Here is a 72,089-nt window from a genome sequence, read left to right as displayed (position 1 = left end):
AAAGCCCAAGTGGCCTCTTATGCGGATATGGCCGGCCGCCCGCCTAACTCACTTACCTCTAACTCTTTGTATATACTAACTTATACTTTGTGAATACTAAGGAATTGGGAGATAACCCTTCTAACAGTTCTCTGCGTACTGTACTGTGTAAGCTCACTGTGTGTGTGTGTGTGAGAGAGTCGACCCACGCTCCGCTCAGCGACTTCAATTGGTATCAGAGCCTTGGTTCAGTGCGGATTTGCGCAATCGCGCGCGCGCACTTTTCCAGCAGATTCTGGATCCGGAGTTCGAAAATTCACACTCGGCGTTCCGGGAGCGTTTTCAGCAGGTGACCTGTGGTTTTACCCCCCTTTCGAAGCCGTTTATGCCCTCAGAATTTCGTTCTGAGCACTACAGCAGAAGATAGATTTCAGCCGCAAAGAAATCCGTCTTGTGTAGATTGACAAGCAGGAGGTGGTCGACATCAATATCGACATCGACATACATCACTTATTCGTCTTCAGAGCATCATCTATAGACCAGGTACACATATATATCATCAGATATATATATTGCAGTCTGCATTGCTACTTCTTGTGCTTGCCAGGTTCCAGGGGAGGTGTGGCCATACGACGGCTTGACACCACTGGCATGTATTGCAGATTGATGTACTGTGATTGTGGGTCTGCTAGTTGTGAGTCACACTAGCAGACAGACCGCCGCAGCGGTCATAGGACAGTGATTGGTCTATTATAGGATGTATGCTAGTTCTGGGCAGTTTGCTGAGCCATCTGAGAGGGTCGTGTGTGAGGTTTTTTGAAGCCAAGCACTGGGGGCTGGGTTACCCAGTGTGAGGTGGATTAGGTTGCTGGAGTTCCCCTCTACACGCATCCTCTTCGGCGACTTTTATCCCTTAGGATGTATGACTTTGTGTAGACACTGGATTGCATCTTATGCGTCAGGCCGTTGAGGCATTGCTCAGGGTTCAGTCTTGAGACAGATACAGGTTCTGTCATCGCCCAGAGAGGAGACAGTGTATGCTTACAGGATTTGTCACTGGTCAGCTATTTATGATTGTTTTTTGAGCTATCTTTTGGTTCCCAGAGCTCAGTTTACAGGGGAGACTCTGTCAAAAATTTTCAAAATACTGACAGTTCCTGAGGAGAGGTGTTCAGCTTGTTGATTACAGCTTGTTTACTGTGTACAGAGGCCAGTTTACAGGGGAAACTCTGCCGGATTTTTCTCAGGAGTAAACAGTTTGGCAGATATGGCATCTTCTCAAAGTGAGACTCTTTACAACATAAAGAAGCTGGATGGCACAAACTTTCCATTCTGGAAGAAGCAGATTTGGCAGGTTTTGGTGCAGAAAAAACAAGTGAAGCCACTGAAGCTCAAAGGGGAGAGACCAGAATTTATGGCTGAAGATGAGTGGGAAGAGCTTGACGAGTTAGCTTGTTCCACAATCATGCTGACACTGGCAGAAAATGTTTACTTCAACGTAGCAGAAGAGACTACAGCGTATGGCGTATGGCAAAAGCTATGTGATATGTACGAGAAACAAAGTGCTTCTTCTCAGATTTACTGGCTCAAGAAATTGGTGGATTTGAAGATGAAGGAAGGGACAGCCATGTCAAATCATCTGAATGAATTTCACTCAATTTTCAGCCAGTTAACAGCACAGGAGATGTCTTTCCAGATTCAGTGAAGGCTATGTTTCTCTTAATCACTTTGCCAGACAGTTGGGATACTTTTCGTACAGCATTAAGTAATTCTGTCGCGCCAGAAGGTCTTACAAGTGCCAATGTAGAAGGCAGCTTGCTCACAGAGGAAGTGAACAGGAAGAACATTGACAAAGGCAAAGGCAATAGTGCTTTGGTCGTTCGAGGGAGACAACAGTTTAAAGAGAAGAAGGGTAAGAAGGCACAAAACCGAAGTAAGTCTCGTGATTCGAAGTCAAAGGATGACATAGAATGCTACCATTGTGGCAAGAAGGGTCACATGAAGCGAGACTGTACGAAGTGGAAACAAGAAAAAGGAAAAACAAAGAGTTCTGAGCAAGATGAAAAGAAGAGTTCAGTGAAGATTGAAGAGGTGAATGTCACAGGATCTGGTTCAGACAGTGATTCTGGTATAGCAGCTGGTGACATCTTCCTTACAAGCAATCTTGATTCTGTTTTCTTGACTGCAGAGGATGGACATGCTATGAGTGATTGGATTATCGACTCAGGGGCATCTTTACATGTTTCTCCGCACAAAGAGTGGTTTACATCATATGTGGCTACTAAAGATTATGTCAGACTTGGCAATGAGCAAGTTTGTGACATACTTGGAGTGGGAGATGTGCAGTTGACGTTTCAGAATGGCTCTTCTTTATGGCTCAAGAATGTCAGACATGTTCCAGCAATCCGAAAGAGCTTGATTAGTACAGGGAAGTTGGATGATGTGGGTTATGTGACAGTTTTTGGGAACAGCGCTTGGAAGATCTCCAAAGGTTCGATGACTGTAGCACATGGCAGCAAGTCAGGAACTCTGTACACTTTACATGTTTCAGAGGTTAAAAACCATGTAATTAATGTGATTGAGCAGCCAAGTGTGTCACTGTGGCATCGTAGGTTGGGACATATGTCAAAAAGAGGAATGGAAATACTTTCTCATTATGGTTATTTGCCTGGCTTTTCATTTCAAGATTTCGAGTTTTGTGAGCATTGTGTTTATGGTAAGCAAACACAGGAACCGCACAGATCAAAGAGGAATCGTAGGGACGAACGGTTAGCTCTTGTACACAGTGATCTATGCGGACCAATGCCTAGTTTGTCACTAGGGGGAGCAGCGTACTTTTGTACCTTCATAGATGACTATTCTCGCAAAGTATGGGTTTACTTCTTGAAGCACAAGGATGAGGTGCTCAAGGTCTTTAAGACATTCTTGCAGCTGGTGGAGAATCAGAGTGGTCAGAAGCTGAAGTGCTTGAGAACTGACAATGGTGGAGAGTACGTTTCCAAAGCTTTTCAAGACTTTTGTGAAGCAAAAGGGATTAAGCGGGAACTTACTGCACCATATAATCCTTCACAGAATGGGGTTGCAGAACGTATGAATAGGACCATACAAGAGAAGGTCAGAAGCATGTTGTCAAATGCTGAGTTGCCTGATGGATTTTGGGCGGAAGCAGTGGCTACAGCAGTCCATTTGATCAACAGGTCTCCTAGTAGGGTTCTGGATAAGAGTGCAGTGGCCGAGATGCTATGGACAGGCAAGGCACCTTCGTATAAGCATCTCAGAGTCTTTGGTTGTGAAGCTTATAGCCATATTCCTAAGGAGTTCAGAAATAAGTTAGAACCAAAGAGCAAGAAGTGTATATTTCTTGGCTACGGAGAATCGGGCGAGATGGGTTACCGGCTTTGGGATCCTGAGTCCAGAAAGCTTATTCGTAGCAATGATGTGCATTTCAATGAAGCCAAGTTTCACGCTAAGCCAGAGAAGACAGAGGAGATCAGAAGAGTTGTCTTCAGGGAAGATGGACCTAGTGCTAGCACATCAAGACAGCATGGTCAGGCTCAGGAACAGCCTATAGTGGCTAGAGAGGCAGAATCAGTTGTGGTGAGACGTTCTGAGCGTGTCTCCAAACCACCTGATCGTTATGCGCCATCTCTAAATTATGTCATGCTCACAGATTGCGGAGAACCATCTTGTTACAAGGAAGCATTACAAGTGGTTGACTCGAAAAAATGGCAGTTGGCCATGCAGTCAGAGATGACAGCTCTGCATAAAAACCAGACATGGAAGTTGGTTAAATTACCACAGGGCAAAAAGGCTCTACCTTGTAAATGGGTTTACAGGTATAAGATCACCGCTCATGATAGTCAGCCAAAGTACAAAGCAAGGCTTGTTGCCAAGGGCTTTAAGCAAGAACAAGGCATTGACTTTGATGAAGTCTTCTCTCCAGTGGTCAAGATGACTACATTGAGATGCTTTCTTGCATTGGTTGCTATATTGGATTTGGTGTTGCACCAAATGGATGTCAAGACAGCGTTCTTGCATGGTGATTTAGATGTGGAAATTTACATGCAGCAGCCAGAAGGGTTTGTTGAGAAAGGCATGGAACATTTGGTATGCCAGTTGTTAAAGAGTCTTTATGGCTTAAAACAATCACCGAGGGCATGGTACCATAAGTTCCACCAGTTTATGCTTTCTCAAGGCTACAAACGTAGTGAGTTCGATCACTGTCTATATACAAAGAAGGCTAAGGATGGCAGTTGGCTGATCCTTATTTTGTATGTGGATGACATGTTGATTGCTGGCAAACACTTGGAAGAAATTTCAGCTTTGAAGTCAAAGATGGCAAAATCGTTTGACATGAAAGACATGGGTGAGGCAAGTCATATACTTGGTATGCGCATTGAGAGAGACAGATCAAAGAAGTTGATTTGGTTATCTCAAACAGAGTATATTGACAAGGTTTTGCAACGTTTCAATATGGAGAAGGGAAAGGCATTGAGTGTTCCATTGCCACCATATGTGAAACTTAGCAAACAAGATTGTCCTGTGTCTGAGGAAGAAAAGGCTGAAATGGATAAGATTCCATATGCGTCTGCAGTGGGTAGTTTGATGTATGCAATGATTGCTACACGTCCGGATATTGCATTTGCAGTGGGAGTGGTTAGCAGATATATGTCAAATCCCGGCAAGAAACATTGGGAGGCAGTGAAAGGTATCATGAGATACTTAAAACATACAAAGAGTATGCGCATATGCTATGGTAGTCAGGATTTGAGTGTCAGAGGATACACTGACTCAGATTATGCAGGAGACTTGGATAAGAGGAGATCTACATCAGGCTATGTCTTTACATTGGCTGGAGGTGCCATATCATGGCGATCTCGATTACAAGATTGTGTTACGCAGTCTACTACAGAAGCTGAGTATGTTGCAGCAAATGAGGCATGCAAAGAAGCTATTTGGCTTGGTAGCTTGGTTGCAGACTTGGGAATCAAAGTAGATATGCCAGAGTTATATTGTGATAGTCAAAGTGCTATACAATTGGCAAAGAATCCAGTGTTCCATTCGAAGACTAAGCATATTGATGTCAAATATCACTTCATTAGGGAAGTACTTGAAGACAAGCAGATACAACTGCTGAAGATCCACACCAAGGACAATCCTGCTGATCTACTCACAAAGGGACTTCCAGGAGAGGGCTTTGTGCATTGTCGTGATTTATTGGGCATTGGATAGATGGCAGCCATGTAAATCTTTGTACATTTATGTTCATAGATTTACAGTTACTTAAAGTGCCACATTGGACTTTAAGTGGGAGGTTGTTGGGATTAAAGCCCAAGTGGCCTCTTATGCGGATATGGTCGGCCGCCCGCCTAACTCACTTACCTCTAACTCTTTGTATATACTAACTTATACTTTGTGAATACTAAGGAATTGGGAGATAACCCTTCTAACAGTTCTCTGCGTACTGTACTGTGTAAGCTCACTGTGTGTGTGTGTGAGAGAGTCGACCCACGCTCCGCTCCGCGACTTCATCCAAGACTAGGCGGTGCCCTTATCTCATTTCCCTTGTGGCGCAATGGAGTTTGTTTTGGTGTAGAGGCCGCCATTCCAAATTTCCTTCGTCATATTTTGGTGCCCCCACGGAGGAGTTCTCAAGCAGTGCTCTGTCAATCCTATGAAGGAAGATCCATCAAATTCTCCGAGACTTCCACTATGGTCTCCCCAAGAAGCTCGAGAAAAGAAGCGTCTTTATCGACAAACGGCACGTATGCGGGTAAAGAGAGTTAACTACACACACCCTTCTTTGCTTCAAGGAAAATCTTGTAGTCATCAAGTCCCTAGGTCAAAAAATTGTGTTGAGTGCTTTGTGGCTAGTGTGAAGACACTTCCTTTGAAGCCTCGACTGCAGGTGGTGAAATCACTCTCAAACTCGGGTATTAACAAGTTTTTGGAGGGGGAGCTACACATCAATGGGGTGCGGTATTGGCAAGAGGCTACATATGGTGATGCACTCCAACCACTACTAGCAAGAAGGCTCAAGGTGGTTGAGAGGGTAGCCATCGAACCCTATGAACTCTACAAAGCTGAAGATGGTCACACCAAAGCTAGGCTAATCACTGGTGAGCAAATTCTTCGCATCTCTCAAACGGTGGGATCCAAGAGAGCTCAACTTCAATGAAGTGCTTCATGGAAGTTTGTATTTAATGCACCAATGAATAATCCCATTTTCTACAACTTTCAATCAGTTCAGAATATTAGGGTGAATGTGCGCATTGATAGAAAGATTTTTTTCCAACAAAGATTGGTCTTCTATTTCGGAGCTGAGAGGTTGAGAGAGATATTGTTGTCCCCTGACCCTATAATATTTCCTATTTTGGAGTATAATGTATCTTTTGATGTTCACATCTTCATCTTGCTTTAAGCATACTCCATGAATCATAGGGATTTATATGGACCTTTCCAACCTCTTGCTAGACAAACTGTGCATATAATAGCTAGCACAAAGCTTAGGTTCCAAAACATCATAAGGAACTTACTAGGCCCTCGTCGTTTAGTTGAGATTAATGCATCTATCAATCCATTTATTCTACCCTTAATAAGATATGATTTGGGCCTAGACGTTTTCATCTTTGTGCTGTATTGAGAGGAAGGCAACCCACTTTTATGATGGCTTTCCCAATTTTTTTTGGGCGTAGTGGGGAAAATGCTGGGGATTTTTTGGATAACTTGGAGATGGCTTTCCTTGTCTCTGGGAGGGATGACGAAGCATTGAAATTGAGAGCTTTTCCTTTGGTGCTCAAAGAAGAAGCTAGGGTATGGTTCCAGGCTCTAGATCCAACCCAAAGAATTGACTGGGAGGGATTGAAGGCGGCTTTCCTACGAAGATTTCAACGAGCCAATTCGGCAGAAGAACTATGGCAACGGCTTTTGGCCCTTCATCAAGTTGACCCTCATGGTTATGCAACCTATGAGGAAGGTTTTCTGAAACTTTGGGGGCAATGGTCAGACTCACTAAACCCTGGTGAGCGAGCTCCCAATTGCCTCCAAAAGGATCGATTTATCTCAGGTTTGTACCCCTTGCTAAGGGAGAAGGTAAAGAGAAAATTTCCAAATGCTTTTGAAGATGCCTTAAGAATTGCTAGGGAAAAGAATAGAAATATTCTCTATCAAGCCCAAGCTGGCCAGCTAGCTTTGGGAGGCAATATCACAACTATGGAAGCTTCTCACATACCTCCAAATGTGCCTAATGCACCAGACCTCAATAGAGGTCAACAAGAAGATATGCTCCAACAAATAAACAATCTCACAAACCAGCTAGAGGGGTTGAGAGTAAATCTTGTGCAGGGTGCAAGAAGGCCTATTGAGGGAAATGGTGGGAATCGGCCACCAATGCGACGTCAAGCAAGGGAAATGTTGTGTTACAATTGTGGGGAAAATGGACACAGCATGTATAATTGCCCTCATCCCAGAAGATATGACTACCCTGTCAGAGGTCCTCGACAACAAGTAAGTCCTCCTCGTGCTAGATCTCAAGCACAAGAGCAACCGCAACCTCAAATTTTGCAGCCACCTCGTGCTCAAGCTCAAGCCCCTGCTACTCAACCAAATGTGAGCATCATAAGGATGGAGGAGGTCCTCAAGGGCAGAAGCAACCAGGAAGAAATAGCTAAAGGGAAGATGAAGATAGATGAAGTGGCTACAATGCCTATCAAACGTGTGCGTGTCCAAGATGAAGTAGGTAAAGAAACAAGCAAGGATGCAAGCAATGAAGCAAGTACATCTCGGGCAACTAAAGATGAATCCAAGAAGAGAAAGACCCGTACTAGGTCTCAAATTGACATCTCTGATTTCCCTATGGGATCTCGGACACAACCTTATGACTTGACAGCTGATGTGAGTTCTCAAGGACCAAAGATTACTTGGCCACAACTACTTCATATCTCCCCAAAGCTTCGACGACAATGGTCAAAAATGGTGAGCACAAGGGCAAAGCGAAGTAAGCTAGTAAGTGTAATCAAAGCATATGGTCTCAAGGATATAGTGCCTTGGTGGAGGCTCAAATCAAGGGACAACGGATTCCAAAAACTTACATTGACAGTGGAGCAGAGGTTTGTGTCATGACAGAAAAGCTAATGCATCAATTGGGTTTAGAGGTAATGGAATCATCAAACTTTAGGGCAAAAATGGCCAATAATGTCTCTATCACTTGTGTGGGTGTAGTGAAAGCTTTGAGAGTTTCTGTTTTTGGAATCACTACAGAGGTTGATGCTTATGTGATGCCAGTAAAGGGAGAAGGATACCCCCTTATTTTAGGACGAACTTGGCTCATGGGTCTAGGAGCTAGGCAAGATTGGGCAATAGGAGACTTGGAGTTGAGGCCTCGCATGGGTGGCCATAGTCGGAAGGTGGTTTATAACCTAAAGAATGGGCGACAAGAGAACCTTGAACTAGAGACGTCAGCTGATGAGTGGAGCTCAAGTGGATGCTCCTCATCCATGGACGAGGAAGAGAGTTCAAGTGAAGAGAGTGATAGCACTCTCGAAGTCATGGGCGTCACCATAAAGGAAACTACCTCATCAGAAGACAACCCAAGGATCCAAATGGAGAATGTGTGGGATGCAAGCCTAGAGGAGATGTTATCCAAGGATATAAAGGAAGAAGAAAAGGAGGGTTATGTAAATGTTCTCAAGAAGCATGCATCATTGTTTATTTCTGATTACACTCACATTACAGGTGTCACTGCAGTGAAGCATCATATCCATCTAAAAGAAGGGAGCAAGCCAGTAGTACAAAAACTAAGAAGATTAGGAGTTGTGCAACAAAATGCACTGTTGTCTGAGGTGAAGAGACTCTTAGAAGCAGGATTCATATACCCAGTAGAAGATTCAGAATGGGTCTCCCCAGTAGTGGTGAGGCCAAAGAAGAATGGTAAATGGCGAGTGTGCGTGGATTACAAGCACTAAATGCTGCAACAAAGAGGGACCACTTCCCTCTCCCATTTCAAGATGAGATTCTAAATGAAGTAGCAGGCCATGAGAGATACACAGTGTGTGATGGCTACTCTGGCTACTTTCAAATACGCATTGCAGAGGAGGACCAGAAAAAGACTACTTTCATCACACCATGGGGATGTTTTGCATTTCGAGTCATGCCTTTTGGTCTCACCAACACTCCAGCCACCTTTCAACGATTCATGAACATGGTCTTCCAACCTTACTTTGGTAAGTCCATAAGGGTTTTCATAGATGACTTTTGTATTTACAGCTCCAAAAGTATGCATCTCGACAAGATTGATGAAGGATTTACTTGTTTAGCTAAGCTGGGTGGACAACTAAACAAGGACAAATGTCACATTGGGGAAAGCAAGGTTACACTATTAGGGCATGTAGTGTCCATTGATGGAATCGAGGTAGATCCTGAAAAGATAGAAACATTGCTAAATCTACCTTCCCCAACTTCCATCAAACAATTAATCTCTTTCTTGCAAAAGCTAAGATATTTGAGTAGATTCATACACTTACTCTCCCAAGTGATATTTCCTCTACAACAGCTGACTCGTCAAGAGACGCTTGTTTGGAGTGAAGAAAGTGATGGGCATTTTAGAGAGATTAAAAAAATGTTAGGGTCACTCCCTGTAATCCTCCAACCTTGTTGGGAAGAAACAATATATATAAACCCTAGTGTGGGAGAAGAGGCCATTGGTGCTGCCCTCCTACAAAAAGATCCAAAAACATCCTTTATGAGGCCTGTGTATTTTGCTAGCCGCCTCATGGAAAACACAGAGAAGGCCTACACCCTGATGGACCAGCTAGTGTTAGCTCTCATGTTTGCGGTAACCAAATTTCGGCCATACTTGCTGCCGAAGAGGTTTGTAATTATCACTGTGGAGGATATGTTTCCCTATGCACTACAACATATGGAAATCTCTGACAAAATAGCAAAGTGGGTGGTGCGACTTCAAGAGTTTGATTATACAATACAGGTTGAAAGAACAACTCGAGCATGCTTAGCCGACAATTTAACAAACAAGTGCTATGAAAAAGTTTTCCATTTGAAGAGAAAGGAACTTCCACCACCTCCAGCTCCAGAGGCTTTGGTCAATGCTTATAGCCTCTACTTTGATGGAGCATACAAGAGAACCAAGGATAAGGCAGTTGCAGGCATCGTGGTCTTATCTCCATTGGAAGAGAGGATCCATGGTGAAGGGATCACTCTAGAAGATGTCCACTCCAACAATGAAGAAGAATATCATGCTCTAATTCATGGCCTTTGTTGGTGCCTCGATAATTCAATTAAGAGATTAAACGCTTTTGGTGACTCCATGCTTTTGGTAAGGCAAATGCAAGGTACATGGGCTTGCAAAAATGCCCGTCTCTCTACTAAAATGAGAGAAGCCAAAGCTCTTATGAGGAGATTTAGGGAGGCACAAGTACATCATGTGCCAAGAGACCAGAACAAGGATGCAGACCACCTAGCATCATCAAAGTTAAATGAGTCAATAGTGGGAGGAGTGGCCATCAAACTTCCACTTCAGCAAGGCAAGGAGGACTTGGAAGATATTATGCACATTCTGGAGCAAGGAGAGGCTCCTAAACACTTGAATGCAGGGGAAAGGCGATGGTTAGCTAGGAAGGCTACCAGGTATCGCATAGTAAATGATGACTTGTATTGTCTTGGTAAGGATGGTGTGCTTAGGAGAGTGCCTTTAAAGAGTGAAATTGAAGAGATTTTAAAAGCTTGTCACGATGATATGTGCGGAGGACACTTTGCACACGACGTCACTAGTAGAAAGGTTCTACAAGCTGGTTTACTTGGCCAAGTCTTCATCGTGATGTCAAATACTGGTGTCAAACATGTGATGAATGTCAGAAAGCAGGACCACGACGGCTCATAGCTGAACCTCAGAACCCAATAAAGGTATATGGGCCCTTTGAGAAGTGGGGAATTGATGCCATAGGGCCTCTACCACGCACTCAGTCAGGTAAAGAGTACATCATCATGGGAGTAGACTACATGACTAGATGGGCTGAGGCTATGCCGACCAATAGAATTACTGCTAAGGATGTGAGTCAGTTCATCTTTGACCACATCTGTTGCCGGTTTGGCACCCCTCTTGAAATACTATCTGATAGAGGACCAGGGTTTAGAGCAGACTTGGTAGGAGAACTCATGAAGAAGCTAAATATTCAGAATCAACACTCTACTCCTTACTACCCTCAGTGCAATGGTTTGATGGAAAAGGTAAATGGAATCATTTGCAAAATTCTCACCAAACAGGTACATGCCAGGCGCCAAGATTGGGACAAACACCTGAATGGAGCTCTATGGGCCTATAGAACCTCCTTCAAAACCACATTAGAGTACACACCCTTTCATTTGGTTTATGGAAAGGAGGCGTTTTTGCCCATTGAAGTGAAGTTAACAAGTCTTCGAATATTGGGTAGCCAGGTAGGCTCTCAAAAGGAGAAAGTACATCAAAGGATCATGGATCTAGAGAGGCTGCAATTGGATCGTGAAGAAGCCATCAACCACTATTCTCAAGAAGCAGAGAAGCGCAGAGAAAAGTTCAACAAAAAGCTAGCATCCAAAGACATCAAAAAGAGATCTCTGGTGCTTCGATATGACAATCGCTTCGACACTCGTAAGGATGGAAAGTTTCTTTTCCGATGGGAAGGCCCGTTCTTGGTCACCAAAAAGTTCAAAAATGGCTCTTACAGACTTCAAGACATTGATGGTAAAGTGCACAAGACCAGGACAAATGGATGGCGTCTAAAGCCTTATCACATCAGGATAAGGTCAGCTCAAGATCAAAGAAAGTAGGCTAGAGGCATAAATACCCCTAGCCAGGTTTAGGGGGGCTATGATCCGAGCCTATCACAAATTTTTGTTTATCATATTTTGTTGGTTTTCCTTGTTTTTAGAGGTTTACAATAAAAGAAAGAGTGAGAACAACCTCTTGGAAAAATTTAAAAAAAATGATTTGATAGGAATTTTTTCTTGACTAGTTCACCGGAGGTGAAAGGTAGAGGGAGAACCTAGTGGTAAAGGGAAGGGAAAATATGTAAATGTGAAAAGAAAAGATATGATGTGGTTGTGGAGCCATGCACCCATGATTCAAGGGTCATGAGTGGCTCATATCATCATGGATTTGGAGCCATATGATGATTCAAACAAATGGGACCCAAGTGGAAGACTTGGTAAAGGAAGGAACCAGACACATGATTTTGCCGAATTTTTAAAAAATACTTCCAGTCCGATCCAAGAAAAGTTGTTTTCATAAAAGTTGTAGCTAATGAGCTGGAGATTTTGGCCATATTTTTTTATAATTTTTGCATCTACGGTCTAGGAGATATGGCCAAAATGGCGGACGCCAGTTTTTTCAACTGTTTTGGAGACCACCCCCTCTACCTTTACACACACACACACCCATTCTTTTCCACATTGAGACCTTCTCTAAAAATCAGCCATTAGTCTTCTCACCCTCCTCTCCTTCCTCCTCTCTCTCAAGCTCAAAAACCCATCAAAATTCCTCTTCTAATCACCTCTCAAGTCATGCTTAATCTTGTTGTAATTCATAAGTTCTCATTCAACCCCTTTCTATTATTACTAGATATGTATTGATTTTATGTAGATTCTTTACATTTTAAAATAAGGAAGCTCTTGGACTCAAGCTATGGAGGAAGGAGTGAAGACAACACAAGTGATGATGGAGCTAATTGGTCAACAAATCACTTGGAAGGAGCTTCTTCATTGGTTGAATGTCTTTAATCAAGCTTCATTTGTACAAATTACACTTGGATCTTAACCTCACTCCTAATCACTCTCTTTCCTATATAAAGAGGCCTTCCCCTTTGTAATTTCAAGCCTCCCTCAGCCCCATTGAGTCTTTGTATCACTCACCATGAGCCCATAAGCTCATTCATTCACTCTATTCTTGCACATTCTAAAGTGCAAATTGTTTCATGCTAGTAACCTCTCCTCCTCTTACTTATGTTAATTAAGAGAAATCTTTTATATGTGTGTGAGAGTGCTTGATGTGATCTTGGCTAATCCTTGAGTGGTTGTTTGGTAATCTATATGACTATTTGTGTTGGGAGTGTTTGAAGTCATCCATTCCTTGTACACACACTAAGGTTAATGCTTCATTCATAGTGATCTCTCTCTCTCTCTCTCTCTCTCTCTCTCTCTCTCTCTCTCTCTCTTTGTGTAGCGGTCCTAGCCCACGCTTCCAAGACTAGGCGGTGCCCTTATCTCATTTCCCTTGTGGCGCAATGGAGTTTGTTTTGGTGTAGAGGCCGCCATTCCAAATTTCCTTCGTCATATTTTGGTGCCCCCACGGAGGAGTTCTCAAGCAGTGCTCTGTCAATCCTATGAAGGAAGATCCATCAAATTCTCCGAGACTTCCACTATGGTCTTCGCAAGATGCTCGAGAAAAGAAGCGTCTTTATCGACAAACGGCACGTATGCGGATAAAGAGAGTTAACTACACACACCCTTCTTTGCTTCAAGGAAAATCTTGTAGTCATCAAATCCCTAGGTCAAAAAATTGTGTTGAGTGCTTTGTGGCTAGTGTGAAGACACTTCCTTTGAAGCCTCGACTTCAGGTGGTGAAAGCACTCTCAAACTCGGGACCACAGCTACCCTAAATCTTTTTAAGCAAAGATAGAATTCTAATTTACATCCATATAAACCAGAAAAAATATGTTGTTAGCATTAGATATGTATCATCTTTACACAAAAGAACTAGATGGAAATTAGTACCTAGTATTACATCCCCCCCCCCCCCTTTTTCCTTAGAGATGGTGAGCTTATTTTTCAAGAGAAGAATGTAGCCCCATCACAAGAACCACTACCATTCAACACTATGCCTAACATATTTACCACGAGTTGGTTCCAACAGGTATATTTTTTAAAGAGGGAAACTCCCTTTAAGTCATCGTTCTTTACCTATTGGTGGAAAAGAGCTCTTTAACCAAAACATGGATTTCCAAAAATAAAGTAGATCTTTGTCGATTGCTTGATCTACGATGTTTGATCTAGGATTTCACTGAAATAAAATATTTAAAAGACCCTTTCTTGACGTGTCGAATATTAAAAATCCAATCCTAGTTCAATGTTTTGAAGTTTCAAGGAATCAAAAAAAGACCAGTCAAACATTCCTAAAGTCCAACCACATACTTCTCCTTATTTAAATAGAAAGTTTATCAGTTATAACTTGTTTCACATTTTTCTTAACAAGCAGGTTCAATAATGAGTATAACATGTTAAGCAAATTTAGGTCCTTAGCACTTAGCATGAAATCACCAGAGTATTGTAAGTCATCAACAAACAAAGTACTATATGTTAAGAGTTCTTTAAGTAAGAAGAATCATATTCAATACACTACTGCAACAACTGTTTATGGTCAAAGCTTATAATTTCTCCTTAAGCCCTTAAAAATTTTAAAGGAAAATCAAACCTATAAAGAAACCCTGATACTTAAGCAAGGCCTCGACATTTATCAAGTGATACATGCCTTCATAAAATGGATAGGGAGAATCTCGCTGTATCACACAATAAATACATGATAGGGCTTAAAACATGTAAGTTGCTAAATGCTTAGAAAAGCACAAATAAAAGGGGATCCCTAAGCAATCCATTGATAAGTAATGCTAGAATAACAAGCAAGCAACACATCATTAAGTCTAGAACTCATAGAATGCAAAACAATGAAATGATGTAGGCTAGAGACAGGGAGAAAGTGAACAAAATGACTGCATACCCTACCATCAACACCCTTTTAGCCTCTCATAAGGGGCAACAACCATTTTCAAAAGATCATATTCGGCCCTAGAATATTGTTCAAAAAATCCAAAAAACAAAGATATAAAAGCACCAAGAGGTTTGCTTTATAATGCCCTCCAAGAAACAAGGAGAATATGATCGGAGCTTTCTAAGGTTCAAAAAGTATAGTCATCATGGCTAAGAAATTCTTTTATTATGTTCAAGTTAATTATAAGATAAATGAACAATAAGCCGAGGTCAAAGCCAATAAAATATCATCAAACTATGTAAGTATCCACATTCAAAGCTCACAAAAGTATTGCAGGCTCAAAGACAGGGAAATTAGTAAGTAAACCACCAAACATCCCTTACACTCAAAGTACCAAGACCATTCAAACTTACCAAATGCAACTCATGCAAGGGCTCCAAACTAAAAACTGTATGAAAATGATTAAAAAAACAAGAGTTTAATGCTAGACCTATGGTACATAAGACCAAATTTATTCAGCCATATCTAGGCAAACAAAGATAGATCAAGAACAACGATATGAACACATTCTTCGCTATTTGATCAGAAAGAAAATCATCACCATGTACACTAAGGATACAACAAATACCCTGTAGTACGACAAATTATCCCAAAAAACCAAGTTATAGCCGGGGAAAATGGTTCTAAAATTATATGCTCTATAATCAACTATGCAAAACGGCATAATTCCTACACATGGATAGCAAAAACCATCTCCTGCAATCTGCTTCAATGGGAAACCCCATATAAATCTATTTCTTATGACAACCTTAAAGAGTTAATCCTCTTTTATTGCATAGTTCAAAAAAAGATTCTCTCTCCATAGCAAATCATTAACACACCATTTTTCAAACATGATTAGAGGTGATCAACCTGTGAAAGAGTAGCTGCCATATCCACAATTTTCATGTTTGCTTTGTGAAAAAAGCAACCACCGGTCACCAAAATGTACACACCACTACCTGTCAACCTCACCCTCTTAGAGCTTCAGAATCACACACGAACCCCCTTTCCATCTTTTCAAACTAATGTTGAAAATTGATTTCAAGGCTAAGTGAGGGAAAAGTCCCTCACCGTTAATATACCTTGCCATCCACCACCTCTAAGCAAAACACATGCATGCCATCAATTTGCTATCAAGAGAACTCCTCTTGTAGGTCTTGTGGGCAAGGAAAGAATAAAAGGGAGATGCATAATGTATGGCAATGCAAGCTACTCACTGAGTCAAGCCTCATGACACACCATTGAGAAATCACATACCATTCCTTCCATAGGGAGGTATCGACTAGATGCAATGAGGTACAAAGGTACCCTTATTCAGAGACGAGCGCCTGATAGGGTTGACAGAGTTGAGAGCACTGGTTCCAATAGTGGGAGAGTTCCAAGTGAAAATAAGCAAGGAGTTTCTAGGAAGCATCCCACAAGAGGAAAAGGAATTTTCCAATATGTTTTGTCAACATTAGGATAGTGTCCCATAGACCAAAAAACCCAACTTTCCTCTTCACGTTTGCATGGAAGGATCTACATTTTATATTTTAGGGCCCTACATTACTTTGTTTTGTTCTTTACCTGTTCTTATTGGTTTACAGAATTGTTTTTGATGTACCAATCAGACCTATAGACCTTCCTACAGTCAGAAAGCTAATATGACAAAGGTCAAAGAAAGCCTTAAACACAGGAATCCCGAAAACTTTACAAAATATCCTTAGATAGGTGATAAATTAGCATCGATGATGATGACAATAACTATAGGTTGCAGAGAAAAACAAAAGAAACATTCCTCGTAACAAAATCAAAGTAAGCATGATTCTGAAGTAGTTCCTCTGTCAGCATTGCTTGAGCTTTACTATGGCTACAAAGTCAGGTATTATAAAGCAGCACTATACATATGTTTACAAGAAGGTAGCTGTGTACTAAGCAATACCAAGTCTCTTCACTCTGTTTCCCTATCTAGAGTGCCGCCTTCCAACTTTGACAAAAACCTTTGTTTTTCTTCCTCGGAGAGTGCATTAAACATAAAAATTGATTTATCACCCAGATCATCCTGATCACGTCAAAAAACAAAATCAGCAAAGAAAACATAAAACTCAGGTTGACAATTGTAAAAGCTGCCTGTTGCTTTGTGCGCCCGCTTGCAAACAGATTTGAAGTTCATCCCCCCCTGAGTGAATGACATTTATGCAATTTTTAAGCTCTAGAATTCAAGCTGACCTTAGGCTAGGGGATACTATTTCTCATTAAGTTTTAGCTCTCCATGCAAGTAGCTCATTGAACCCAATTTCACTTTGTGCGGAAAAATTAGGTGACTAAACTAGCCCTTGCTTGTTCAAGGGAGGCACAAAGCTACTTCTTCTTTACAATTCAAAACGATGATAAAGGCCAACAAAATGTAAGTGGGAAATACAACATAATAAGAACTAAGTACAATGGTCAATGTGACACCGCTAGTGAGCGAGCTCATAAGATAAGTGGCCATCACTCAACACCAGCTGTAAATTTACCGAAGACATCCTACTTCAAGGAATCCTACAAACTGGGACCCTAGCTTTGTTAAGAGCATCACATGATATTTTTAAGTCTTATATAGGTGCACACAGCACTGACATTGCCATGAGCTTGATGCACAATGCACTGTTTTGATGTACAATGCTTCTTGTTGAACTGAAGGAACCAATGCTTTGGTTAAGTGGAAGATAATGATGACTTACCTTGATCGGTTGGGAAAACTTCCGAGCTGTGAAGACTGTGAATAAACTTATCCAGGCAAACAATAAAGCTAATTCCACTCTTGCATCTGCTAGCCCTGACTGCAGCATACAAAGCATACAGACTCAATAACAATCACGACTTGGTAACATATATACGTAGATGAATCCAGGAAGAGCCCAAATTCACCTATAAAGGAAACTGCAACTATAGACAATATAACCATCAACTTCATAATGCATAGTATTGACTATTTACTACAACATCCCCGCTAACGTCATCAAATCCCAATAGTGGGCGTAGAACTAGGTACTAATTCTGTCATGACTCTGTAGATCAAGGGCAGACACAGCCATGATGAAGCATAGCACTAGAAAAAAGCTTAGATAGAAAGGATTAATGCCTAAACTCAGTATTAAGTATGGCTATCCTGTTTTGAACAAACATACAGAACATGCTGGACTTCTTTTACAATACCTATGGAACTTGAAAATGATAGTTTGAAACAACCATAAGAATAACATAGTACATATCAGGAGCCCAGCATTCGCTTAGCATGACCGGGAACCTGCAATAGTAGTAAAAAAGATACAACCTAACATGAGGAGCTTAGAATGGGACATGCAATCCACTGGAAATCTTCACGTTCAACAGGAGCAATGGAAAACGCTACTTTTTCTAAATGTTAGGTACTAGGTCAATGCTTCCATTAAAGCTTTGTCCATTGAACTAATGAAACTAAGAAACCCTTGCTTCAACAGAGAACAAACACTCTTGAGCTCACACGCAACCAACGACCAAAAATGCATGCAGTGTTTTTGACAAAATGCCAAGAAAATGTGCGGTGACATGGACTGCAATTATTGCAGATTGTATAATTTGCTCAGTTTGAGAGTGGGTGCAGATCAAGCTTTCTCCCAAATGTTTTAAAATTTGATCCCTTCATATTGGATTAGTACTGAATTGGAGCTAATCTTGGTTAATTGCTACCTTCCATTCTTTTTCTGCAGAATCAGACATACATTTCGTGAAACCTAGCTCTGAGCTCCATCACATTTTTCTCTACTGACCGTAACATATCACTGCAATTGAGTGCTGCTGACATATCCACGCTTGCATATTGTACGACCATAGGTAGACTTGCACTCACTGCTGGGTAACCTTTGATCATTTCAACTTGCTAAAATTTTACTTGTGGTTGGTTCTCAAGGTTGAAGGTGTTCAACAATACATTATTTACTGCACACCTAAAACTCTTTTTCGTTGACAACACAGCATGCAACAAGATAATTTGGAAGAAGATAAAAGAGATATAGGCAGAGGCTCTCTCTTCTTGGGAGCTGCCCCGAGTCGCTTGCCACAAGAGAATGAGACAGAGAAGGAGATAGTCCAAGTAGCAAAAGGAGATTAAAGATCCTCACAAAAGAAATAGCATCAAAAATACTGCAAGCAGGAAAGAAGAGATGATAAGCGTACCAGATGTCCAAGCAGAACAGCAGGAATCACAAAGAATAATAAAGCAGCTTCCAATTTTCCATAGCATAGTCCTGCACAAAACCAATTAGAAACACACGCATCTCCACAAAATTAAATGCAAAGTGAAGAACCCGCATGCATACACAAGCAGAACACACATGTGCATGCATAGCTTCTTTTCGTCCCTTGTCTTTCCATTTTAAAAGAAGACCTGCGGTACACAAATCAATGTTGGAGATCATGTAATCATCAGAATCCAGATGTTGGCACCTAGGCTGCACCTTGAGGTTGTCTGGCTACTTTGACCCTACGTATATTATTTAGCTTATTCATGTCCTGTACCTTAGTTTGAACCATTTGATGAAATTGGCAGCCTTATTATTGACTTGTTGTCCACTTTATATTAGGTCTTGATCCCAAATTTGGTCCTAGGCCATCTTTAGGCAACCTTAGAGGTTTGAGACCAGACCTGTAAGAGACCTTTGTTGGGCATTACTTGTGACAGATCTCATGACTGGCTTGTTGAACTATTGAGTTGGAGTGCCTCGAGTTAATGCTCTAGCTTTGTCTGGATTCTAGAGAGGCATGGAGCCTTACTCCTGCTGACCATGGAGATAGTATGCGACTAGTCTTTATACACTGCCAACTCAGCCTTCCCTACCACTACAACCAGGGTCTCTATCCTAAACTTTCACTTTCTTCATTGTCAGTTTGAAATGCCATGCCATTGATAGACTACACACAAGCAGATTATGTGACCAGGATGGTCTAGTTACTGAGCGTTCATGTCAGAATGGAGATACATTGGCACTGGCGCCTTCGTTGGCACATGTTTGATAGAACTATGCAGGAAGGCTTTCCTGAAACCTACCATTGTGCCGATATTTGAGGTTGGGGGTCCTTCACTCGCTAGTAACTATCTTACCATCATGATGGCCACACATTAGCCAAGCTTTACGCTGAAATTGTCGAACAAAACTTAACCTGTAGGACCAATCAGATACATTCCGACTTACAATACACTTCAGGTATCACATGAAAAATTGAAATAATAAAAAGTAGCTAAGAGAAAAGGGCTAACTCTAACGGCTCTTATGACTAATCAGCAGGGAGGATGTATAAGAGATATAAGTACTGAACACATAGAAGCAGGCATCTCTCTTGTATCAAAATTGTGTTGAAAACACAAAAGTATGGAGGGGCTGAGAGCGTCACAGAACTGCAAAAAGAATTGTCTAGTCAACTCATCCTCTCCAGGACAAGAGGCACCATCGAGGCCAAGCACTGCGTCATGCATCTCCTACATAGAGAAGGGGGCTAATAACCTGTGGCACATAACCTTTGTAACCACTGGTTGCACATGAGACCAAACCTCCTTTCTGCCACGCAAAATATCATTTGTAAGCTCAAAGTAATCTAAAGCTATGTCAAGAACCTCATCAGGATCTGTATGCAGCCTGTCTGCAGAACCGCCTAAGGTTCTATTGGAAGTCTCTTTGGAACATTCCCGGAAGTGTGCAAAGAAACCCTTGTTCATCCTATCTGCTTTGGACATCCAAGTCGAGACCGAAGCATGATAGACGAATTCAAGGATTTCTCAGTCTGAATGTGACTATGTGTCTCCCTAGTGGCAACCTCGCGCGCTCTCCCAGGAACTCATCTCTTGGAAACTCCTAGAGTTGGCAACGAATGCAACTCAAACGGTCCTGTAACTCTCACTCCCTGCGGAACAAGCCTCGTCGCCTCTCTGCAGAGCTGTCTGTCTACAAGCCTCGGAAGATGCCATTATGCATGCAGCCAAATGGGACGCGGGGTCAATGGAACCAGCATATGTCCAAACATCCTGAATCAATTGTGACAATGAAGCATCATGTAACACCAAGTCAGGTTCTCAAATGCCTTTGGGGCATGATCAGAGAGCCCTGTTCTCGAGCCAAATCATATAAAATCAGACTGCCTTCTAAAACCCCACGAAAACTGCAATGTTTGTGAAGTGTGAGCCACAGATGAAGTATTCCAAGCATCTGTACCAGAAACTGCAAAAAGGAATCTGTCCCAAGCATCTCTCTCACACGGTGCTACATATCGTTAAGATGGGGGACTAAACGGCTCTCCAATCCTCAATGGTCTCTACATTGTTGAAATCACCACCAACAACCCATGAATCCACAAAATGCAAAACATTTACAATATACTACCAAACCTCCGGTCTCTCATGAGTTGAAGTGGGGGCATAGATACACATACACCAATTAGGGTATTATCAATCTCTAGAGTAATCCACATCGCTCTACCATGTACTAAAGTACCATGGTCACGTACACAATGATGCCAACGGGGTCCCAAATAAATGCACTACGAGAATACCGTTGTCCAATCGCAGTTTCTGAAAATGTATGAGAATCCCGAAGTAGCACCTTCCACATCTACGATAAATGTCTAAACATAACTTGTGCTCCTGCACAAGGAATATATCCACATATCGATCTACATGAGAACGCAAATCTCTACGAAGAAAATTCTTTCTGGGACCACTAATGCTAGTGTGATGCAAGCCATTGACATTCCAAGTAAATTATGTATGAGACCACTGATGCTAGTGTGATGCAAGCCAAGGATTTAATATTTACGTGATCACTCAAAAATTTTACGTGATCACAAAGAGTTAATTACCATAAAAATTGGAGTTTTTCAAAATTGGTTTCTTCTCCCTTCATCCAATAGTATAAATGCATGACCTTGTCAGCGTTAACAAAAGATTTACCTTACTAACTAGATGCTCACTCTAATGTCATTTTGAGTGATTACGTGAATTTTAAATCCCTGGCAAGCAGTTGACATTCCAAGTAACAATATGTAACTCCATGTGTCCACCAATGAAGAGTCTAGAACCTGAAAGACATACATCAACAGTGTGAACGGCCACAAGACAGAGGATCAAAGCCAAGCTCTGGTGATCCCTGGCCGAAGCCTTGGGACAAGAGACAAAGAAAGCGCATCCTCATCATGTGGTAGTGGTCGCAACACCTAACCTAGGGCAAAGGAGCGAGCAGCTGTAAATCAAGAGCCAAAGTAGTCAGAAGGACATCCCAGTGTAGGGACTACTGCCGATTTCGACAATACTCGCATGGTGCGAGGGATCGGGATAGTATGGTCCATCGATAGAACCACTGGTAAACAATAACAATCCTGTTTGTGTAGCCACTCTATAGCTCCTAAGCCATGTGTCAGTCTGTCTGTTGCCATGCATGATGGCATGCAGCCTACCCAAGTTTGGATAGCCTGTAAGGTGTGACGAATAACAAAAACCATCCGTGAAACCTCTGTCCATGTCTCCGTGCCAGCAAAAGATTTTTTTACTTTTTACTTTTTTGGGCTAGAGCCAACAAGCCAGCAAGAAACTGCCTTTGATTCGCGTGCATGCAAACGAGTCAAAGACAAGTTATCTTGCCGACTTGCCGACAAGGGGAAAAGCACCTCCAAGCCGTATCGTGGCATGTCAACGGGGAATGGAAGCAAGTTTCCCCCTCGGAGAAGTAAAAAGTCTTTTCGTGCCATGTTAGTCAGTCCATGTTCCCTTGTTAGTCACGCCACCCGAAGGTAACGTCGGGAAATCACCAAACGAATTCAGTGATGCACTTAAGGACCAAGACCGAGAGAGAGGAACAAACCAACTCACAGACCGTGTTGAATCTTGCTCAGGTACTCCGGGATTTTCGCCCGATAGAAAAAGGCCCCCGTCCAGCGGATGTCCGGTAGGACTGCCATACCCAAAGTGGCCGTTGGCTCAAAGGAGGCATCTCGATCGGGCCAACCATGGTCGCCAAGACACGCTCGGAAAGCCCCAGGACCATGTTAGGCGGGACCGCATAGTACGCAATGACTACAAGCCCTACGAGCTTCAAACACCCTCTGTCAAGTGCACATCTAACCCTATGTGTACGTGGACAAGCTACTTCATGACAAGGGTTGGGTTCAGTTCAATTAGCCTAACTTAGGAAGTGTTATGGCACTTTTGTGAGTCTGTTCGCAGACCGTGCATGTCCAGGCACTTAAAGTAGATGCATATCCTCTGGTTGCACACATCATGATCATCAACATTACCATCAGGAGTATTTTACAGTGCACAGAACCTATTTTCCCTATTTTAGCCATTTTTCACTTATTATTAATAAGCGACTTTGTTGGGAAACTCGGTAGGGCAATTCTAGCAAGATAATATATAAGAAAGCTAGCGCTAGCACTTTCTAGCAGAAGAGGCAAGAGACCACAGTTGAAGTGCACCTTCTTAGCAAGACGAGCTAGAAGACCTAGCCTTTTCAGGCTACCAAGACCAGCCAGCGTTTTCTCAGCAAATGCAGATCAGCCCCAGCGTTTTGCAGTTCCTGATCAGCCTAGCAACAACAGATCCCTTAGCGTTTTTGCAGCAACACATCAGTTCAGGCCTAGGGTTTTTGGATCAGCGTTTTCAGTTTTCAACATATCTACTCCGTACCGCAGCCCCCAAACCTGCACGGTCAGATCAGCCAATGTTTGCAGATTTAGGCCGCTATTCGCACATTTCAGCATCTGCGTTTTCAGCGCATCATCGTCGCATCGTCGTCGTCGCCGAAATAGAGTCAGAATTCAGCAGATACAAGATTTGCAGATTTCAGCCCTTGGCGTTTTCAGATTTCAGCATGTCTCGTCGTCGCCATCATCGTCGTCGACATCGTCGGCAAGACCATTGCATTGTAGACATTTGTGCAATCAATAGTAAACCGCTCTCGCCATAGAGAGTGGGGCCTTCGGAGGAGGGTTTGACAACATTCTGGTGTCGTATTCTTCTCTCTCTATCTCTCAGTCTCAACACCTTCATTCACAATCTTTTCCACTTTGTTTGTGACCACTTGCACTCTCTCACTAAAGGAACGGAAGGCTCTCCCTTCCATAAGTAAAAGGAACCCTTGAGCACAGTTCGGAGCACTCATCTTGAGCAAAGTTCAACATTCACTTCCGCTACACCTTTCACCCTCACGGGCCAGAGCATTGTAGTATCGCGGTACGGCCCCGCAGAGGAATGTTGCAACGTTATCCGCATAGGCACTCCTCAGCTGCGGTCCACGACGACCATTCTGGGCCCCACGGGGGACGACCCATCCTGGCAATCGCTTTCCGCTAATCTCCCCTCCCAAGAGTAACACTTTGGTATCTTCACCGCTAGGATTGTTTAACAGCCGTCTAGCATGATCCATACAGGGTTGTATTGAGTTTCTGAGATTATCCAGCTCACGACACTGTACCAACATGTGAGTAAGTGACCTTGCGCCTTCTTCCAATCCGCACAGCGGGCAAGTTCTAGACTGTGTCCACTCAATCTTATCCTTAAGCATTAAACCATCCACTCTTGCTAGTAACAAAACTCTCTTCCATCCCACCAAGGTTCTTTCGAATGCTCTGCCAAAAGAGGTATCCACGCGTGTCCTCATACTTCCTCTCAATATAAGGATCAAGGGAGACACATTGGTGTGAGTGTTCCAGAGCTTCCAGCTCTCCTGTCTTGTGGTCTCAACAGAAGCGTTGTTGATATACCTCTTCCCCCAAAACTTTGTCCTTTTACACCAAGCCCATTTCTTGAATTGGTTCCAGTCTGGTATATTGTTAACCAAGTCTGCAATCCAAGTTTTTAGACCTGCGTACTTGGTAAACCGTAAAAGCTCGTACCCTCTGTCTTGCACAATAAGCTGGTACGGGGGGGGGGGCCTAACTCCCGTGAAGAGTTGCTGCTGCCACAGAACTCGACTTTGCGGCCTTACCAACTACCCACCTCATTCCAGTTGCTATAAGCGTCTCTAATGGGTTCAACTTCCTGATGTCATGTGAACCCATAATCTCCGCTCCATAAGTCGCCACTAGGAAGACGCACGCCTTGAGAAAGGCCAACCTTGACCACATTGGAATTTTCCTAGAGCATAGAAGGTGTTTACGGGCATATAGAGACTTACGTGTACTTTCAATCCTATCCTCAAGGATAGTATTGATCGAGACTTCGTTGTCTATTAATATGCCCAAGTACATATACTCTGAGGCTACCTAAATCTCCTCAGGTCTGATGTGAGGTTTAAAGGCAATAAGTTCCTCAAGGTCCCCGTTAAACACGGTCACCTGGCATTTCTTTATGCCGAACTTCATCCCCCACTTCTCCGCCCAACTATGCAATCGATCTAAACTAGCTTGCAACTCCTCCTTAGACTCCGCGAATAAAACTAAGCCAAGGTCAAACGCACTCTCATCCAGGATGTCATTGATGAAGATATTGAAGACAAAAGGTAGGGAGAAGGAGAGCATGGGACTCTACTACCTACCTAGGAGAGAGTGTGCCTTTTGTGCACGCCATAGAATGTAGAACTGAACCAATAATGGACCAGTGCTATCACTCTTGTACTCAGCCCTAGAAAACTGTCAAGCTGGCGACATAGAAGCTATGAAGGATCAAGGAACATGAGGGGGTGGTGCGACACATAAAAGAGGTAGAGAGGGTGGTGTACCATGGGGGTTGGGCTGGGTAGCAAGGGGTGGAGCTATGGTGTTAGTGGGTGGGGGTGGAATGGGAGAAGGGGCTAGAGAAGATGGCAGAGGTGGAAAGTCAATCTCCATAGCTAAATGTGAGGTAGCTCTGGGCACATGCACGAAGAAGAGGGTATATCTCATATCAGTTGAAACGACAGAGTAGCTGAAACCTACGAGACTATCATGGAGGGAGGTTGTCGAGGTGGTGTGTATGGCGCTACAAGAGGCGGCACCCACCAAAAAGTATGGCAATGAGGGGTCTTTTTCCATCCTTCTACTATGCCTTGAGGTGGGGGATTATGTGGCTCACGGCGACGAGGGTGGGAGGGGTAGTCTCTCACCATGTACCTAAACTGATGGCATCTGATACATAAGTCCGGACGACCAGTAACCGCCAACCTTTGTAGACGAACCAGCTCTCTGGTGGAATCGCGAAGTCGAACTGTATCCAGGAAATGGATGTAGCCGATACGTAGACCTATATCCTAGGTGTGCCAATCTTTGTAGCCAATGAACTTGGTGTAATCAAGCCCTAACCTGAAAGATAGACCGGGAGGGATGGAAAAGAGAGTGACCAAAAAGCTAGGGATCCGTTGTGTCACGATTGTGACTATGTTGCAATATTACATCTACTCCTAGTTGCAGATACGCGAAGTGCCATGCCAAGCAGGACCCTTGCGCTTGGATGGTCATGACCCTTCGCCCAAGAGACGTGCCTCTTCGCCAATAGCCACACTCCTTCGACGACTGGTCACACCCCTTCGCTCTACAGGTGCGACTCTTCGCCGGAAGGATGTGTCTTTATGTCTAAAGTCATGTCTCTTCACCAAGAGACGTGTCTTTTCATTTGTGTCTCTTCGTTTCCTATATAAGGAGCCTATTGTACTCAATTTCAAGCAGTGATTCAATCAATCAACACAGAGTATTCTGAATCTTGTTTCTGAGTTCAATTCAAGTTTCGTAAGACTTAATCATGAGTTTAAGTACTTGAATAAGGATTAGCACCTAGAATCCTCACGGTGGTATGAGAGCAAATTTTTTCCCGGGACCTAAAGGTTGTGAACCTCTCACCCTCGCCGCTACCCTCTCCCCCCCTTCCCACAATTGTATGGAAGCAGAAGAAAGGTGGGCTTTCCTGATGGATACTAGCCAGCGTACTTAGGAGCCTATTGTACTCAATTTCAAGCAGTGATTCAATCGATCAACACAGAGTATTCTGAGTCTTGTTTCTGAGTTCAATTCAAGTTTCGTAAGACTTAATCATGAGTTTAAGTACTTGAATAAGGATTAGCACCTAGAATCCTCACGGTGGTATGAGAGCAAATTTTTTCCCGGGACCTAAAGGTTGTGAACCTCTCACCCTCGCCGCTACCCTCTCCCCCCCTTCCCACAATTGTATGGAAGCAGAAGAAAGGTGGGCTTTCCTGATGGATACTAGCCAGCGTACTTAACCTTACCCGCTCCCAAAGCAAACATTGCCTTGCAGAAAGATGACGTGCATCTCTTACCCGAAGCTTGGGCTCACGTGCTTGTTGATTCTCTACAGGCGTGGCCCGGCAGCAGCAGGTGCTCGTTCCGCGCATGCCTCTTCATGTGTTGCCTTCCTTGGTGAAGGGGCAGACACCCCTTGGTGAAGGGACACACCCTCTCACCTCTTGGCACCTCTACCCGCTGGTGGCTGCCCAAAGGCTCGCACCCCCTACAGAAGATCGCACCCTCTCATGCCTCTTCGCATGTCTCTTCCCTACGCACACCCTTCAGCCAGGCGACTCCTCACCAATCGCTGAAATCTTACGCTGGCAGCCTTTCGTTAAAAAAAAAAAGTCTACGCAAGCCCCTTTGCATGACATTTTATTAAACCAGCTAATAGGCCAGCGCAACTTATTTTATTAAACTCACTAAGGGCACCCAAACTGGCTGGCCACTTACATTAATTAAAAAGGACTTTATTTGAACACACCCGTTCCATTAAACCAGCCAGCGTTTAACAAAAACGTAGAGCAAATTTCCACACTACCCTCTCTCTCCTCCAACACTTTCTCTCTCCTGCACGCGGTACATTTCCCAACCAAGCCGCTGTACCGGTTCCAGATCCGGCCCATATTCCCGCCGGAGAACCCGTTTTGGTGCCCCATGTTGTGCCGGCCATGCAGGAGTACTTGCTCTACGTCACCCATGTCCATGCGACACAATTCAACCAAGCGGCTGTACCGGTTCCAAAACCGGCCCATATTCCCGCAGGAGAACCCGTTTTGGTGCCCCATGTTGTGCCGGCCCTGCAAGAGTACTTGCTCTACGTCACCCATGTCCATGCGACACAGTTCGAGACTTGGGTGGTGTGGCACATATACCTGACTTGCAAGCCTATTCAATTGCCGCACTTCAAGTTCATTTTGGGCCGCTACCTCACTTGGCTTATTTCTTACCGAGTGCCGGGTCGACTCATCAACAATATTATTTCGCTCCAGCCATTGGTGCGAGTTCAAAGCGTGTTAGGTGCAGCGGAATGAATGTTTGAACTTTGCTCAAGATGAGTGCTTCGAACTGTGCTCAAGGTTCCTTTTATTCTTATGGAAGGGAGAGTGCAATGATCACAACAAAGTGAATGGACACTGTGCGTGCAAGTGCATGAGACTGAGAGATAGAGAGATAAGAGAATACGACACCAGAGACGTTGTAAAACCCTCCTCCGAAGGCCCCACTCTCGTCGGCGAGAGTGGTCTACTATTGATTGCACAAACTGGTACAAATTGAATGCATGTGACTGATGCAAGTCTAGGCTAGGTCGATGTCGACGACGGGGATGGCGAGACCGACGCTATGGCTGAAATCTGCTACTCTTTATCTGCTGTCCAAAAACGCTAATAGGCTGCACTCTACTACGGCTGAAAACGCAAGAGAAAACGCTGCCTTTGCTGGTCCTTATGGCTGAATTCCTGCTGGTTCTTATCCACTGAAATGGCTATGTAAAAACGCTGATTTGCTGACAGAAAATGCTAGGTACTGCAGTCCTTTGGCGATGGAGTCCTACTGATGGAAAACGCTAGCCAAAAAGGGGGGAATGGTGGCGATTGTTCCCTGCTGAAAACGCTATGCTGAGGTTGATGATGGCGATGAGCATCTGATGCAAAACGCCAGCCAAGGAAGGTCTTGGTTGAGAGGAAGTCTTTGCTTGGAGGGAAAACGCCACCAAGGGCTCTTGCTGAGAAGTTGCCTGTTGAGCACTGGTGCTCCTGCTGCCTCTTCTGCCAATTAGTGCTAGTCTAGGTTTGATTATATACAAACTTACTCAATTTGCCCTACCTACTTTCCAACAAAAGTCACTTTAAAATATTAAGTGAAAAATGTCAAAAATAGGGAAAATAGGTTCAATGCACTGGAAAATTCCCCTGAAGGATTTTGATGGATTCTCATGGGAATGCTTATGATCATATTGTGTGCAACCAAAGGATATGCATCTATACTAAGTGTCTGGGCATGCACGGTCTGCGAACAGACTCACAAAAGTGCCAGATCACTTGCTATTCTAGAATGACTTGACTGAACTGAACCCTGATCATGCTGTAGCTTATCCACAGACACATAGGGTTGGAGGTGTTACATGACATCTCCTCCTTTTCAAAGTGAGGTACTGGTACCGAACTATATGGCGTCGAGGAAAATCGCCAATAGCATCCGGAATCCTGGAAGGGACTCTTCGCCGGCCCACTCTGATGTGTGGGTCGTGCGGTACTTGAACTTCATAAAGGTCTACAACGCTTGCTTCTTTGGGCCGCGTCGAAAGCGACACAAAGTCTTTTGTGGCTCCTTCAATGCTTCAACTTCGTCGAGAGTCATGCTTCTTTCTTCTTCAAGAATCTCTATGGCTGAAAATTCTTGAAACCATTTCCAACACATTAACATGAACATACCTATTCCATGTAAAGTGACTGGAAAAAATCTTGTCTTCCTCAAAGACTGTGCATGCAATGTAGATGAACAAAGAGACGGAGTGCCAAATGGTTCACCACACACACGCAAACAATGAGATCGAATCTCTCTCTTTTGATCTAAAGCAATCAATTGTGGCAATTCACAATGGAAATGCCCATGCTTGGTGCTCATACTTTCACGTGCTCTTTCAACAACTGTGTCATGCCAAGGAAGGGACATGAAATGTGACTTCCTTACATACATACTTTTCAGCTTCTCATGAACAATCCGCATACATTCGTGCTCATTCATGAGTGAAACGTGCTCAACGTACAATATGTCATGCCTAGGTAAAGGGATCACATAAAGACGCTGACTAAAATACAGGAAACGATCACGAATGAAACACTCGTACAATGCGTGCGGACAAATCATTCGAACACATAGTACTTCCTGTAAGGGTTCTTTGGACCTAGGCTCGAGAGCCAAGATCGATCTTTCGTGATTGATCAAATCTACAACGAGATTAGCTTCGCTAGAAAAAGCATGAACTAACTCATCATCCTTGTGAACAATGACGTCATCTTCATGCAAATCATCATGCTTGTGGGAAATCACATCTTGATCATGCAAATCATCATGCTTGTGAGAAATCACATCTTGATCATGCAAATCATCATGCTTGTCATTGTCATCCAAATCATCATTCTCATCATTATCATTCAAATCATCATGCAAATCATGTGTGTCATGCTTGGGAGAAGAAGAGACTGAGAGAGTCTCCTTTTCCCAAATCTCTTGCATCTGTGCCTGAACTTGAGAAAAGAGTCGCCAGAATTCTTTCATGTGTTGATCGCTCCTCTTGTCGTGCTTTGGTCTCGCGGTCATATTCTGCTTGTCTTGCTTTGTTCTCGCGATGTATGGTTGCCACTCTTTCTGTGTACTGACGCTCTATGGCTGCCATCTTTTCTTCATGTTCACGCTCTATTTCTGCTTTTCGGTCTAACTTCTTGTCCATAAACAACTGCGGCAACTCCTTCATAGGAGTTAGTGCAATCCTTGACGTAGATGGGGAAGGGGGAGGGTCGGAAAAACCTCCTGGTGGAGAAAAATCTTCTTCGTCTCTCTCACGCTCATCACCTCCAAGCGAAGTATCCATTCCGCTTCGAGTGATGACCATCCTGAAGTCGTGGGTTCTTGTGGTCTTGGGTTCTTAAGTTCATGAGGAACTTGGGTTCTTGGGGGTCTTGGGTTCTTAAGTTCACGAGGAACTTGGGTTCTTGCGGGTCTTGAGTTCTTCTTTCGCTTGCAATCTGTGTTTGAGAAGGATCTTCTCTTCACCCGAGTTCTCTTTTCCACGGACGCACCCCTTAGCGGCCTTGCGCTCACACCAAGGTTGCTTTTTCCTACCTCACATTGATTGGCCGGCCGCTAAGTGCACGGTCCGCTCTCTATGAGTGAAAAAAGAGGCACAAGGGGAGGCTGGACAAGCCCTTCTTTCTTGGGATTCCTCTCACTCTTCAAAAACACGATTAGGAATCGACACGCCCAAGCGAACTTGGGTTCGTGCGACCTCAACAAGCAAAAAAAAAAATTATGTGGTTCTTTGGTTCTTTCCTTGATTGATACAGAACACTGCCAAAGCTCTGATACCAATGTTAGGTGCAGCAGAATGAATGTTTGAACTTTGCTCAAGATGAGCGCTTTGAACTGTGCTCAAGGTTCCTTTTATTCTTATGGAAGGGAGAGCCTTTCGTTCTTAATGAGAGAGTGCAATGATCACAACAAAGTGAATGGACACTGTGCGTGCAAGTGCATAAGACTGAGAGATAGAGAGATAAGAGAATACGACACCAGAAACATTGTAAAACCCTCCTCCGAAGGCCCCACTCTCGTCGGCGAGAGTGGTCTACTATTGATTGCACAAATTGGTACAAACTCAATGCATGTGACCGATGCAAGTCTAGGCTAGGTCGATGTCGACGACGGGGATGGCGAGACCGACGCTATGGCTGAAATCTGCTACTCTTTATCTGCTGTCCAAAAACGCTAATAGGCTGCATTCTGCTGCGGCTGAAAACGCAAGAGAAAACGTTGCCTTTGCTGCTGGTCCTTATGGCTGAATTCCTGCTGGTTCTTATCTACTGAAATGGCTTTGTAAAAACGCTGATTTGCTGACAAAAAACGCTAGGTACTGCAGTCCTTTGGCGATGGAGTCCTGCTGATGGAAAACGCTAGCCAAAAAGGGGGGAATGGTGGCGATTGATCGCTGCTGAAAACGCTATGCTGAGGTTGATAATGGCGATGAGCATATGATGCAAAACGCCAGCCAAGGAAGGTCTTGGTTGAGAGGAAGTCTTTGCTTGGAGGGAAAACGCTACCAAGGGCTCTTGCTGAGAAGTTGCCTGTTGAGCACTGGTGCTCCTGCTGCCTCTTCTACCAATTAGTGCTAGTCTAGGTTTGCTTATATACAAACTTACTCAATTTGCCCTACCTACTTTCCAACAAAAGTCACTTTAAAATATTAAGTGAAAAATGTCAAAAATAGGAAAAATAGGCTAAATGCACTGGAAAATTCCCCTGAAGGATTCTGATGGATTCTCACGGGAATGCTTATGATCATGTTGTGTGCAACCAGAGGATATGCATCTATACTAAGTGTCTGGGCATGCACTGTCTGCGAACACACTCACAAAAGTGCCAGATCACTTCCTATTCTAGACTGACTTGACTAAACTAAACCCTGATCATGCTGTAGCTTGTCCACAGACACATACGGTTGGATGTGTCACGTGACACAGCGAGATCCTCATTCCGGATTACACCTTTGTCGCCAGCTCCAGAGGAGACACCTCCTGTCGTCGAGGTCGACAATCTCGAGGCATCGGACCTAGATTTCGACTTCCTAGCAGAGCTCGGCGAGACCTCAGCATCAGCTTTACCTGAATATATACGACACCCTTCTTGAGCTTGTTCTCAGTATTCCCTCTGAGACTAAACCATGCCAACATCTCGTGACAGAGAATGCTAATTCGAGGACCTGATAGCAGTTCTCAAAGAGCAGATGGCAACAATTTCAACAAGCCTCGCATCGATTCACACTCGCTTGGTTCAGATGCAGATGCAAACCTCTTCTCGGAGTCACCCAACTGTTTCTCGGACTACACTTGCAGTTTCTCTGCCATTTTCTTCGGACGCTTCAGTGGTCGACCAGAAAGAACCACTCAAACATAAGCCTTCGGAACCAAAATTTTCTCACCCAAGGCATGGTTTCTCAGAGACAACTAGACACAAAGTACCTTCGAGCGAGCACCAAAAGTCTCAGCATGAATATTCTTGGAAAAGTTACAGTACTAAGCAACCAACTTCTTATTGGAATCGTCAGCAACAGAAGCAGTAATATGAAGCTTCCAATGGATCATCGGTGATATCAAGATGGGCTTACTTAGTGGCACATATATCCGATCCTAGTGGAGTACTCGGTCGTGAATGCTGCGACGTTGGACAAGTTCCCCCTCGTGAGCCATGCCCTACATTTAAGTCTTTCTTATCTGCCGCTGGTCAAGTCAAAGATTTATTGATCCATTCCTTGTGCAAGAGGATCCTTCAGAGGTCTAAGCGGCAACATCTTCCTCAACCTCCCCTTGTCAATTGGAAGCCTTAATACCCGCTGAGGAAGCTGAAAATTCAGAAGATTCCAATTCTTATGTGACAACCAACAAGCACATAACCCCTTCTTTGACTGTGAGATCGAGGCAGGAAAATTCGCCTCATCACCGCCCTTGCAGAATACAGTCTTTGTCTCTAAACAGATACCAGATGTTATCGTGAATGATAATTCTTCAAACTTGAAGACTCCAGTTCTTGCCTTCAACGGTGCAAAGGATAAAGCAGATACAGACTCTTGCAGCACGACTTCAGTTGCTGCAAATGAATCCTTGGACACGAATTGTTCTAGTGATAAACCTTTACAAATGGATATACCTTCAAAAACTACTCTGTCTTAGTCTAAGACATCCCTTCAGGAGGATTTTACTGTTCCAGACAAACCAATGGAATACTTTACAGATTTCCAACCAGTGGTCATCACTCAACAGAAAACTCAAGTCAATTTACCAATAATTTCACTCAAAGCAGATACAAATTCAATCTTTTATTGGACAAAGCTGGAAGTTACAAATGACTTTGACAAAGGCACTTATCAAGTTGCAGATATGATCAGTTTTTAGTTTGGAAAAATAGTCATGGTCAATAACAGTGCCATGACCTGGGACTTAACAGAAAGAGCTTTGGATGCAGAAGCACTACAACAATACATTTCCTTCTCCCGGAGTTTTCTTCAACTCTGGGTTTTATTTAAAGAGGGAGGGAATGTCATGATAGTGACTACGTTGCAATATTACTTCTACTCCTAGTTGCAGATACACGAAGTGCCATGCCAAGCAGGACCCCAGCACTTGGATGGTCACGACCCTTCGCCCAAGAGACGTGCCTCTTCGCCAATAGCCACACTCCTTCGACGACTGGTTACACCCCTTCGCCCGGGTGCGACTCTTCGCCCAATGGTTGCAGCTCTTCGCCCGAAAGGATGTGTCTTTATGTCTAAATTCATGTCTCTTCACCAAGAGACATGTCTTTTCATTTGTGTCTCTTCGTCTCCTATATAAGGAGCCTATTGTACTCAGTTTCAAGCAATGATTCAATCAATCAACACAGAGTATTCTAAGTCTTGTTTCTGAGTTCAGTTCATTTTCTTAAGTGTTAATCATGAGTTTAAGTACTTAATTAAGGATTAGCACCTAGAATCCTCACACGTTGCTTGCGATCGAACTCCTCAACCTCGAAGTCTAGTGTCCATCGCTCTAAGACCAACAGTCAGGTCCTTGAAACAATAGGAGAGAAATTGTAGAGAGGCTCGACACACCGGTCGTCTGGAGGTTGTACCTGAAAGATGCTACAGCCTAGCATGATGAGCTCCAAGATGCTACCTTCGCAACCAACGAGAACAGACTCGAGCCACTCTCGAACTGTGATGCATGAAGGGAAGAGGCCCTCAACCATTGTCCAACCCAAATAATGTCTAGTGGCCGTCTTGATACTGGCTAGGTCCTCCGTAGCCAGGCCATATGTCCAAGTGAAGGGTGTTTGGGCAGTCTTTGTGGCGCCCGATGCTGATGTGGTGGCCGCCATGGAACAAGAATTGACCAAAGGGTAGAAGTCGAAGCTCTCTCTCTCTCTCTCTCTCTCTCTCTCTCTCTCTCTCTCTCATCTCTTCATTTCATCCACAAACTGATGGACAGACAAAAGAGGCAAATTCTACTCTCCTAGATTTGCTCAAATGTTATGTGTCAGAGCACATGGCAACTTGGGAACACCATCCACCATAGGTTGAATATGCTTACAATAGCAATGTACACAGGCAAGGCGCCATTTGAGATAGTGAAAGGCGGAAAGAGCGCCCCACCCATTTTGCATACTAAGGACATGGTATTTGAGGCAGACAAGTATGTGCAAGATATGGATGAAACATACAGGAAGAGAAAGATTGCCCTTGAAAAGACTCAGGCTAAGCAAAAGAAAGTTGTTGATCTTCACCGTCTTGAACTTGTATTTTCAATTGGTGATTGCGTACTTTTGCGCTTTGAAAAGGCCAGGTTAAGGAAAAGGAAAGGCAAGAAACGTTTGTTTCCAAAGTTCAATATGCGATATTATGGTCCTTTTCAAATTTTGGATAAGATCAATGATGTAACTTACAAGTTAAAGCTACCAGAAGGCTGGAAAATGCATATTTCTTTTCATGCAGCCTTCCAAGGCCCATTATTGGTGATGTGTCAGAGGGATGAGAAACAGCCCGAAGTGGAAGAGGTGGATGAGATTCATGTTCCTGAACAAATATTGGTACATAAGGAAAGGAAGGTTAGAGGAAAGGTTGCAAGAAGCTACTTTGCGAAGTTCAAGAAGTATCCATCATTGGATGCAAAATGGATGGAAGAGTCTGAATTGGTTGATTCACCTCAATTATTGCAACTACATCTTGAAGCCTTTCAAATGGAACCCACAGTGACTTGATGTAGCTCTACGGAGCAAAGTGAGAGCATGGTTCATGATCCTTCAAAGAGTAGTTAAGCAATTGTTTCTACTCTTTCCATATAGAATTTGGGTAGAGAAGTTTGTACATCAGAGTACACAAGCCGACTTCTACGCTTGATATATGTATGGTAGCCAGGCTGGTGGGATTGTCTAATTGTTCAACGCTACATTTTCGAAAACATGTATATCTTTGATTCCCATCATATGCACTACATATTTACTACATACATACAATATGTTTTTACTTATTTGATTCTTTGCTTGTTTTTCCCGAAACCCTTGAAAAGGTGCAAGTGGACATTGCATGGCCAGTGTGAAATGGCTACAGCCAAATTGGTTTCTCAAATCGAGAATCAAGGTCGGTCCATCGGAAACTGGTTGAGCCAATTAGCTCTGAATTCTAAGAAGTAGGAAGCTTCTGTGCGCCTAAATGGAATTTGGGCCACTCGCCAAGTCATTGAAACTTATAAGTTGAGAGGGGTTAGGAAACTGAACCATAAGGGGCATAGTGGAGGGGAGGGGCTATTCTTGCTCATTGTGAGTGGATTTTCAGGTTTGAAGCTTTAAAGGAAAGCTTGCCTTCTTCCCTTGTCTCATGTAGCGCGATGATTCCACTCTTGTACATCTCTTCCCCCCATACACATATAGTAATGTCCCACTAGTTGGGCTCCTCAAATGACTATGTACAGTCTTGTGGGTTTTATGCGCGTTTGCCAAGGCAAGAGCCTTCTGAATAGGAACCAGATTAGCAAATTGCTAAACCAGATTAGCCAATTGCTAATCCCCCACAGGTATACACAACTCCATCGCGATAAATTGCAAAAATGGAGAATTTTCTCATGTGAAAACTCCTCCTAGTTGAAGGGGAAGTGTCTAATTGCGTGTAGAAGCTGGAAGCTCCTAAGACACTCATAGACGTGTTTGCTCTCCTCAAAATGATCCAAAACAGAGAATTACAGCTTGCTTCGTTTATTTGCAGGTTTCGGTTTTGCACCAAAACTGCAAGATAACACTAGGGAAGCATTGGGGTAGTTATACAGGTGTTTGGGCACCTGTCAGTGACCTAAATAGAAAATTACAGCGCTCTGAAATTCACTTATCGTTCAGCAAAAAGCTTCAAAACTGCAAGGGAGTCTGTCCTAGACTTGTACTTTTGACATACAGAGATTTTGGTTCAGTTATGTTGCCGAAATTGGGTCAAAATCCTGCAAATTCAGCCCTTGACAGGTTTGGACAGCTTGGTGTAAGTGTTCGGGTCGTTTGTTTGCAATCGAATAATGAAATACCAAAAGGGTGCCAGTCTTTGGGGACTACAAGGTGTGGGTCTTCGTGTGCACAGTGACATTCTAGTCGCTAGACACATCTGTGTTCTCTCTTCTTCTCAATCCTCTGTGTAAAGTTAACAAGTAATTGAATTAGTATCGCCCTTCTACAATGTACTAGCCGGTGATAGACACAAAAACTTTTTTTTCTTAGGCAACAAAACTGAACACCCAAAAACCTTCAAGCACACCTCAATACTCCAATCTCTTTCACTCTTTCTTGTAGTCTCACCTCCAATCAGACCGCCACAACTCCAATTTACCCTATAGAAAACCCAAGCCTCTTTCCTCGACTCTCCATCAATACACATCCACAAGAACTACAACATTCTCACACACAAGTCTACACACAAATTTGAAGGGAGGAAACCCTAACTCACTTCTCACACACCCAAAAACAAGAAGGATGGGACTCCACTACAGCACCACCATGAAAGCTATTGTCTCCTTCTTCATAATGCACAAAAAGTGATGATAATTATTCTAAGAAAACAACCCCCCACCTCCACCCAAAAAAAACCCTAAAAATCATGACACCCTGAGTGATGTAGCATTTTTACCATGTTTGACCCATTTAACACCATTTTTTGGCCATTTTACTACTATTTTTTTAGTTTTTCACCTTAAAATGACCTTCTTTGAACTAAAACTCCATTGCGAATGAGGTAAATTCCAAACCAAGTGCAAAAGCATATTGCAGCTCCATATGCATGCAGCTCCACATGGATACACTTCTCATGGCTTCTAGACACTTTTTTGACGGGTTCGCACATGAGTTTCCACATATAGACAGTTATTGCACATGACGACTTTCTCACGAGATGCCAACTTGGCCATGTCGCACTTCACATATTCACATTATTCACAGCGTCCTTGCATTAGTTAATATAACCTCCACCTCTCTCAATGCCAACAAGCATATAAATTCCCTTTCTAGACCACAAAACAATCGTGGCAAGTCATGTTTACATCATGAGCAACCATGGGTGTGATAAATAACCTACTACAAGATGATAGTTAACTGCCACGACATAGTCTGCGCCAGTCAACTGTCAGCAACATTTAGCTATGTGAGAACAAACTTCAAAGTTGCAGGGAAAACAAGGTTTTTCAAACTCTTAACTGGTGATTCCCAAGCAAAGCTTTGCAGCTCGTATAATTAGTGTATAACATCATCAACTGCGATCATACCGTGTATGTAGTTGCTTCCATTTAGTAAAGCAGTAGAAAAATACCTTCTTTAAAAACCAGGCCCGTCAAAGAAGCAAAAAGAGGCCCGACTAGCCATATGGCCCAGCGATTTTCAAGCACAAAATTTACCAAGCCTTCACCTTGGGGAGCTGCAAACTTTGCAGCCACCACTATTGATCCAAGCGCTCCAGCCGCCCAAAGAAGCTGCAGAGTTCTTTTGATGGGTGTGACATAGATATGAATTAGAAACAAAGCGACCCCCAATCCTCCTGTACCAATGGCGTATAAAGCATCAGTGCTTTGATCAATAAAAGAACTCAGAATGCTGTCTTCTGGTAAATAGGCCCTTGATGCTGACAATACAAATGTCACTGCTGCTGTTACAAGCCCTGCCCTGTACAATAAGACCTGCACAGAAAAAGTCAAAGCTTTGTTAAAAAAAACCCTTAAAGGGGGGGGCGGGTTTTGGAGGGGGGGGGGGGTGTTGGGTTCCAATTAAAGAGCTTTGAAACTGATAAGAGATGAATTCAGCTAGGTGAGCCAAAACCATGTATATATCCATACATAGAAGGCTGAAATAAGATTGATCTAAGCACTGCGTCCTCTTATTCATCTTGGAAGAGCCATACCCACCCATCTGTTGGCCAGTCCATTGTAACTATCGTAACCATGTGGATCGATCATCCAAATGCACCTTGCTGCAGATTCTGATTTTGAGAACTCTCAATTGCTCATGTGAGGTTACCTTTTGTTAGCTTTTTCAGAGCACAGCAATTTGCTCAGCGCCTTTTAGCATCTGTTCGTTCCTACCTCTCACACAGTCCCCATCTTTATTCTATTGATCTTGTCATGAGGTCAGTTCTAAGTACGTAGTTAGCCCTCCTTTGCCTGAGCTGCCTCTCTCTTGCATCTAGCAAGCAAGTCTTTTCCTGTATCCTTCCACAGTGCACCTTGTGTAGTGCACTATCCCCCTCTTCACAATCCCACTCTCCTTGCTATACTTGCCATTTGTGCTATGGTCAAACAATTTTTCCATTTAGTCAACAGCGGGTGCACCCATGCGTGCCTAATGTGTATTTAATGATTATTTAGCTCACGGTACATGGCAGGAATTTTTCAAAGAATGCTCAACATGTCAACCGGTACCGCATTGGAACAAATGAGGTATATGAATTGACCTATGGGCCAGTTTTGTATCCCATAGGAGGTTAATATACTTGCAGGCTTGCAGCACTTGCACGATTATTCTCCCTACTGCAGTCCCCCCACTACACCTGCATGTTGCACACATTCCACATCCCCACCTTTGCTGAAGGAAGAAATATTATCGGATCCAGTATAGTGCAATGAAGCCTTTGAGTAGTCAAGGGTCCAGAGGAAATAGGTGGAACAGATGGGATGGTGGCAGAAGTAGAGTTCTTCCATCAAGAATTTTTAGGTCGTCGTGGTGAAGTACCAGGCCCAGAGCGCAAGTCTCATACTAGATCCACCAAATAATCCCGATCCGTAGAGATCTAATTATTCACAAGATTCTAGGGAAGTCAGATTAGGTGTTGCCTCCATCGTAGGTGTTTGTTCCTCTTGTAAGAATAAGAGAGAGACTCAGCTCTGATTCCACTATAAGCAGTCGGCACCACGTGCCAATGAAGAAATTAATGACACAAACTAGTACATAACAAAAATAACTTCACACTTCACTTCATGAGTCGACACAGAAGAGGCAAAGTACCCTTCAGAGAGTGTCAGCCTCCAAGTCGGGCGCACCCTGCGATATTTCTTTATCATTATCGACCATTGTACTACAGTAAAGAGAGACCACTCACCACAGTCTCAGTTATAACTAACACACAGGCCACATATTTAAATGTTCCAAACCAAAAGCAACTAAAAAGATTTCTTTTAAGCCTCAGAAGCATCTAGCATTTACAACTTGATCCCTAAAAGAAGTTGCATGCAACAATCCACGTGGGAATTTCTCAAAACACTTATGAGGATGATCTGCCACACATCAGATTGTCGTAGTGTACAGCCTTTTAGGTCATCAATCTATACACTGCATGAAATTGCCCCGCTTTTTCCACCGCAAACTCTGAGTTGTACAGCAACAGACTGCCTCTGGTCTATGAGACACCACCCACAAGCTATGTATGGCAATGTGGAACTGTAATGGGTCCCTAGAGAGACTTGAGGAGGTGATGGATGGCAAAGGCATACTAATCACAAGACACATGAGAGCCAAGAGACAGTCGTCGTGAATACAAGGCTACCACCAGGAGTCACTTCACAGAAAGTGTCCACGACAACACTTCCCGAGGTTCAAGAGGAATGGCAGTCCTTGTTGGACGAGATGCAAAAGAGACACCAAGAGTTGTAGCATGAGTGTAACCAGCTTGGCATTGACAATACGGTAAGCTCACAAAAACGCACGAGCAGAACTAGAAAACTGTAACACTTGAACTTCAAAACTCAAAATAGTCGCGACACAAAGTGGTGGAGTTCCACTTCCAAATGCATTGGCCCCAAGATCTGGTGCCCCTTTCGGCACTTCTTTTATATTATTCAATCATAGAATACAATTGTCGGAGGACCCACTCTCCAATGTGCTACCAAGCTGATCTGCAAGAGTGGCCTCTAGGCTCGTATTTAAAGGCCTTGACTGAAAAGCAGCAGATACAAAAAGTTACAGAAATAACAGGTGTGTGACGTGTCTCTCTATCACTTCTAATCCATATCCCCAAAATGTGTTAGCTGCTCCCAAATCTTTCATTGAGAAGGTCGAACTCAGCTGCCTTTTTAAGAGAATTATAAAACTAGCACAATAAGGCTTCCATCATCATCAGCCTTTTTCGTGTACAAGCAGTAATCAAATAATTGTGTTTAAATCCATGGTTGAGTATAAAGGTGTCATACTTTTTGTACCACTGTCTTGGGGCTTGTTTGAGCCCGTATAAGCTACGTTTTGGTCTGCATACCAAATGCTCTTTTCCCGGAATGGTAAAACCTTTGGGTTGTTCCATGTACATCCAAGTCACCATGAAGAAAAGTAGTATTTACATCCATTTGATCCAACTTCAAATCAAAGAGAGCAAACAATACACGGAAGTAGTCATCTTCACAACCGGTGAGAAGACTTCTTGGAAGTTATTCCTTCCTTCTGTTTATAACCCTCGGGAACCAACCGTGCTTTATACTTGGGCTTCCCGTCAACACATTTCACTTTGTAAACCCATTTATTGAGGATAGCTTTCCTACCATAGGCAAAGGTACAAGCTCCCACGTATCATTTGCCTACAGAGAATTCAACTCGTTTTGCATAGCAAGCTCCCACTTACCCTTGTTTCACATGATTGTGCCTGTTTATATGTCAGAGGCTAATTTTCATCTATCATCAAAGTGCAATCCAAAGATGGTTGAAACCTTTGTGGCTACCTTTTGACACATGTAGACCTTCTTACCCAATGATCCGTGTTTTGAGGCAATGGGCCTACATCCTCAAGAATGTGCACACCATCATTGGGTGGCTGATTTTCAACATTTCCTTGCTGCTGTGATCTGTTTTCATCATGTTCTTTGTCTTGTCCTATCCCATCCTGTGCATCTATTTGTTGTCCATTATCTCCTGGCCGTAGCACAATAAATTGCTGCTCATTTTCAACATCAATAGGAACAAAATCTTCAACTAATGGTTGATTAATGGCTGGTTGTTCATGTTGAGATTTGACCTTCTTTTTTTCAAGATCACCCTGTGTAGCATTGTTCAGCAACTTTGCCTCATTAAACACTACATCTCGGTTGCATACCATTTCTTGCTATGAGGTAACCAAATTCTATAACCCATCTCTCCCTCATCTCCATATCCCATGAAGATGCCCTTGATGGATTTCATATCAAGTTTAGTCCACACTTCTACACGTACATGCACAAAGGCATCATAGCCAAAGACACGCAAATGGTCATATGAAGCAAGTTTGCCAATCAAACCTCTTCGGGGATGCCATTGTTCGAAGCACGATTCGGAGAGCGATTGCATACATAAACTCTAGTTTCAAGAGCCTCCCCAAAATTCTTATGGGAGATTAGCTGTGGACAGCATGCATCGAACTCTCTCACAAAGAATGCGATTATATCTTTCAACCACGCCATTTGATGCAGACTTGTAAGGAGCCATCAACTCCCTCTTAATGCCATGCATCTCACAAAACTTATTGAGCTCATTAGAGACACTCTCCCCCATTACTTTCAATTTAAGCCCTTTCTGTGTGGTAACAAAAGCATAAAACCTTTTAAAAGCATTCAACACTTCATTTTTGCTCTTTAACACATACACCCATGACTTTCTACTAAAATCATCGATGAAAGTAACAAAGTACCGTGCACCCCCATCTGAATTAACACGCATAGTGCATACATCAAAGTGTACTAAATCAAGGGCATTAGACTTCTTAGCGACACGGAGTAATAAGAAGACTATTACAAAAGTCAAAACAAGGGCCTTTTACATCAAATCTCCCTAAAGAGGAGAGAACCTGAAGGCCTTTCTGGCTCATATGGCCAAGTCTTTTGTGCCAAAGCTCCATTTGAGAATAGACTTCAGCTACAGCCAAGAACTTGTCAGGTAATGCTTTGCAATACAAATGATATAAAGCCCCCTTCTTGCTGCCCTTTACAATCAGGATAGAAACCTTGTGTACTTTCCAAGGCCCACCACTAAAAGTAGTGAAATAACCTTTCGCATCTAGCTGCCCCACAGATAGCAAAATTTTCTTACTACCGGGAACATATCTCATATCCTATAAAACCAGATCTTGGCCATTTTCGAGAGCCAAGTGAAAGGTGCCCACACCCTCTATCTCACATGCATAGTTGTTGCCCAAGTAGACCTTGCCTAGGGAACTTGCAGTGTAGGAAGAAAACAACTCCAAAGAGGGAGTAACATGAAAAGAGGCACTATCCAAGATTGGGACAGCCCATCATGAGCTGAAAGTAAAGCATCAAACGCTTCCCTATTGGTGATCTGCATATCACCTATTGCTGCCATAACATCGCCATTAATGCATGAGGCTATAACAAGTACTTCTTCACTGTCAAGAAGCTCTTCAATGACCACACTAGATGCAACATTGGCTTTTGCACATCGAATAATGTCTCTCTCTCTCTCTCTCTCTCTCTCTCTCTCTCTCTCTCTCTCTCTCTCTCTCTCTCTCTGTGTGAAGCTTACACGTCAGCATGGCCCCCTCGTCTTTACCTCCACGTTGTTGCAGCTGGCTGCCGACTTACCTTGTTCACTCGTGACTCAAGTCTCACATCTAGATTTTGGAATTTCATATCTTTAGAAATGAATTTTTAGGTATATTCAATGTATAATTATACGAACATACATATAAAATGAAACCTGTGTTTTGCTTTCTTTGAGCTCCGAAACGAAACGTTTCAAAAACCGCGAAACCCCGAAACGCACAAAACCCCGAAACGTTTCATGTCACACTGCCTGCAATTGAGTTTCAAGGCCAGCAATCCTTGTTTCTTGAATGGCAATCTTTATTTCTTTGTGTGTTAATTTTTGTTTTGAGGGTTGAGACCTCCTGCTGCAATTTCTTTAGTCCTCGGATGATGAAGACCTCCCATGGGCTCTGGGGTTTGATGAGGGGTGGGGCGAGGCGTGGGTTTGAGGCCAAAGTGGCTACAAAAGTCTTTTGTTTTGGGGGCATGTTCTTGAGCAATGGGGGGTGTTGTATTCAACCCTCAAGGAAACCCCCCCCCCCCCCCCCCCCCCCCCCCCCCCCTTGGGGGGTATTATGAAAGAGGGTTTTTTGGGTTACTGCAGAGAAGAGAAAACAGTGGTGTTGCGTGGCGGCGAAGGGAGAGCAGGGGGTTTTGGTGGCATTGGGGGGTAGCGCGCAGGATTGTGGAAGCGGGCAGGGGGGTGGCATGACGAGAGAGAGAAATGAAATGAAATGAAATGTTATATTAACGTCTTCAAAAGGCCAAAATGACCTATGAGACCAATCAGTTACAAAATAGTGAATCTAATACCATGTCTGGGTACAAAAGAACTAGAAAAGAACTAGAAGTGGAACAAAATACTACTACTACTACTACAATCTAAAACTACGTGGGTGTAGCAGCTGATACAATAGGTACCCGGTAAACTGGATGTAACAGTGTGTGAGAGAGAGAGAGAGAGAGAGAGAGAGAGAGAGAGAGAGAGAGAGATGAATTTATCGTCCTCGGGAGGTCACATATTACCCATGGGACCAAAACATGCGTACAAAAGAGTGTCCTCTCACTATGAAAAGGGAATAGGTTGTTACATTCAAACGACGACTCGAAATAGAGTCAAATCGAGCCTCGAGCTTGCTAAAGCGAGCTTTGAGGTCCCGATTTTCCTCCATGACCCGATCGAGGACAGCTTGGAGTTGCTCGATGCGATCAAGTTTGCTTGGAGCTGTTACAAACTTGGTCACATTCTTGCTGGGGTCTTCGAAGTGTCATGGCTCTCTAATGACAATGTCACAAACTGGTGACGTGACAGAGCCACCCGGCCAGACACACACCCAGCTGCTGACGTGGCAGACTCGCTAACTGTACGGAATTCTGCCATTCGCGCTTACTGCTGCTGCAGACGTGGCTGCATGGATTTCTGTGATACGCACTGACAGTGCTGACGTGGCAGGACGTACGAATTTTTCCGCTTTTTGCGCTGACAGCAGTGTACGAATCTCCACAAATTACACTGGCAGCTTTTAGGACAGTTTGCTTTTGATTTTAGATGCTTTTGGGGCTCTGCTTTTAGCAACCCTTTGTAACTCTTTATAAGTGGCCTTAGGGGCTTACTCTGCAGAGCATTTGGACGCAGAGTTGAGAGCGAGCACCCGCGGGCTCAGATGTATTTTGCTCAAAGATTAATATAAAAATAAATACCGAAAGGGGCGCCAGTCTTTGGGGCCAATGTCTCTTGGCACGGAACTACGTCGAGCCGTGTCGACTCTCTTGTGATCTGTGAATAAATTTGAAGTGAATGTCTGCTGTGTTGCGTTAGAATCTTGACTTGGGGTGTCCAAGTTTGTTACAATGAAATCAAAGCACGGTCGATTGCTCTTCTACCAGGAAATCCGATCCCTTATTTTGTGACACTTATAGATTCCGAAAAGAGCACACGGGTACGGAAGTACGGAATAAGTACGGATCAGACTACCCAAAATTCCACACGTCAGTCTTCAGATAGCCTACTACATAGGATGCTACATACTACACCACCATGTTTTAAACTTTATACACAAAGACATAACCATAGAAACTTTAGAAATTAAAATTTAGAGACTAGCTTGTTGCTCAAAGCCTCAATCTGCACACGTGACACGGGCGGCGGTATAGTTACTAGTGGGTACACCAAATTCCAATCAGACTTCATGTCACATGACACATCCAACCCTATGTGTCCGTGGACAAGCTACAGTACGACAAGGGTTCAGTCAGTCCATTCAGTCTAGATTAAGAAGTGATCTGGCACTTTTGTGAGTCTGTTCGCAGACCGTGCATGCCCAGACACTTAGTGTAGATGCATATCCTCTGGTTGCACACATCATGATCATAAGAATTCCCATCAAAATCCTTCAATGGAATTTTCCAGTGCATTTAGCCTATTTTCCCTATTTTTGACATTTTTCACTTATTATTTTTAAGTGACTTTTGTTGAAAAGTAGGTAGGGCAAATTGAGTAAGTTTGTATATAAGCAAACCTAGACTAGCACTAATTGGCACAAGAGGCAGCAGGAGCACACGCTCAACAGGCACCTTCTCAGCAGAAATCCCCAAGAGATCTAGCGTTTTTGGAGCAGCCAGCCTGGCGTTGTCGGCATCCAGTACCTAGCGTTTTCAGCAAAAGAAGTCCAGCGTTTTTGCATTGAAGCGACCTGGCAACAGCAGATCAGCCTAGCGTTTTGCCTAGCAAGACAACCGGCGACAGCAGAGCAAATTTTCAGCCCTAGCGTTTTTGCATCTGCATCACACCCTAGCGTTTTGCAGATTCTCCGCAACGGAACCTCAAGAAACCCCAGCGTTTTCAGTTTTCAGCCCTTAGACACCGCAGATCAAGTCCCGAACCTCGCAGATCTCACCTTTCTGCAAAACAGATCCTCGCCGCACGGTCAAATCCCACGAAGTTTGCACATTCAACCCAGAAAACGCAGATTTCAGCATCTGCGTTTTCAGCGCGTCGTCGTCGCATCGTCGCCATCGACATAGAGTCAAAATTCAACAGATAGAAGATTTGCAGATTTCAGCCCTTAGCGTTTTCAGATTTCAGCCGTCTCGTCATCGTCCTCATCGTCGTCGACATCGTCGGCAAGTCCAAGCATTGTAGAGATTTGTGCAATCATAAGTAGACCGCTCTCGCCATAGAGAGTGGGGCCTTCGGAGGAGGGTTTTACGTCTCTGGTGTCGTATTCTCTTCTCTCTCTATCTCTCAGTCTCATACACTTGCACGCACAGTGTCCATTCACTTTGTTTGTGATCATTGCACTCTCTCAATAAGAACGGAAGGCTCTCCCTTCCGTAAGTAAAAGGAACCCTTGAGCACAGTTCGGAGCACTCATCTTGAGCAAAGTTCAAACACTCATTCCACTGCACCTTACACTTCAATCAATGACCATGTGTCAATCAGGCATGTAGACAGACAATAAAAAGTGGAGAGATCGTGCCTCTAAGTAATAAAGTAACCTCCAAACAAAAAGGAGTGAGGATTGTAGAAGCAGGCCAAAAAACATTCAGGAGTGTAGTCTCCTAAAGGCTGAATCCAAAACATAAGTAGAGACTAGAGGCTAGAATCTAAACTTTAGAGTCAACAGTGAACAACATACGGCATAAGTAAATGTCAAAAACCATGGTACATAAGCAAGTGGCCAGGCGCAGCGAGCTCTAACTCTCACCATAGCTCACATCCTCATCGTCATAAGCAACATCATCCTCGTCCTCTTCCTCTTCCTCTTCCTCGTCCTCATCCTCATCCTCATCCTCATCCTCGTCCTCGTCCTCGTCCTCACCAACTAAGCATGATGCTCCAATATGATTGGTACCAGCAATGGGAATAGGCTCTATCCCATCTGTAGTACTCTCTACAATGGCCTCCTGAATCTCTTGCAAGGCAAGCAAGCGGTCCTCATCTTTTTCCTTATTGAGCATTTCCAATGTGACCTCCATTCTCTCATGGCCGTGCTCTTTGATTTTGGATATGAGCCTCAAGTTCGTGTGTATGTACACAAGCTTCTCTATATGAGATGGGAGTAGCCCTTTCTTCTCTTGGTATGAATGAGACCATGTGCAAAAAGTAAGGGCTCCTTACTTTCCATATAGGAACATCTTCAGCATAAAAAAACCTACGCAAGGCTTGGTTTGCTTGCTTCCGTGTTTGCAAGCCAAATGCACTTGCCAAACCCCGTTGAGCAACGTTCCTCTTCTTGCTTGAGGACCCCACATTGGACTTGGAAGAGCCACTTACATTAGTAGTTCCCTTAGCATGCGTACTCATTGAAGCACCTCCTTGAGCTTGAGAGGCGTCTCCTTCCAAATCATTGACCAATGCATCCACAAAAGCAGCTTTGTCTTCTCCCTCTCACCTTGCATCTGCATGCAATCTTCTAACAATCTCTACAACATCGGCTGGGGCCTCATCACATGGGTCTCCCACACCATGGCCAATAATGCCCAAAATATGTGCATGGATACGCAAAGGACCACCGTCCCATGAATGCCCACAATAATTACATTTGCAAGTCCAATTTCCTTTCTGGAGGCACTTCATTTGCTGCACATATTGCCACTCGGGACGCTTGGTTCGGCCCATTTGGATTCTTCGCAGTGTCTTGGCTCTCGCGAGAAAACGTAACGACACGCGATGGTTTAGGCTTGTGGGCGTGGGAGAAGATGAAGGACCAAGGTGAGCAAGAGAGGGCGAGACCTGAGACTCGAGAGGATGGGCTTGCCGTCAAATCTCACGGTCCCTAGGTCTCTGCAGTGCCTGCATACAGTATACAGAGAATTGCAGACAATACAGAGAAGCGAAACTGTTCGCGCGGCCAAATAAGTGAATCGGCAAAATTTTGTTGGATTCTTCATCTCCAAATGCTTCGCACCCTGCCTACAAGCTTCACACACATCACGTGCACTGGCCCTTGGTTATGGGTTGGCCACCCGTACACCTACTGGACAGGGATCTTCAGGCACATTTAGGGTTTTGCTCAGCACTTTGCCCGGTCGGACCTATTCTGGTCCTTTTCCATTTTTTCCTCGTTTATGGGTATTTTTTTGTGCATGGTCGTTGAGGTTTCTCGTCTGCCCTACCTAATCCCTATTCTCCTATATATAGAAGGGGGGGGGGAGATGCACTCTCCCATCTATATCTTGCCATCTTGTACACAGCAGTTTTTGCCATCTGGAGTTATTGGGGCTTGCTAGCCTTTTCCATCTATCTCTTGTGTGTCCATCGCCATTCTCTCTCTCTCTCTCTCTCTCTCTCTCTCTCTCTCTCTCTCTCTCTCTCTCTCATGGTTTCAGAGCTCTAGGCTTGGATCTGCCATAGCCTACACCTGGGAGGACTCTGCGGAGGATTTCATCGCGAAGAACTACTTCATCACCATCAACGTTTTTTGGGACCAGCGTTTTGTACTTCAGCTCTAGCGTTTTGTGGATCTGCTACATCTTCTGCAAACTTTGCTATCGCCCTCCCTCCCTCTACCTTGATCGCCACTTGTTGCCCTTCCCTTGCATCAGCGTTTTTCAGCCAGCTTGGCCTAGCGTTTTTTGAGAAGGACGGCAACAGCTTGGACCAGCGTTTTCATCGCCACTTCAGCCTTCTTTTGCCGCAGATCTTGGACAGCTGGAGCCCTGCTCCTTGCCCCCTGGTCTTCCCGCTTGGAAGCTGAACAGTTGTGATTATTGCCGGTGATTTCCCGATCACTTACCTACAGATTTTCGGCCTGTTTTGGTGCATTTACAGCCCTCACCTACCAACCTCGGCCTCCGCTATTCATCACCTGGCGTTTTTTGCTCAAACCCCTGCGTTCTCACAGTGTTTCGAGCTCCCTTTTGCTGTGATTTCAGGTTTGCACAGCACCTCGACTTTGCTTCATCGGCATCCCTTCGGGTTTCCCTTGCCTCTCCCGTCACGTACCTCCTACTTCGCGATCTTCTGGCGTTCTATCCAGCGTGGTTTTCCGATCCTATCCTCACCTTTGCTTTTGATTTTACACACGAGACTTCTCTCTTGATTTTATGTCTGTATCTATGGCAACACTCCCAACCATGCCCATCTTTCCTCCCAACGAAAAGCTTGACAGCTCCAACTTTGTTGTCTGGAAGATGTAGATCATGGTGATGCTTATGCAGTTTGACCTTTGGGACTGGCTTACTGATGTTGCCAATGCCGTGTGTCCCGGCCTTGCTCCTGCATCTGGTGCTCCTACATCGACACAGCTACCACTTCTTCTGAAGTTACACGTGTTGGCTCCTCATCTACTTCTTCTCATGGTACTCCTTCAGGCGGATCAGGTATTGTGGTTACACAGGCTATGGTGGATCAGTGGAATCTGAACCATCACAGAGTTTACTCTTTCTTGCGGATAGCATGTTGACGTCTTTATGCTCTCATGCCACTACACATGAGGTATGGGGTTTCCTTTGCAACATGTACAAGGCGAAGACACCCGGAAGGATACATTCTGGAAAATACTTTGATGGACTTACAAGTCTCGTCATTTTCGACTATCCAGGACTTCATATCCCGCATGCTTCTGCTCCGTGATGAGCTAGCAGCTTGTGGTCACCAGATCTCTTCTGAGGGCATGGCAACTCGGTTGCTGCTCAAGCTTCCCGACACTTATGATTCCTTGTTCCAGTCACTTACTACCTCCACGCACCCTACTCCTATCAAGATAGCTTCGCGCATTCAGGACAGAGCCACCTTAGACGCCTCTGCGGGTTCTACTGCATTGGTTTCTACATCCAATAGGGGTGGTAGTGCTACCGGACAATCTGGACTTGGTTGTACACCCTCTCGCCCTGACATTACTTGTACCTATTGTGGAAAGAAAGGTCATTTTACAGACAAATGTTATAAACGACAGCAGGACCGCAAGAAGGATTCAGATCCCCAGGATGGGACTGCTTCTCGACAGACATCTGCCACCGCCATCTCTAGCCCTTCACAGGCCGATGGCTTCACCCTCTAGTTTCATCCACCTCCTTCTTCCCTCTTATAGTCGAGATCACTTTTTGGCTTGGAGTTTGCCAGGTTTACCACCTTGGCCTTCTATCCTTTTGTGTCAGAGTGCTCTGCTTCAGGGGGGGTTCTCTCTCTTCCGTCTCTCTCTTCTACTGACCTCCACCAATGAGCTCCCTGCTCGTCCATCTTTCCCCTATACATATCCTCTTCAACGACTTGTTCTGTTGTTAGCCTCTCCATAGCTTCCTTGTGCAACTTGATCAGCCTGACCTAGCTTTGGTCATCATCACATTGGTGTTGGACGGTTCGTCGTTTTTTGTTTGGCCGACGCTTCTTTTCACACTCTAGATTTGCCATGCGTGTTGCATCTTCTTCCTCAGCGACTCCGCATCTGTCGTTGGGGGGGGTTAGATTCTTCATCTCCAGATGCTTCGCACCCTACCTACAGGCTTCACACACCACACGTGCACTGGCCCTAGGTTGTGGGTTGGCCACCCGTACACCTGCTCAGCACTTTGCCCAGTCGGGTCCTTTCCTATTTTTTCCTCATTTATGGGTATTTTTTTGTGCATTTTCTCGTCTGCCCTACCTACTCCCTATTCTCCTATATATAGGAGGGGGGGGATGCACTCTCTCATTTATATCTTGCCATATTGTATACAGCAGTTTTTACCATCTAGAGTTATTAGGACTTGCCAATCTTTTCAATCTGTCTCGTGTGTCCATCGCCACTCACTCTCTCTCTCTCTCTCTCTCTCTCTCTCTCTCTCTCTCTCTCTCTCTCTCTCTCTCTCTCTCTCTCTCTCTCTCTCTCTCTCTCTCTCTCTCTCTCCTCTGTGCGTCTTTCGCTACTCACTCTTACAAATTTTGGGGTTTCTTTTTTCTTGTGCTGCATGGCCATACGGAATGCCTTTCTGTACCTGATCAGTACTGTAACAGACTTGGACACTCTAAGTCAAGAATCAACCGCGACAGCACCAAATAACCACTTCAAAACAATTCACAGATCACAATAGATTTGCACTGGCCCGGCGGAGTTCCGTGCCTAGAGATATTGGCCCCAAAGACTGGCGCCCCTTTCGGTATTTCTTTTTGTATTAATCAATCATCAAAGTACAAGAGAGCGGTTAGGGTTTCACTCTCAGACTCTGCGTCCAGATGCTCTGAGAAGTGAGGCCCTCACCACTAATACAAGGGATGCCCAAAAGCAGAGCCCCAAAAGCTTTTAAAATCAAAAGCATCAGTTCTCTCTCTCTCTTAGAGAGTCTTTGCTTTTTTTTTAATAAAAAAAAGCAAAAGCAAAATTCGCGTCGCTCATCATTTTCCCCAAAAAAAAATAATAATAATAATAATAATCCGCCTCCGCGATTTCCGAAATTTAGGGTTTTTGGCAAAAATTAGGGTTTGCGGGAATTTTAGGGTTTCTGGCAGAAATTAGGGTTTCTGCTGTGGCAGGCCTTCTGAGAAGCAATCGGCCTGAGAGTGTAGAAAATCTTGGCGTTCTTTATCAAGTTTAGACATATTTGTCCTATCATCATCACTCAACTCTTTCATAAAGATCGAGTAAACAAACAGACTGGATTTCATTAATTTTGAAATGGCCGAAGCCGATATAATAGGGACAGACTCGCCCTTCGGTTTAATATCAAGTACAATTGTTCTGCCCTTTTCTGTAGTCAAAGTCGCTTTTCTCGCCCGATAATCGACCACGGCGTTGTTCTTGTGGTACCAGGGAATCCCTAAGAGAACATCACAACCCTCCAAAGGCATTATGAAGAAGTCCTCATGCCCCAAATACCCCTGACAATGCAACCGAAGTTTGCCAATGACAGGTGTAATGGCTACGTCCCTGCCGGGTGCCGCTAGAACTGCCTCTGCAAGTGGCCCCATTCGATCGGGAGTAATCTCGAGCCGCGCCGCCAATTCCGGTGAAATGAAGTTGGCCTTGGCTCCTCCATCAAAGAAAATCAGGGCCTCTTGATCTTTCACTTTGCCCCAAGCTCGGCAAAGTTCTGTACTCTCATCCATGGTGTCAGGATCAGTACCCACACAATCTGGAACCAGTACTGTTTTCATCTTGCCTTTTCGTACACGGTCCTCAGCTGCTCTCGAACTCTCAGGCCTTTCGTCGTCCTTGTCATTCTGTTCTTTCTGTGCCTTTTTAGGGCACTTCGCGGAGATATGTCCAGTTTCCCCGCATCCAAAGCACTTCCCCTCCCTGATGTAGCGAGTCCGCTCCTGAGGAGTAAGTCGGGGTCGTGCATCCTTTTTCTCTGGGTTGCTCTTTCTTTTTCTACTTTCATTCCCAGAAGTCTGTCCGGTTCGTTGTGTCGTGACCTCATCTGTGGGGTAGGTCAGACTGCCAGAGTGAATTGCAAAGCCCCGCTTCGCATGACTCATCAACTCCTGAATAGAAGCTGACTTCTGTTCCAAGCAGTGGTCTCGGATCTCTGTAGGTAGACCCAATGTAAACCGCTCAATCTGTTCTTTGAACGAGATCTTCTTGAATGAAGAGGCAGGTAGAAAAGAGTTCCAAAATCTTTCAGAATAAGAATTCACTGTATCGCTCTTGGTCATCCGGAGATGGTTCCAAGCAGCTCGTATATCTCGCTCAAACTCTTGAGTCAACCAAGAAGAAATAAAAAGCCTCTTGAATTTCAGCCATGTAATTGGCACAGTCTTGCTTAATAGAAGCGTGGACCACCAAGTGCGAGCATTCCCCTTAAAATAAGAAGCAGCTCTCCGAATCTTGGAGCGCTCTGAATAGCGTCCTCCCACGAAAGCGATGTCAAACTGCTGTATAAAAGACAAAGCCTTTGAAGCATCGGAGTATCCCGAAAAAGTATCAAACTTAAGTGCTTGGCCACCTTCCTTAAACTCTCGGACTTTCTTGCTTTTATCTTCGAGAAAGTCATACTGGTTGGCTTTGTAAAAATTCCTCTTGTTTGCATAAAAGTTTCCGTTGTCAGAGTCTGAACTGTCCGTAGACGAGTCCTCTGTAGCACCAAATAACCACTTCAAAACAATTCACAGATCACAATAGATTTGCACTGGCCCGGCGGAGTTCCGTGCCTAGAGATTTTGGCCCCAAAGACTGGCGCCCCTTTCGGTATTTCTTTTTGTATTAATCAATCATCAAAGTACAAGAGAGCGGTTAGGGTTTCACTCTCAGACTCTGCGTCCAGATGCTCTGAGAAGTGAGGCCCTCACCACTAATTTAAAGGTTACAAGGGATGCCCAAAAGCAGAGCCCCAAAAGCTTTTAAAATCAAAAGCATCAGTTCTCTCTCTCTCTTAGAGAGTCTTTTCTTTTTTTTTAATAAAAAAAAGCAAAAGCAAAATTCGCGTCGCTCATCATTTTCCCAAAAAACAAAATAAAAAAAAATTAATAATCCGCCTCCGCGATTTCCAGAATTTAGGGTTTTTGGCAAAAATTAGGGTTTGCGGGAATTTTAGGGTTTCTGGCAGAAATTAGGGTTTTTGCTGTCGGCCACGTCATCACTTTGTGACATACCCCCCTCTTGAAAGCATTGTAATCGACCACGATTACGCCTGCAAAACCGACAAAAGCCATAAACCGTCTTAGCAGACACTGACTGTTAGTACCTACGTACTAGGAACGCACATCTAGCACATGTACAAAATCGACAGTCACATCACACGACATCACAGGACATCACCAGACATCACAGGACATCACATGACATTCAACATTCATTCGGATCTTAGACCATGATTTATCGGCAATGTAGCTAGCAATCACATCTAGGTCCAATCAGGACCTCATCGATGTCCGATTGACTAACCCCTATTGCAACCATGTCTATTCGAGATCAATCAGACCATAATGCTACAGGCATTTCGGCTATCAGTTCCTACACTCACGAGAAGTCAAGAACAAATCAGTATCATAATCAGGAATTCCATTTCATAAAGTCATCCAGCAGAATACTGTCAGCTCTCAGTATCCCTGAAGCTCAAAGAGACATCAGTGACTTTAGTATCAAAATCGAGGCATCTGTTGACAAAGGAGTGGAGTAACTCCCCTCTTGTGCATCCCACTGCACCAGATCTTCGGCCAAGCTGAATTCTGGGTTCCATTTGGAGTAGACTATGCTAAACCAAAAGCATCGAGGTAAAGTTTCACAATCTGAGGAGTATTTGCTAGGTCCTCCTCCTCCATCCACTTCGCATCAAGTGCAGAATAATTCTTGAACTTAACCAAGAACCGCCTTCGGACTTTACCCTTTTTCTTCGTATCCTTATGTGCCAAAATCTGTTCAGGAACAAGGATCTCCTCGTTTTCTTCCACTTCGGGTTGCTCATCAGGCTCCCCATCATCAGGCACATCACCTTTAAAAGGTTTCAAGAGATTCACATGAAATGCATTGTGAATCCTCCAAGTATCTGGCAGTTTCAGTCGGAAGGAGACTTCATTTATCTTTTCAGTAATCTGGAAAGGGCCGTAGTATCGCATACTAAGCTTTGGAAAAAGCCTCTCCTTTCCCTTGTTCTTTCGTAGGCGTGCCTTCTCAAAACGTAAGAGCACCCAATCATCCTCCTTCAATTTCATGTCGCGACGATGGCGATCCGCTGCCTTTTTCTGTCGTTCTTGAGACTTCTGCAAAGTCTCGCGAACCTTGGCAAAAGCCGTATCCAGATCTCGCGTATATTCATCCGCTTCAAAGATCTTATCTTTCGTGCTCAGGAAGGGTGGAACCTTTGCAGCACCTTCAACAATCTCAAATGGCGCCTTCCCTGTCGACGAGTGTATCGTGTTATTGTAGGCAAATTCCACCAAAGGTAAATATCTTTCCCATTGAGTCTTCTGATCTGAGATATAAGACTTCAATAAATCTAGAACCACTGAATTGGCAATCTCGGATTGCCCATCAGTCTGCGGGTGGAACGATGACGAGAACTGCAACCGCGTGCCAATGTTCTCCCAAATTGCCTTCCAAAACAAACTCGTAAATCTGGGGTCTCTGTCGGAGACAATTGTCTCAGGCATGCCATGTAATCTGAAAATCTGGGCCACAAACAGTCTCGCTAAGTGATCCGGCTTGACTGTTTTCTTCACTGGAATGAAATGAGCCTGTTTGCTAAATCTGTCAATAACAGTCCAGATACCATCGTGACCACTCTGTGTTCTCGGGAGATCAAAAATGAAATCCATCGCTATACTTTCCCAGGGGCGGGTGGGTATGGGTAAAGGCTGTAACAATCCCTGTGCTTTATGCCTGTTAAACTTGACCTTCTAGCATACCAAGCAACTGCGCACAAACTCTTCCACATCTTTCTTGAGTCTCGGCCAAAAGAAATATCTCTCTACCCCTTTCATGGTGGTAGCAATGCCGCGGTGACCCGTAAAAGGTGGACAATGGCATTCAGTCATAACCTTTTCCCTCAACGGTTGTGTAACGCACAACATAGTCTTTTTCATCAAGTAGCCTTCCCGAAGGGAGTATCCAGCTACTATCTCCCCATCCCGTATCCGTGTGAAAATATCTGCAAAATCTGTATCTGCGGCATACTGATCGACCATATCCTCGAAGCTCCTATGATGTATCGCGGAAATAGCCAGAACCAACGTTTTCCGAGACAAAGCATCTGCCACCACATTCTTCTGTCCCTGCACATGGACAATCTGGAAGTGCAACTGTGACAAGATGTTCGCCCACCGCATCTGTTTTTCCGAAAGCTGCTTCTGTGACAAGAAGTAGCGCAAACTTTGATGGTCTGTAAAAACAGTAAAATCCGCTCCAAGTAGGTAATGCCGCCACTGAGTAAGAGCATGGATAACCGCCAAAAGCTCTTTCTCATAGATCTGTGCTGTCATCTCCGGCCTAGAGAACAAACGGCTCTCGTAAGCTATGACATGGCCTTCTTGCATCAAGACCGCACCCAGACTACGACCACAAGCATCACAAAATACTTCAAATGACTTCTGCAAGTCCGGCAAAGTCAAAATAGGTCCCGTAGTCAATTTCTCTTTCAACGTCTGAAAGGCAGTCACCTCTGGGGGTCCCCACGAAAAAGGTACTCTTTTCTGTGTCAAGATATGCAAAGGGGAAGCAACCTCTGCAAACTTTCGTATGAACCGCCTGTAGTACGAACACAGTCCCAAGAAGCTTTTAACTTCATGGACATTCTTCAAGTCAGGCCAATTACGGATAGTCTTTATCTTGGCCGGATCCATTTGCACTCCTGCGGCTGACACAATGTGTCCCAAAAAGTGTATCTCTGGTAGGAAAAATTCACTTCTTTTTGTATTAATCAATCATCAAAGTACAAGAGAGCGGTTAGGGTTTCACTCTTAGACTCTGCGTCCACATGCTCTGAGAAGTGATGCCCTCACCACTAATTTAAAGGTTACAAGGGATGCCCAAAAGCAGAGCCCCAAAAGCTTTTAAAATCAAAAGCATCAATTCTCTCTCTCTTAGAGAGTCTTTTCTCTTTTTTTTATAAAAAAAAGCAAAAGCAAAATTCGTTTTTTTTTTTTTTTTTAATAATCCGCCTCCGCGATTTCCGGAATTTAGGGTTTTTGGCAAAAATTAGGGTTTGCAGGAATTTTAGGGTTTCTGGAAGAAATTAGGGTTTCTGCCAACCAATATGACTTCCTCGAAGACAAGCAAAAGAATTTAAAGAAGGTGGACAGTCGATAAAATTTGAATCCTTTTCTGGATTCCGAGATGCTCCGAGGGCTTTGACCTTCAACCAGCAGCTTGACATAGCTTTCTCTGGAGGGCACTACTCAGAGCACTACAAGATTAGGAGGGTTACATCTTTTCTCAAAGGAAATGCTCAAACATGGTGGTCCACTCTTCTTATGAGGAAAGAAGCTCCAATCAAGTGGTTGAAATTTAGAAGGCTCTTTATTTCTTCTTAGCTGACCAGGAGTACGAACAGGATATAAGAACCGCTTAGAACTATCTTCGGATGGCCGAGGGAGATTCTTTGGACACTTATTGTGAGAGCTTTTGGGACTCTTTTCTACCAACCTCTTCATTTAAGAAGGTCACCTTCAAGGAACAGATTGAGCGGTTTTGCTGTGGAGTCCCTACAGAGACCTGAGATTACTGCCTTGAACAAAAGTCAAATTCTATCCAAGAATTAATGGGTCATGTGCAAGAGGGTGGGTTTCTCGATACATTCGAGGAATTTGACTTACCCTACTGATGAGATCTATCATCTTGACTCAAAGGACCAGACAGACCTCTAACAATGAAAGTAGAAAGAAAAAGAGTTCCCAAGAAAAGAAGGATATACGACCCCGACTGACCCTTCGAGAAAGGGCTAACTATCTCAAAGAGGGGAAATGTTTTCGTTGCGGGGAACAAGGGCACGTCTCCGCAAAGTGGCCCAAAAAGGCACAGCAAGGACGGACTGAAGACAGGCCAGAGAGTTCTAGAGCAGCATAGGAACGTGGCAAAAAAGGCAAGATGAAAGCAGGACTGGTACCAGATTGCATGGGTACTGACCCAAGCCAGATAGATGAAAGTACAGAACTTTGTCAAGCTTGGGGCAAAGTGAAAGATCAAGAAGCCCTTATCTTCTTCGATGGAGGAGCCAAGGCCAACTTCATTTCACTTGAATTGGCGGCGCGGCTCGAGATTACACCCGACCGGATAGATCCACCACCAGAGGCAATTCTAGCGGCACCCGGACAGGACATAGCCATTACGCGTGTCATTGGCAAACTTCGTTTGCATTGTCAAGGGTATTTAGGGGACGAGGACTTCTACATCATGCCTTTGGAAGGGTGTGACGTCCTCCTAGGAGTCCCTTGGTACCATAAGAGCAACGCTGTGGTCGACTATCAGAGTAAGAAAGCAACTTTGACCAATGATAAGGGTCGAAAAATTGTACTTGATGTAAAACTAAAGGGCAAGTCCGTCCCTATTGTATCAGCTTCGGCCATTTTCAAATTAATAAAATCCAGTCTCTTTGTTTACTCGATCTATTTGAAAGAGGTGAATGATGAACGCAGAACGAACATGTCTGAACTTGACAAAGAACGCCAAGACTTTCTCCACACACATGCTGATTGCTTCTCCGATCTCATCCTAAGGATCACACTATTGATCTGATTCCTGGAAGCACACCACCGAACCGGCCACCGTATCGTGTTAGCCGAGCCCAGATTGAAGAGATCATGAACCAAGTGAAAGACCTTGAAAAGGGTCTTATCCAGCCAAATACTTCACCCTACTGCTCTCCGATGTTGTTGGTATTAAAGAAAGACGGATCTTGGAGAATGTGCATAGATTACAGAGCTCTCAGTAAAATCGCTATCAAAAACAGATTTCTGATCCCCAAGGATCGATGATATTCTTGACCGACTACAGGGATCCTCTTGTTTCAGCGGGATTGATTTGAAAAGCAAATATCATCAAATCAGAATCGCTCCGAAAGATGTCTACAAGCCTTTTGGACAAGTTTCAATTTGTATGAATTTTTGGTGAAGCCTTTTGGCCTTACCAATGCTCCAGCGACTTTCAACCAAATGATGGATAGAATTTTCCAAGAGTATCGATCTTTTGTCGGCACTTTCTTTGATGACAGTATAGTCTTCTCCAAGGATGAAGCAAAACATCGACACCATCTGCTACAGGCCTTTCAGGCATTGCCTGATCACAGATTAGTTATCAATGCCAAAAAGAGTGAATTTTTCTTGCCGGAGATGCACCTTTTGGGACACATCGTCCCAGCAGCAGGAGTATAGATGGACCTGGCCAAGATTGATTCTATACGTGTCTGGCCAAATTTGAACAATGTTCATGAAGTTCGAAGCTTCTTCGGCTTGTGTACTTACTACTACAGGTGGTTCATTCGAAAGTTTGCAGAGGTAGCTTTCCCTTTGCACATACTAATTCATAAAGGAGTCCCTTTCTTGTGGGGACCGACAGAGGTGACTGCCTATTAAACACTTAAGTAAACTGACTACTACACCAATGGTGACCTTGTCAGACTTGCAAAAGTCATTTGAAGTATATTGTGATGCTTGTGGTCATATTCTGGGAGCGGTCTTAATGCAAGAAGGCCATGTGATTTCCTATGAAAGCCGATTGTTTTCAAGCCAGAATTGACAGCACAGATTTATGAGAAAGAGCTTTTGGCAGTGATCCATGCTCTTACTCAGTGGTGACGTTACCTACTCGGAGCCGATTTCCGGTCTTCACTTATCACTAGAGTTTTACGCTACTACTTGTCACAGAAGAAGCTTTCAGAAAAGCAGATGCGGTGAGGTAACATCTTGTCACAGTTTCACTTCCAGATTGTCCATGTTCAGGGACAGAAAAACTTGGTGGCAGATGCATTGTCTCGAAAGCCCCTAGTCTTGGCTATTTCCACGATTCATCATAGAAGCTTCGAGGACATGATTGATCAGTACGCCACAGATCCAGATTTTTCCGATGTATTCACTCGAATACAAAATGGGGAGGTAGTAGCAGGATATTCCATACGGGATGGCTACTTGATGAAGAAAACGATGTTGTGCGTCACACAGCCGTTGAGGAAAAAGGTTTTGATTGAGTGCCATTGTCCACCTTTTACGGGTCACCGCGGCATCAACACCACCTTGAAAGGTGTGGAGCGTTACTTCTTTTGGCCGAGACTCAACAAAGATGTGGACGACTTTGTTCACAGTTGTTTAGTATACCAGAAGGTCAGAAGGTCAAGTTTGACAGGCATAAGGCACAAGAAATACTACGGCCTTTACCCATTCCCACCTACCCTTGGGAAAGTATTGCAATGGATTTCATTTTTTATCTCCTATGACATGGCATTTGGACTGTCATCGACAGATTTAGCAAGCAAGCTCACTTCATTCCAGTGAAGAAAACAATCAAGCCGGATCATTTAGCAAGAATGTTTATTGCACAGATTTTTCGACTACATGGCATGCCTGAGACAATAGTCTCCAACAGAGATCCCCGATTCATGAGTTTGTTTTGGAGGGCTATTTGAGAGAACATTGATGCACGGTTGTAATTCTCGTCATCATTCCACCCGCAGACAGATGGGCAATCTACGATGGCAAATTTAGTTGTTCTGGATTTATTGAAGTCTTACATATCTAATAAGAAGACTCAATGGAAAAAAAATTTACCTTTGGTGGAATTTGCCTAGGCCCTACAGCAACACGATTCACTCTTCAACGAGGAAGGCGCCATTTGAGATAATTGAAGGTGCTTACGTTTTGAGAAGGCACGCCTAAGAAAGAAAAAGGAAAAGAAGCTTCTTTTTCCAAAGCTTAGCATGAGGTATTATGGCACTTTCCACATAAAAGAAAAGATAAATGGTGTCTCCTTTAGACTCAAGCTGCCCGATACTTGGAAGATTCACAATTCATTCCATGTTAGTGTATTGAAGCCTTTTAAAAGCAACGTGCCAGTTGATGGGGAGCCTGATGAGCGACCCGAAGTGGAGGAAAGAGAGGAGATACTCGTTCCAAAACAAATCTTGTCACACAAGGACAGAAAGATAAAAGGTAAAGTGATTAGGCGGTTCTTGGTTAAATTCAAAAACTATCATGCATTGGATGCGAAGGGGATAGAGGAGGAGGACCTAGCAGATACTCCTCACATTTTGGAACTTTACCTTGAAGCATTCGGGCGTGGCAGGGCGTACGGATTTTTTCGCTTTTTGGGCTGATGGCAGCATAAGGATCCCCGCAAATTACTAGCAGTTTTTGGGACAGTTTGCTTTTGATTTTAGATGATTTTGGGGCTCTGCTTTTAAAAACCCTTTGTAACTCTTTATAAGTGGCCTTAGGGGCTCACTCTATAGAGCATCTGTCTAGGAGCGAGCACTCGCGGGTTCAGTTGTACTTTGCTCAAAGATTACTATAAAAATACATACCGAAAGGGGCGCCAATCTTTGGGGCCAATATCTCTTGGCACGAAACTACGCCTGGCTGTGTCAACTCTCTTGTGATCTGTGAATAAATTTGAAGTGAATCTCTACTGTGTCGCGGTAGAATCTTGACTTGGGATGTCCAAGTTTGTTACAGACAATGGCCGAGAGGGCAGCGTATATGGATAGCTTATTGCCTACACAATGTGGTGGCCGGTAGGCTACGGCTTGATGTCAGTTCGATGCAAGCAATAGAGGCACCATGGTGAGGGGCCTAGCACGCAACAACGCAAGCAAAAACTTGTGCTTTAGCGTGGTGAGGAGCCTGGCACGTAGCAGCACATGTGCTTTGGTAGCGTACAGAGGATCTTGGCGAGCAACAGCAGTCTGGCTTGGTGAAAGAAGCTGGGCGGGGCTTAACGCCCCCTTCGCAAGGCTGCCCTTCGCACTTGGGGGTTGGCAATGGCGAAGAAGCTAGGGTTTTTTCGGTTGCGTGCGCGTGCGCGCACACACAGAGAGAGAAGTGTGTAAATTGTAATCATCTCTCTGTTTCTATCCGATCCGACGCCAAAACTGATTGTAGGGAGAGGGCAAGGGGGGCGCACACAGAGTGTGCCTAAGCACTATAAAATATCCTATTTGATGCCCTTGTTGGTTGATCAAAATGAAGAATTCTTCAATCATTGCTCTACCTCTTTCAATAGAGAATTCATTTCCCTTGTTTCCTAGTCTCATACACCTTCGCAGGTTCTTCTTTCCATATTCTTTAGCCGTAACACGGTGAGTTCATCTGCCATTCATATCTTAGTTCCTTGCAAACCACCAGTTTGATCTAGTCAGGTAGTTTGTCATAATAAAGAAGTACATGCTTTCCTTTGAGAGTGATCAATGGGTCTCCAATGCACACAAATTGGTCAATGGTGGAGCTCTCCGCAAATTCTGTGCATCTCTCGTATTCCGGTATATAAGCATTCTTTTCGATCTTGTACGCATGTATATATGCATCCTTTTCTTGGTCTACTTCTTGCTATCCTTCTGAAAGGCCTCCCAGCCGGATGAAGTTTACCTAGTCTTCTTGGAGTTGAGCCTCTTTCATCTTTCCAATAACCCCTGGGAGAGTGTGGTCATTTGCATAAATAGGCCTAGTACCTCATTTGTTTGGTCGATATGGTGCTTTTGATGTGTGTGTGTGTGTGTGTGTGTGTGTGTGTGTGTGAGAGAGAGAGAGAGAGAGAGGGAACAAGCCTTACTGAGACCTCTCTACAAGCAAGTTCCACACACACAGTCACCCTCAGGTCTTTACAACGTTGAATAGAAGCAATGCTTGAAGGTCCAACTTTTCACCATAAATTGAAGGCATACTATCAATGAGTAGCTTCATGTGCTACCTAGTTTTCACTAAAAACCAAGATGTCATCATATGCTCTTGAAAGATGTGCTCAATCATTATGATAGTTGTATTAGTGCATTTGTTATATACCTAGATGAATCCAGGATAAGCCCAGATTCACCCTTGAAGGAAAGTGCAAGGTATAGACCCATGGTAGTCACCCACAAGACAATATAACCATCAGCTCCATCATGCATAGTATTGACTAAATACCACGACATCCCCACTAACGTCGGGGGATCCCCACTATGATAGTTGTATTAGTGCATTTGTTAATCCAACTCGGACAAGCAAAAACTTGGACAAACCAAATGTATTGTTGAAGTACCTATACACATGCTACAGGAAGACTCTAATTTATTGATGGCCATCCTTCCAATCAATGTTCTGTAGATCCTATGCAATCCAATCCTAAGAATAAAACAATCTATTCTTTACTATAACAAGGAGCTAGATATATTCTTTATTGAGAGCCTTGCCCATAAATATGAGACTATGACATCACCTCTCACAAAGCATACAATGCTTTATAAGACTGCTAGATAAGTTTCAATACTTAGTTAAGTGATGGAAAACCTTCACTTGAGTCAATCCGCAAGTCTTAAGAAGGATCAAGAATAAGGGCCAGCTGATCACACAAATGCATTGTTAACACAAACTACGTGTGGTGTGCACATCGCTCTCTCTTTTTCCACCCTAAAGAGAGTTCTAATTGAAATAAACATCTCAAGCTCACAGCATCAAAATAAATATACAAAACTGATAACCATCTTAAAACGTCCGAGAATATACAATAATGAGGAAGACTTTTTCTTGAGTTTCAATCTCTCAGACCTCTAACATTTTTATCATGTCCAAGAGATGGAAAACACCTCTCTCTCTCTCTCTCTCTCTCTCTCTCTCTCTCTCTCTCTCGATCTCTCGACCCTGTGTAGCCTCGACCCTGCTCGAACCCTAGCCTCTTATGACTCCTGTCTCCCTTGGGTGAGGGGGCAGCCCTAGGGGAGGCCACAGCCCACCTCCAGTAGTAACCTCGCCCCTGCTATGCTCGTGTGCACTCTCGCTCTCTGCAACCTCGACCCTGCTCGCCAGTTTCTGTCCCTACTCGCCCGGCCACCCGCCCAAGCTCAGCCCCGTTTCGGCCTCTGCACAGGCCCGGCCACTTGCCCAAGCTGAGCCCCGCCATCCTCTCACCCGGGTCTCGACTTGCTAGCACAGAGAGGCTTCTTTTCTTTTAATTTAATTGAGTATCGCGTCTCACAGAGAGGCTTCTTTTACTTAAACTGAGTATAAACCCTTAATGTGATTTGCTTTCTTGATCAAGTGCCCACCATGGCCACTCGGGCCTCTTCTCGCGGGAAACCCACATTTGCCGGTGTCGTGGCAACACCCCCCAAGGTGGACAACATGGCTCGGCTTCAACATGAAGTCGAAAGACTTCGCAAGGAAAATGACGCCTTGAAGGAAAGACTCGCAGCCATCGAGTCTCGCCTCACAATTGTGGAGGACTCCAACAAGGGAAAGACGGAACAAAAGGAAATCCAGCTCAATACGGAGACGGAAATCATCCTCACAAAGAAGGTAAAAACTCAAGTGCAAGATGTCATTTTCCACAAAGTTGAAGATCGGGTGGCGTCCATGCTACGCGAACAACAACGACAAGATGCTATTGCTCTCAATGTCCGCATTGGCGGGCTCCCGAGCGATTGGCAAGGAAAGGAGGACCCCAAGTTCCACGAGTCTTTCGCTCGTATCCGAACAACAACCCCTATGATACAATGGGATCCAGCGTCAATCACCACTCTCGCTCACGAGCATCGCACCAACCATGCAATTCTTACCTTCAAGACCAAAGCGGATCGAGTCAAGCTCCTTGAGCAATCGAAGCTTCTCAAAGACACAAAAATTTGGTTTGCCGAAGATCTCACATCCACCCAGCTCAAACAAAAGAAGGCAGAACTACAGAAGATGCGAGAAGCGCGCATAGCACGAAAATGGACAGTCTACCGAGGAGGTAGAGCCATTATTCAAGAGTTTCAAACTCCCAAACCGGTTCCCTCCTCACCTCCTTCTACATAGATTTTGTTCATCTTATCTTATCTTAACTTTCTTTTTGGACCCTCAGTCCTTAACTGAGATGTATCACACAATCCCCTCACGCTTGTAATGTTTTGTTTTTGGTCCCATAGGTCATATCTGACCTCCGTGGACGATAATACAATCTATCTCTCTCTCTCTCTCTCTCTCTCTCTCTCAAACTAGAGTGATACCTCCTGGACATCATTGGAGTCAATAGACCATGGGCCATACACCCCTTGGAAAACCTCAGTAGGAGGAGATGACGAATCATTGAGAGCAGCTCTTGGAGAGTGGAAGGCCTTCTGTAGAGATACACTTCTATATCTGATCCTCAAGCCCCCAGAGTCGCCTCTGCTACAGCTTAAGCTGCCATTCGAGAAGCGAACAGCACACAAGCTTTGCCCCCGCAGCCTTTGCAGAGCCTCTGAAAATCGGCAGTCCGTGCGTGGTAAGAGCGGAGCACTTGCCATGTTAATGAAGATATCGACGCGTATAAGTTTATCCAGTCCTATATATTTTTGCTAGTGGTCCATAGTTCCGTCCTTTGGCTGTGGTTACTTGCTTGGCCTAAACCGATTTTCCTCAGAAGAAGCAGCCACTTGGCGCTATACATGGCGTTGATGAGCCCATCATCCAACGTACAGCAGCTTCAACTTTTCACTTCAACAATACCTCGCGATATCACCAGAAAAAAACAGGATTCAATGTATTTAACCTGTCGAACTTGTAAAATCTTCGTTAGATTTTGAGCTTGCCTTTAAGAAAACCGGGAAATTTGCACAAGTTTTAGTGTAATTACCATCAAAAGCTTCAAATTTCGACCTAAAAACCGAGAGAATTTCAAGTTTGCCCTTATTTGAACCGGTCAGGGAAAATGTGTTTTTCTAGCCCGTCGTCGTATATCATTCAATAATTTAACAAGCTGTGACTAATTAGATAGTGAAAGACAAACGAGCACTAGGACAAATGCACCGCCAGCTAGCCAACTTCTCTCAATTTTCAACTTCACATGCTTGTGCAGGTACTCTCTCTCTCTCTCTCTCTCTCTCTCTCTCTCTCTCTCTACTTAACAAGCTTGAGCATATCGTCTGAGCATATCGTCTCCTCCTGCTTAATGATCTCCTTTAGGGAGCAAATCATTGCCTAACAGCTTTCTGAAATCGACTCCTGTTGGCAAATGTTGATGTTGCAGCTAGATGATCTTGTCTAGGAGATGATCTTGTCTAGGGATCTTGTCTAGGGAGCAGATCATGGCCCTAACAGCTTTGTGAATCACAACTTGTATTAGCATGCATTGATACTGCGACCTTACGTTTTCGATGCAATAATTCATACTATGTTGCAATACTTCTCGAATGTGTAAGATGCAGCAAGATATTGATAAACGAGGCTCGGCATACACATGCGAGCAACTATGTCCCATCTCTCTCTCTCTCTCTCTCTCTCTCTCTCTCTCTCTCTCTCACACACACACACACACACACACATCACCAACCTTGCCCATTGACAATAGTCATCATGAGCTTCAAAGGCTCCGTTATGCACTCAATGAAGATCTATATACGCTTCGCAACCTTGCTTCACTATTCACCTTCACCTTTACCAAAAATACAAAGATAATGGCTAATTGTTATAGGCCTTCTTCACCTTTGCTTTCATTGTTTACTTTAAATTAGACTTAAAATTCTCCCACTACAAGAGATCGATTCATTACCGATGCCAAATTCATTGGCGGGCGTTGGTATATGCATTATTAAAACTCGAGGGAGACCCAATTTTTTTTAAAATCAAAATTTTAAATAACGACGCTTATTTCGACGAGCATACCGACGCTTATTATGATGCCTATACCAACGCCACCCGCAAAATAGAATGTGCGGGTTCATATCTACGTTTTGGCCCCATTTTTGCTCTTCTCCTCTCTGCTCCTTTGTTGTTATAAATCTCTACCATAAGTGCAAATCTGCAACTTTGGGGCTTACCTGGCTTAAGAGTTCCACTCACACACTCTCCTGCAACAAGAAGGTAAGCCTTTTTTTGAGATTTATGTTAATTTATTGCGTATTTGTGTGTGTGCGTGATATTGTGTGTGTGTGTGTTTTTCTTGCAGATTTTGCAGCAATCTCTCAAGTTCTTTGTGCTCTATATTTTTCTTTTCTTGCATACACACACATAAACACATAAATAAATACAAATGCACATATATTTACACATAATTAAACACACTACATGTGTACACACACATATTTTTAAATAAAATATTAAAATAAAAAAGTAATATTAAATTTGTTATTTTTAAATTTTGACTAAATGTTATCATTTGCAAACAAATGTATTGAAATTTTTTAATCATAAATATTTGATAAAAAAGTATTATTGAGTTGTTTTGATTTAGATTTATTACTAATTAATTATTTTATTTTTATGTAATTTTATTTTAGATTTATGCGATACTTCTAAGTTGTGGCATGTCGTAGGTCAAATTGTTAACTATGTTAGCGACCTATAGGTATATATCAAATGCAAAGTGGTTGTAAATGTTAGTGTTAGAATGGGATATATTAGAGATCAATATAGCTTTAGATTTCAGTGTTAGAGTTTAATTTGACCATCTTCGATCATTTAGACCTTGTTGTACAAGTTAGATTATTAAAGTTTGACCTTATTAATCCGTTTACATCTCAGCGTTGGTGGAATTAGGGTTGCAGGGAAACACACATAACTTGGAGAAGACAAAGAAAGCTCAAGGCACACAACAGAGAGTGTATTAGTGTGCAATGGAAAGATAAGATAGCCCCAGTGTGATGGGCGTATATACAATGCATGGGGGGAAAACCTCCTAGTGAGGGAAAAAATGCCATAGGGGTCCTAAGTGTGTTCACACACATCACTACCACATGTATATGGTAGCAAATCTGCCTTGGGAGTGATGCGGTGAATGAGAGCTGGCACATAAAATATAGGGAAGTGCCATGCCCTGAGGACATGCGCAATCCACAAAGGGGAGTAAGCCCAAAGCTTTTCGAAAAGCTTCGAACTTCTCACGAGGCAATGCCTTTGTGAAAATATCTGCAAGGTTGTCTTGTGTTGGCACATAAGCCAAGTTGATCTCTCCTATGAGAGTCTCTCCTTGACATAGTGGTAATGCACCTCAATGTTCTTTGTGCGAGCATGAAAAACTGGGTTCCTCACAACTGCCAGTGTAGATGATGTTGGAAGTGTCATGTCCGAGCCATACACACTCAACCTTAGCATCAAGACTACCCTATAGTCAGCCTCACAATTGAAGTGGCCATAGTAGGTTGCTTCTTGCTCGACCATGATATGCACGAGCTGTCGAGCATGAAACAAAACCACGTGGACACTCATGTGTCAAAGCAACTGGCCCAATCTAAGTCCGAAAAAGCATGTAAATATGGCGGCAATGATCCCCCCTTGGGATAAAACAACCCAAGATGTAAAGTGCCACTCGAGTAGCGAAAGATCCGCTTGACACCCCGTCAATGCTTAGACCCTAGGCTATGCATAAATATGTTGACTAGTGAGCCTGCAAATTTAATATATGGTCTTGTGTTGCTTACGTAAATAAGGCATCCAACAGCAGTTTGGTAAAGGGTGGCATCAACAGGATCACCAGCATCATGAAGACTCAATCTCAAACCTGTTTCCATGGGAGTGGTAATAGGTTTGCAATCCTCAAGTCCAAACTTACGTAGCAATGTCTCTATGTAACTTGTCCGACACAAGGCAATACCACCATCACACTGCTTAAATAGTATGCCCAAGTAATGATGCAACAGCCCCAAATCTTTCATCGTAAAAGTAGCATTCAGATCAGCCTTAAATTCAGTAACATGTGCCTCATTCGGACCAGTGATGAACAAATCTTCCACATATAGAATAACGATGAGAAGTACATTGCCCTTACGCTTTACTTACGAAGTGCTTTCTGTTGGACTGTTACAAAAGCCTCGTTTGACCAAATGAGCGTCAGCTTTCTCATACCAAGCATGAGGAGATTGCTTCAACCCATACAAAGCTTTCTTACATTTCCACACTTTATCCTCTTGTCCTTTCTTGAAAAAACTGTGTGGCTACGTTACATAAAACTTCCTCAAATATGTCACCATTAAAAGCAGTAACAATGTATGATTGATGTATATCCCAACCAAAATGGGTTGTCAATGCACATAGAAAACACAGAGTAGTCATACAACAAGTGGGAGCAAAAGTTTCTTCATAATCTATGCCTTTCTGTTGTGCATAGCCTTTTGCAACAAGTTGAACCTTATAGCGATCAATCTCACCATATGGCTTGCGTTTCAACTTGTAAACCTACTTTGTACCAATGACCTTTTTACTAGGAGACAAATCACATAAAGTCCATGTGTCATTTTTTATAAGTGCATCATATTCTGATTGCATGGCTGCCATCCAATTTTGTGAATTATGTGCTTCATTAAAAGACAAAGGTTCCTCAACTCACATAAACTAGAAACAACCAAAGCATAGAAATCTGATGCATAAGATGCATGGCGAGAACTTGAACGAGTACGACTAGACAAAGGTGCAAACAATTTACTGCCACGCAAAATATGCAGCAGCCATTTTGGCATACCTCTAGCCTACTCATTCTCAACCCTTTCCTCATCAAGTACATCATGTACATCTGCATCAAAAATTGGTTGATCTGTAACATTTTCAAAAATCCCCATAGACTGTACATTTGCCTCATTGGAATTTACATTCGAACTTCCACCACTAAAAAGAGGCAATAACCTATCATAAATGTCATGTGAGCTTACATTACTTTCTCTAGTACATGACAGCAGGGATGAATAGAATCTTCCACAAACACAACATCCCGCGAAACCAAGATATGCTTTGTTTGCGGATGTACAACTTGTAACCTTTTCTTTCAGCACTATAACCAACAAAAATGCACTTGACAGCCTTATCATCCAATTTTTTGTGTTGTGTTTGTGGCACCAAAGCATAAGCCAAACATGCAAAAATGCGTTGTGATCAATAGATGGCTTTCTATCATGCCATGCTTCATATAGAGTCATAGACTGCAAAGCTTTTGTAGGACACGTGTTGAAGACATAAGTGGCACACATGATGGCCTCACACCAAAATAATTGTGGCAAAGCTTGGCTCTTGACCATACATCTGCCGTCTTTGTAAGCGAGATGTTCTTCCTTTCAGCAACACCAATTTGCTGAGGTGTATACGACACTGTACATTGGTGTTTTATCTCACGACTAACCAAAAATGCATTAAATTCATGAGACATATACTCCCCCCCTCGATCGGAACAAAGGGTGCCCATAGTACATTTAGAGACATTTTGAGCCATAGCCAAAAATCGCTTGAAGCACATGAACACTTTGAACTTCGCCTTAAGCAGATACACCCATGCGTGCCTAGAGTAATCATCAATGTAAGTCACGACGTAAAGGTAATTTCCCAAGGACGGAGTTTGCATGGGCCCACAAACATCACTGTGCACAAGTTGCAACCTGCATGTAGCCCTAATTGAACCATCCTTTGGAAAATTCGAATGTTGCATCTTATGTAAAATACAGCCTTCACAAACATACTTAACAGGTGCTTCAAGAGTCGGCAAAGAAGCAACCATATCAGATTTTTGCAAATGCAGCAAACTTGCAAGATTCAGATGCCCAAAACGTGCACACCAAAGTTTTGCATATGAAATAGCCTTAAAATCAACAACTACATTTGCAAAATTCTACCAACATTTGTTAGAAAAAGTGAGCTTATACAGCCCACGACATAAAATACATGATGCAACAATCTCATCACCAAAATTGAGATCATGAACTCTACATCTGCCATCCACAAATTTCACAACAAGACCAAGTCTAGCAAGTGCATATACAAACGAAAGGTTCTTCTTGATCCTACGTACATAAAGTAATGGCAATGCGTCTTGATCCTAGCTTTACAGTAATGGCAATGCGTCTTCTTATTTACCTTTTCAGAAGAATTCCCAGAGAAGTTGCTGCCAGCAGAAGCATTAGGAACATGTAATTTATCACTCGGAGAAGAACCATGTGAAGTGGCTACATTGTTGTTACCACCTTTTCTTTGAGCAGCAACAAAGGCATGCTCATCTGCACATCATTTAGCCCTGTTTTTTTTATAGAAAGTGACTCTTGCAATAGCAATGTGCATGATGCATCAAACTTGACAACTTCTGGATTTCCTTGGGTCATAAGTCTCCAAGTACTAGAAAAAATCTAGTAAGAATCTAGCAAAGCATCAAGAACAGTCTGCACAAGGGAGCTGTCAGAAATGACTTCGCTTGCAGAAATAAGTTGCTCATTAATATCCTTGACACCAGCAAGGAAATCGTCCATCTCATCTTCCTCATGCATAATCTTCAACTCCAGCTCTTTACGCTGTCAAGAAGTGTGTAGTGCGACTAGGAAAGTGTCAGGCCTCTCACTGTGAGAATTCGTAGCAAAACCAAGCAAGGCGTTGATGATTTGAAGTCAAAAACACACTCAAATAGAAAAAAACTCCAGCCATGAAATCTCCACTTTCAAAAATAACCAATACTAACTCAAAAATCTTGTGTGTGTGAAGATCATATGTATCCTGGCTCCCAATTGCACAGATGCAATGCTCATTGGACCTGTTAAAAACCCTAAAATGACGCTTCGATTTCTCATCATGACCATTTCATGGAAGCTTGAATAGTTCATTGGAGAAGCCCAAGTAGTTATTTGAGGAGGAAAAACCCTAATTGGAGGCCTCACAGCCTCAACCATATAATGGAAGCAGCACGGGACTACACTAGCACCCTATAATGGAATGGTTGTATCTCCTTGCTTATCTGCCGAAATGAGCTCATTCTTGGCTCTAAAACTTCCATATCAGCTTGAACAACAATGAAACCATCGCAAATGTGGTATTTTGACCCATTTTGGCTGATTATGACCATTTTATGGTCATTTTTGGCCAAAAAATACCCCTTTTTGTTCATAAAACGCCCAAACAAGCTGGGAAAAATCCCTACATTTGAGGAAAAATTCCATTGGGCTCAAATTTCATGCTAAACCTCATTTTTCCACTTAGTAAGCACTTTGGATATGTCTTTTATGCCCGTGCACGAAACCTACTATTTTTTGCCAAGATCGTCCGCATTGAACTTTCTAAGCAAAACGAGCGTGCCACTTCAAAACACTTGACATTTGTACATTCCTAAAGCAAATTAGTCATGCTTTAATTTGGTAAAACATGCAACAGTGCCATGTCCTTGGCCTCGCCTGCTCGACAAGGTATGTACACACCTGCAACCATGGCATCCGTTTTTGCATATATCACATTATGTATATTGTAGCATTTGGTCCCACTCATCAAAAACATTAAGAGTGAGGTAGATATTTTTATTTTCACATTATGCACGTGCCACATCATGACATCCACCCCCTCTAAATTTGCACATCCTCCGACATGTGCCACATATGTCTTTTTGCAACAGGTTCAGTCTTCATTTAAG

At 43.6% G+C, this 72,089-nt stretch overlaps 1 protein-coding gene across 1 annotated transcript; it reads right to left on the bottom strand.

Moving 5' to 3' along the window:
• Positions 1 to 16,461: 16,461 nt before the first annotated feature.
• LOC147452517 (integral membrane family protein) lies at positions 16,462 to 65,117 on the bottom strand. Its single transcript, XM_086518171.1, has 5 exons — positions 64,753 to 65,117; positions 38,061 to 38,424; positions 18,953 to 19,023; positions 17,479 to 17,577; positions 16,462 to 16,814 (listed from the first exon to the last, which is right to left on the bottom strand). The coding sequence occupies exons 1-5, from the start codon at positions 65,029 to 65,031 to the stop codon at positions 16,704 to 16,706; spliced, it is 924 nt and encodes a 307-aa protein (XP_086374297.1). The 5' UTR covers positions 65,032 to 65,117; the 3' UTR covers positions 16,462 to 16,703.
• Between the last annotated feature and the right edge of the window lie 6,972 nt (positions 65,118 to 72,089).

The sequence above is a fragment of the Adiantum capillus-veneris genome, chromosome 8 (genome assembly GCF_014529385.1).
Source record: "Adiantum capillus-veneris isolate H3 chromosome 8, ASM1452938v2, whole genome shotgun sequence".
Lineage (NCBI taxonomy): Eukaryota > Viridiplantae > Streptophyta > Polypodiopsida > Polypodiales > Pteridaceae > Adiantum > Adiantum capillus-veneris.
The sequence above is the reverse complement of the archived record's forward strand: the minus strand, read 5'-3'. Positions and strand labels throughout refer to the sequence as shown.

Bases quoted from the DNA above. Each gene is read 5' to 3' on its own strand.
- LOC147452517 (XM_086518171.1), bottom strand. From the start codon at position 65,031: ATGGCAAGTGCTCCGCTCTTACCACGCACGGACTGCCGATTTTCAGAG. The intron at 19,024-38,060 runs GTATTTTTCTAC...GGTTTTGTGCAG, and splicing joins GGGCCTGGTTTTTAAAGAAG to GACTATGCTATGGAAAATTG. The intron at 16,815-17,478 runs GTAAGTCATCAT...TGACGTGATCAG, and splicing joins AGTTTTCCCAACCGATCAAG to GATGATCTGGGTGATAAATC.